Here is a 72,089-nt window from a genome sequence, read left to right on the forward strand (position 1 = left end):
CCAAATTCCTAAAAGCGGCTTAAAACTCCTAAGAGCTAGCCGCTCTAAGCCGCAGAGGTCATGACCTTGAAAATTAGGATGCCATGACAGCCATTTTGAATGATGACGTCACCGTTACAATTTCCGTTACGGCCGCCATCTTTAACTTTTTTATTTATTATCCGATTTAAACGAATTTTTTTTTAAAATTTATAAAAAAATTCACTTAATAAAAATTTAATAAAATATTAATAAAAAAATTACTTTTACGACACGGAGCTCGGAGCCCTCGGTTCGAACCCGGTGAGGGCAAAAAAATAAAAATGGCGACCGATCCTTCCCCCCGTGGTGACTTTTGGCAGACTGACTCCCACCACTTTTTTTCAAAGCATATATATCGTCACCTAGTATGACATCATGTCCGCCATCTTGTCTTCGTTGCTGGAGACCACCATCTTGTTTTCGTCGGCGAGAGTGCACTGACGCCATGTTAGTTTAGTTCTTATCCGCTAGAGTGCAGTAATCATTTAGTACTGTGACACCCACCATCTTGAAATTTGGCCGCCATCTTGGAATCGTGTAATTATTTAGCTAGAAATTCGGGAAAAGTTCCAAAATTCATTAAATAAAGCACTCATTAATTTACATATTGATTCGATCGATTCCTGTCCTCGGTTCGATACCCGATCGATGCAATAATGTTTAATTTTATGTAAAAAATAATAATTTCAATAAACCATGTTCAACATTCCTAAAGAGACTCTAAATCCTCTACTACCATCATCCTATCAGACATCAAGACCACCATATTCGAAATGTGTAATTTTAATGCTAGAGATTCGGGAAAAAGTTCAAAAATCATTAAATAAATTTGTAATCCATATAATGATTGATTGGATCGACTTAGGTCCTTGGTTCAATCCCTGGCCGATACAAAACAACTTTAATTTAAAAAAATACTAAAAAAGTGTTAGGTTTGAGAAAATAAAAACACCACAAGTTCTTTTAAAAAAATTTTATTACATAAATTCAATACACTACTACAAGTACAAAAAAAAAACACTGACAAATTACTAAAGCCTTTTGGATTCCTCGATTCAAACAGTCTTCTTATTGTACGGACTAAGCCTTTTACATGACTTTAAATGTCTATCCGATCCGGTCATCACCGCAGCCAGAGACGGACTGAAGTTCATATCACTTATATAGTCCCATTAGCCGGTACAACACATGAGTCAAATCAATAACCATGTTCATTATACGTCTCGGAGCATTTTTTATAATGACGATGTAAGCTATCGAGACGTGAAATTGGTTTATTGCACTTATTGCACTGAAATTGTATTCTTTGAACATTATAAGAACAACCGCTTCTTTCATGTCTGCGAGCATTTGAGGTGATAGTAAATGATACACCACAGTATTTGCACTGATGCGAAGTACGCTCTTCATTAATTGAAGTATTCAATGCTGATGAAACTTCAGCTAATGGTGGAACAGCACATATCGAAGTCTCCTCCAGTGTTGTCAGAGGCGTTGCCAACGGGATCTGCTCCAACATCGTCGGCGCCGACGTCATGGTTCCCGTAGTCGATGGTACATCCTCCATCGAGTACGACGTTAAAGTCGGCCAAGATGCCATCGAAGTCTCAAGAACAAGCAATTACACGTCTTATGCACCAGAAGAAACAAACTAGGTGATCCGTACACCGTCGACGTCAGTAACAAAACTGAGCGTCCTGCTGTCTAGGACTCGCTTATATACATGCACCGTATGGAATAATACGCTAGTCAAACCAAGAACATTTTACTAAAATACTAGAGTCAAAACAACATTAAAAAAATAGAAGCACCATCAAAAAAAAAGGAAGCACACTTGGAAGCACCTTCAAAAAAGGAAAAAAAAATTGGAAGCACCATCAAAAAAAGGAAGCACACTTGGAAGCACCTTCAAAAAAGGAAAAAAAAAATTGGAAGCACCGACTACGATAAGGCAGCACATTAAGAAGCACCGACAACGAAAAGGCAGCACATTTGGAAGCACCGACAACGAAAAGGCAGCACATTTGGAAGCACCGACTACGAAAAGGCAGCACATTTGGAAGCACCGACAACGAAAAGGCAGCACATTTGGAAGCACCGACAACGAAAAGGCAGCACATTTGGAAGCACCATCATCGAAAAGGCAGCACATTTGGAAGCACCGACTACGAAAAGGCAGCACATTTGGAAGCACCGACTACGAAAAGACAGCACATTTGGAAGCACCGACAACGAAAAGGCAGCACATTTGGAAGCACCGACAACGAAAAGGCAGCACATTTGGAAGCACCATCATCGAAAAGGCAGCACATTTGGAAGCTCCATCAACCAAAAAAAAAAAAAGGCAACAAGGAAGCACAAGTTCCGAGATCTAAGTCTTAGAAATCAGAATACAAGAAATAAAAACATTAAATTCTTTTAATTTAAATTGTTTATTTTATTGCTTTACATTATACAAATGCAAGTAAAACAAGCCATTATTGTATGTAGCCAGCATTCCTCAGTTCCTTGAGTATGAAGGATATTTCTTTGATGCACGAATAGTTTCCTGCACAAAGCGAACCATGTAGAAGTCTTAACCGGTCAACCAATATGTTTGGATCTTTCCATGATGTGTAATCAATCTCTTCTACCACCATCTTCCTTGCACCTTTATAAATATTATGATCTCTGGTGTCTTCCGTTTTACCACCAACCTCAGGGTAACTTTCATGTTTGAGACGGTGATCATCACAAGCTTGATCAGATTTATTTAATATATCAAGTCGTTTCCACCGTTTCGGTCTCAGGACACCGCCACATTCTTCGATCTTGGCAGCTTTAGGTGCTTCATCATAGTCTATGTCTTTGTCAACAGCCTCAGAGTCACTGTAACAATCACCGTAGAAGGAATCGTCTTCACCCAATTTTCCGTAATATTTCGATGTTGATGATGTTGAAGCGTCTTCATCGTCTTCATGCTTCCTTTTTAGGAGTCCATCATTTTTACAAAGTAGGAAAGATCTACTTGAATTCGGCTGGAATATATTCTCACTTTTCACGTTAAGAATTCTTCCATTGTCTTCATTCTTCCGTAAATCATAAACCTCCTTCAATTTAAGTTCTTTGTCGAGATCGGAAGAGCCAAGAAAATTATTGTGGTAATGCAGATCACTCTTCCTTAGGATGGTAGATTCATCGTTGTCCTCTAGCTTGTACGCAGGCTTGGCGCTACAAGTTCTTCCATGTCTTTTTAGGCTCTCTCTCCGCGTAAACGACTTGCTACATCGTACACAACTTATCATATTGCGCAGTGGATTTTTAACACAGTCATTCTTCTCGTGTTGTCTTTTATTCTTTCTCAAGATAAAATCTTTACTGCAAAACTTACACCTATGTTCTTTCGATACAGCGTCAGATCCCAAATCAGAATTCATATTAGTTACTGAGACTAATACCAGATACCAATTGAGTGTTTTAAATTAGATTCAATACTTAAATAGAAATTTTTTCATATTTCATCAGCGAGAATTAATATATCTCCTGCAAAAGTACTTTATGCATGTATTTCTGCTTTTCAACAACAGATGTCGCCACATGTTGCTTGCAGGTAAATAATATTTAGTTATTTTATGCGGGATGCGGGATGCTCACTAACGATCGCAAAAGAAGGATGGCTTCGCTAGACTCCAAGGAAAAGGAAGTTCGTCTTGCATGTTGGTGCTCCACAGATGTCTCATGGCATAATATTAATTTGACTGAGTAATGATATGTGTTAATTCCACCTTATAAAAATATTGCAAGTTTTGATTTAGTAGCAGAAATTATCGAATTAAATGTAACTCCAAATAAAATGACATGTCTCATTAGACAAAAAAAATCCATGCAGAGAGCGGTTTCTCAGAATAGTCAGAAACACTTGAAGAAACCACAGGAATGATTGCAAGAACACGAGAAAACCATCAAAATATTGACAAGAATATTCAGGAGCACACGGAGAAAACCACCATAATATTGACAAGAATAATCGGAAGCACACGGAGAAAACCGCCACAAGTTTTCTTTGTTATCATAAAATTACAGAAAAAAATAAAAAATAAAAAAACACAACAAATTCAAAAACTGATTATGCTAGCTTGTGAACTTCTCATTGTTGAGCAAAGATAGAGTTCTAGTCCAAGCCAGAATCAGTTTTTGAATTTGTTGTGTTTTTTTATTTTTTATTTTTTTCTGTAATTTTATGATAACAAAGAAAACTTGTAGCGGTTTTCTCCGTGTGCTTCCGATTATTCTTGTCAATATTATGGTGGTTTTCTCCGTGTGCTCCTGAATATTCTTGTCAATATTTTGATGGTTTTCTCGTGTTCTTGCAATCATTCCTGTGGTTTCTTCAAGTGTTTCTGACTATTCTGAGAAACCGCTCTCTGCATGGATTTTTTTTGTCTAATGAGACATGTCATTTTATTTGGAGTTACATTTAATTCGATAATTTCTGCTACTAAATCAAAACTTGCAATATTTTTATAAGGTGGAATTAACACATATCATTACTCAGTCAAATTAATATTATGCCATGAGACATCTGTGGAGCACCAACATGCAAGACGAACTTCCTTTTCCTTGGAGTCTAGCGAAGCCATCCTTCTTTTGCGATCGTTAGTGAGCATCCCGCATCCCGCATAAAATAACTAAATATTATTTACCTGCAAGCAACATGTGGCGACATCTGTTGTTGAAAAGCAGAACTACATGCATAAAGTACTTTTGCAGGAGATATATTAATTCTCGCTGATGAAATATGAAAAAATTTCTATTTAAGTATTGAATCTAATTTAAAACACTCAATTGGTATCTGGTATTAGTCTCAGTAACTAATATGAATTCTGATTTGAGATCTGACGCTGTATCGAAAGAACATAGGTGTAAGTTTTGCAGTAAAGATTTTATCTTGAGAAAGAATAAAAGACAACACGAGAAGAATGACTGTGTTAAAAATCCACTGCGCAATATGATAAGTTGTGTACGATGTAGCAAGTCGTTTACGCGGAGAGAGAGCCTAAAAAGACATGGAAGAACTTGTAGCGCCAAGCCTGCGTACAAGCTAGAGGACAACGATGAATCTACCATCCTAAGGAAGAGTGATCTGCATTACCACAATAATTTTCTTGGCTCTTCCGATCTCGACAAAGAACTTAAATTGAAGGAGGTTGATGATTTACGGAAGAATGAAGACAATGGAAGAATCCTTAACGTGAAAAGTGAGAATATATTCCAGCCAAATTCAAGTAGATCTTTCCTACTTTGTAAAAATGATGGACTCCTAAAAAGGAAGCATGAAGACGATGAAGACGCTTCAACATCATCAACATCGAAATATTACGGAAAATTGGGTGAAGACGATTCCTTCTACGGTGATAGTTACAGTGACTCTGAGGCTGTTGACAAAGACATAGACTATGATGAAGCACCTAAAGCTGCCAAGATCGAAGAATGTGGCGGTGTCCTGAGACCGAAACGGTGGAAACGACGTGATATATTAAATAAATCTGATCAAGCTTGTGATGATCACCGTCTCAAACATGAAAGTTACCCTGAGGTTGGTGGTAAAACGGAAGACACCAGAGATCATAATATTTATAAAGGTGCAAGGAAGATGGTGGTAGAAGAGATTGATTACACATCATGGAAAGATCCAAACATATTGGTTGACCGGTTAAGACTTCTACATGGTTCGCTTTGTGCAGGAAACTATTCGTACATCAAAGAAATATCCTTCATACTCAAGGAACTGAGGAATGCTGGCTACATACAATAATGGCTTGTTTTACTTGCATTTGTATAATGTAAAGCAATAAAATAAACAATTTAAATTATAAGAATTTAATGTTTTTATTTCTTGTATTCTGATTTCTAAGACTTAGATCTCGTAACTTGTGCTTCCTTGTTGCCTTTTTTTTTTTTTGGTTGATGGAGCTTCCAAATGTGCTGCCTTTTCGATGATGGTGCTTCCAAATGTGCTGCCTTTTCGTTGTCGGTGCTTCCAAATGTGCTGCCTTTTCGTTGTCGGTGCTTCCAAATGTGCTGTCTTTTCGTAGTCGGTGCTTCCAAATGTGCTGCCTTTTCGTAGTCGTTGCTTCCAAATGTGCTGCCTTTTCGATGATGGTGCTTCCAAATGTGCTGCCTTTTCGTTGTCGGTGCTTCCAAATGTGCTGCCTTTTCGTTGTCGGTGCTTCCAAATGTGCTACCTTTTCGTAGTCGGTGCTTCCAAATGTGCTGCCTTTTCGTTGTCGGTGCTTCCAAATGTGCTGCCTTTTCGTTGTCGGTGCTTCTTAATGTGCTGCCTTTTCCTAGGCGGTGCTTCCAAATGTGCTGCCTTTTCGTAGTCGGTGCTTCCAAATGTGCTGCCTTTGCGTTGTCGGTGCTGCCAAATGTGCTGTCTTTTCGTAGTCGGTGCTTCCAAATGTGCTGCCTTTTCGTAGTTGTTGCTTCCAAATGTGCTGCCTTTTCGATGATGGTGCTTCCAAATGTGCTGCCTTTTCGTTGTCGGTGCTTCCAAATGTGCTGCCTTTTCGTTGTCGGTGCTTCCAAATGTGCTACCTTTTCGTAGTCGGTGCTTCCAAATGTGCTGCCTTTTCGTTGTCGGTGCTTCCAAATGTGCTGCCTTTTCGTTGTCGGTGCTTCTTAATGTGCTGCCTTTTCCTAGGCGGTGCTTCCAAATGTGCTGCCTTTTCGTAGTCGGTGCTTCCAAATGTGCTGCCTTTGCGTTGTCGGTGCTGCCAAATGTGCTGTCTTTTCGTTGTCGGTGCTGCCAAATGTGCTGCCTTTTCGTTGTCGGTGCTTCCAAATGTGCTGCCTTTTCGTAGTCGGTGCTTCCAAATGTGCTGTCTTTTCGTTGTCGGTGCTTCCAAATGTGCTGCCTTTTCGTTGTCGGTGCTGCCAAATGTGCTGCCTTTTCGTAGGCGGTGCTTCCAAATGTGCTGCCTTTTCGTAGTCGGTGCTTCCAATTTTTTTTTTTCCTTTTTTGAAGGTGCTTCCAAGTGTGCTGCCTTTTCGTAGTCGGTGCTTCCAAATGTGCTGCCTTTTCGTTGTCGGTGCTGCCAAATGTGCTGCCTTTTCGTTGTCGGTGCTGCCAAATGTGCTGCCTTTAAGTAGTCGGTGCTTCCAAATGTGCTGCCTTTTCGTAGTCGGTGCTTCCAATTTTTTTTTCCTTTTTTGAAGGTGCTTCCAAGTGTGCTTCCTTTTTTTGATGGTGCTTCCAATTTTTTTTTCCTTTTTTGAAGGTGCTTCCAAGTGTGCTTCCTTTTTTTTTGATGGTGCTTCTATTTTTTTAATGTTGTTTTGACTCTAGTATTTTAGTAAAATGTTCTTGGTTTGACTAGCGTATTATTCCATACGGTGCATGTATATAAGCGAGTCCTAGACAGCAGGACGCTCAGTTTTGTTACTGACGTCGACGGTGTACGGATCACCTAGTTTGTTTCTTCTGGTGCATAAGACGTGTAATTGCTTGTTCTTGAGACTTCGATGGCATCTTTGCCGACTTTAACGTCGTACTCGATGGAGGATGTACCATCGACTACGGAAACCATGACGTCGGCGCCGACGATGTTGGAGCAGATCCCGTTGGCAACGCCTCTGACAACACTGGAGGAGACTTCGATATGTGCTGTTCCACCATCAGCTGAAGTTTCATCAGCATTGAATACTTCAATTAATGAAGAGCGTACTTCGCATCAGTGCAAATACTGTGGTGTATCATTTACTATCACCTCAAATGCTCGCAGACATGAAAGAAGCGGTTGTTCTTATAATGTTCAAAGAATACAATTTCAGTGCAATAAGTGCAATAAACTAATTTCACGTCTCGATAGCTTACATCGTCATTATAAAAAATGCTCCGAGACGTATAATGAACATGGTTATTGATTTGACTCATGTGTTGTACCGGCTAATGAGACTATATAAGTGATATGAACTTCAGTCCGTCTCTGGCTGCGGTGATGACCGGATCGGATAGACATTTAAAGTCATGTAAAAGGCTTAGTCCGTACAATAAGAAGACTGTTTAAATCGATGAATCCAAAAGGCTTTAGTAATTTGTCAGTGTTTTTTTTTTGTACTTGTAGTAGTGTATTGAATTTATGTAATAAAATTTTTTTAAAAGAACTTGTGGTGTTTTTATTTTCTCAAACCTAACACTTTTTTAGTATTTTTTTAAATTAAAGTTGTTTTGTATCGGCCAGGGATTGAACCAAGGACCTAAGTCGATCCAATCAATCATTATATGGATTACAAATTTATTTAATGATTTTTGAACTTTTTCCCGAATCTCTAGCATTAAAATTACACATTTCCAATATGGTGGTCTTGACGTCTGATAGGATGATGGTAGTAGAGGATTTAGAGTCTCTTTACGAATGTTGAACATGGTTTATTGAAATTATTATTTTTTACATAAAATTAAACATTATTGCATCGATCGGGTATCGAACCGAGGACAGGAATCGATCGAATCAATATGTAAATTAATGAGTGCTTTATTTAATGAATTTTGGAACTTTTCCCGAATTTCTAGCTAAATAATTACACGATTCCAAGATGGCGGCCAAATTTCAAGATGGTGGGTGTCACAGTACTAAATGATTACTGCACTCTAGCGGATAAGAACTAAACTAACATGGCGTCAGTGCACTCTCGCCGACGAAAACAAGATGGTGGTCTCCAGCAACGAAGACAAGATGGCGGACATGATGTCATACTAGGTGACGATATATATGCTTTGAAAAAAAGTGGTGGGAGTCAGTCTGCCAAAAGTCACCACGGGGGGAAGGATCGGTCGCCATTTTTATTTTTTTGCCCTCACCGGGTTCGAACCGAGGGCTCCGAGCTCCGTGTCGTAAAAGTAATTTTTTTATTAATATTTTATTAAATTTTTATTAAGTGAATTTTTTTATAAATTTTAAAAAAAAATTCGTTTAAATCGGATAATAAATAAAAAAGTTAAAGATGGCGGCCGTAACGGAAATTGTAACGGTGACGTCATCATTCAAAATGGCTGTCATGGCATCCTAATTTTCAAGGTCATGACCTCTGCGGCTTAGAGCGGCTAGCTCTTAGGAGTTTTAAGCCGCTTTTAGGAATTTGGGTTCTTTCTAGGACAAAACGACTTTTGAGGATTTTCGAAATCCTGATTTTTAAATTGTGGAATTTTTTGAGAATTTTTGGCGGAATTTTTTTCACAGAAATGTAAATTTTGACGAATTTTGTGGAATTTTGGGCAATTTTTGCCCAATTTTGGCGGATTTTGAGGGTCAAAGGTCAAGGTCAAACTTGTCCCGTTACGCTGTGTCCCGTTACACTCATACAAGATGGCCGCCGTGACGTCACAATCCAAGATGGCGGACCGTCTCCTCGCTCCTCGCGCCTGACGCCTGTCCCAGTTCCGGCTAACCTATACTACTGTATTACAAATAAATTAAAGCATATTCTCGAGATTATGTCAGAGCTTTAAGTAGTTGGATGATAATCAAAAGTTATTTTGGTTAATAAAATAATAAAATTTTATCATTCCTTAGTTTAATATGGAATTGCTATTTGGTATGCCGTGACTCATAACTTATTGAGAAAAAGTAACAAGACGCTAAAGGATAGCAAGTCAAAATTAATTAAAAATTATTGTTGCAACTAGCCTTCCTTTTAAGTGTGAAGATGCTCAGAAAAATTAAAATAATAAATAGATTTAAAAGGCTTGAAATATATTTGTTGCCATTAGCTAAGATTAAAAACACTTCAATTCAAGTAAACCACAGCCTCATAATAAAAATGTATTATAAAGTTTCAAAAGGCTGGTACCACTAGATCATTGATCTAAATTCCCTAAAATTGAATAATATAACATTTTTATGAATAGCATTATACTGCTAAATCTTTCAACATTAAACTGATAGTTTGATAATTAGCCTACTAAAATCTTACATAACCTAGGTTGTGTTATCTTTGGATAACATAAGGAAATAAAATGACCGCATATAAAATAATAATGTTTATATAGTAGTTTATAATAGTTTTACTGTATTACTTAAATAATATTTATAAAAAACGTGAACCTTAATATAAAACTTACTAAAACTGGCATGCGCAAACGTTTCAGCTTGTATCTAATGAAATATGTGTCTTGCGGAGCGTGTTATGGATACAGCTAATGTTCAATAAGTAAGCCAAGTACCTAATCAATTTCTCTGTTGTTTCGCGTTGTGATTTATTAGGAAAAGGTTCAGCCTGTACTTATCGCATGGCGATGCATGAGTTGGGTGAACAATAGCAAGATTAACTGCTGTAATTTCTGTAACAAATGGCTGGAGTGAGGTAGGAAGGTTCCACACCCCTGCTTTGAAATAAGCTTTCATTTTACATTTGTTCTTCTTTTATCCAGTGAAATTTTAAATACCTTAACATCGTTCTTACCTGCAAGTGAGTAAATATGCACAGCTACTTTCTAGAACGCATTCACAAGTTTTAAAATTCTAGTCTGATTGTGGTATGTAAAAAAAGGCTAAAATGCCTATATTTTTTAAACTTCATTGCAACATATATTATTAATTTTTCTCCGATGAATACTTTTGAGCACTTAATAAAGAAACATGTTAAAATGAACAATTTAAAAAAAAAAAAGAATATGACCTGAATGTAACAATTAGCCGGCTATTATTTCGAGTGTAATGTTTCACTGAAGAAATTTAAAATGTTATACACCTGGCTCAAGCAGTTAGCAACAAAACTTAGGTCATTCAAATATCTTTTCTGATAAAAAGTTCTTAAATATATTATAATATAAAAGATTTATAATAATATATGTGGAAAAGAGGATGTGTTCTGACTTTTTATTGACCTATTATTTGTGGCTCATAAAACCTTAATTGCGTTAAAGGTAATGTTGATAAAATTATATCAGTACTATTGTTAATGAATAAATGCTATCAATGTCCATACATTTTTAAGTGCCTATAAAGAGTTTAAGATTTCAGTCATCACGTAAAGGTATCGTAAAATCAGTTTTAGTGAATGATAACACTCTATGTAAAAAAGATATACTTTACGTCATTATGAAACATTTATTCCTTCAAACGAAGGCGGAAATAAAACCTTTATGTACAACAATTTCCTATGTAGGTAATTCATTAATCGTCGAAAGAAATACTTGCAGAAAAAATAAAATAATGTAAGACAAACTTACATACTGAAATCTATATTAGAGATAAAACGTTTCAAACAGTTTATTTTTGTGTCAGCTATGTCTGCGACTTCGTTCTGAAATACGGACCAGAATGTGGCTATGTTTCAGGATGTGACACATTTGATATATTTTTAAATATATATATTTTTTTAGAAAATCTAATTTTATAATACAATATGTGTAATAAAAATATCCGTGGCATTCCAATTTTTGTTAAGATATATTATCACGTTTTAAAGATTAACTAAAACGCACAAATACGTACTAAAGTTTTGATTTTTTTTTAAGATGATTATGTGACATTAGAAGAAATTAACACACATTAAATAATGCGATTCATGTCCCTTAAACATTTTTAGCTGAATATTTATGTTCGAATGTATTGGGTAATGTTATTTGCAATAAAAATTTAATAAAAACCAAAGTGATTTATAAAATAAAGTTCCCTCACTTTTGTTAAATTTTGGTTTTAAACTTTTGCACATGCCAGCATGCACTATGAAGATATTAATGTTTTATTTCACGGTCTCCATTTTTCTCTCGAATATTTAACAAACATTATTCTAGACATGTTTTCCAGTAGTTTTGTTATTGTGATTGTCACATGCCCACCAACAGCCAGGGGCGCAACAACAGGGGGGGGGAGGCAAGGGTATTTTGCTCCCCCCCCCCCCTCTGAAACCTTGAAGTGGGGGCAAACGGGGGCAAAGAAAGTGCTGTGTAATCAATTTTTAGATAATAAAACTGCTTAAATAGCACCATTTTCCAACTTGAAATACAGATTTTCACGGGGGAGGACCCCCAGACCACCCACTTCAATAGGGGGGGGATCGATGATTCTTTATAAAAAGGTATATTGTCCCCCTCTTTGGAAATTTAGTTGTTGCGCCCCTGCCAACAGCCGATGGCTTTAGCGGTCGCCACGACATATACGTACAAGGACATTGGTCTCAGAAAGACATAGGCCCTACACAATTCCCTTGCGTCGGCACCAAGAGCCGGCAAGAACCACCTCCGGAGAACCCGCAACAGGTAGGCGTAGCCGCAGTTGGCCAACATACGCAAGGAGAAAGCGTAACGTACCGGCAGAGACAAGAGAAGGCAAAACAATATACAAACATATAATTTGCACATAGTATACAAACAAAATAGCACAGAAACACAAACAGAAAACGAGACACAGATTAAACTAAAATAAAATACCAATTAAATGTTCCACAACTATATGTTATGAAAAAGGATCTACCAATATATCTAACACAAATTTATCAATTAAAAAACATTGCAAGAATAATTAGAATGAAAATAAAGTAAACGATATTTCTTATAAGGACATATCGAGATGTGTACTTTACTTCACAAGTTTGCTTTATAAGAGTTCATGTACATTGAAATTGTAGATTATTCTAATAAATGATATCATGCATAATATGCAAATTACGTTTAATTTGGACATCAAACAGCTATGTAATTGAGGAACTCTAATTCCTGTGTTATCTGAAATATATTGAGAAATAATTCTAGAGTTATAACAGCTGATAAATTTGCATCAAGACAGGCTTTACGATATAAGAGAGAGGATAGGAAGGGTGGAGAAAAATGTTTAAGCTTCATAAAATTAATTAGTTTAGTTTGTATACATTCAATTCTCTCACAATCAGATGACTTGATAGAATTCCCAACTACAGAACAAAATTCAAGTTTATACCTCATAAGTGAGAAATAAGAAGTAATAAATGATTACGGGTTGATCACATTATAAGTAATAAATTTGATTAAAGCTAGAGTTTTTCTTGAACAAGAGAAATAAATAATTAAAATTTTGTGGGGAAAAATATTTAGCATCTAAGGAAATACCAACATCTTTTACAGAAAATGATTTAAGCAATACAAAATTATTTAATTTTTAATCAAAGATAAAGGTTTATATCTCCGATTAAAAGAAATAATTTTTATTTTATTAAGATAACGTTTTTTTTATTACGTTTACACCAGTCATTAATTGAATCGTGTCCCTTTGAAGGAGAGTACAATATTAACCATACAAAAATCTTCAGATCATCGGCAAATAAAACACCATTAGAGTGGTTGAAAACAAAGGTTATATCGTCGATAAAAACACTGAAAGGGGGAATGGGTACCACCCTGGGGAACAACTGAACTAATATTAAAATTGTCATAGCAACCATTTTTAATGGAAACAAAAAAATAACTTGTATGATTGAGATAACTGCAAACCAATTTACAAAAATTTCACTGAGACCAATGTTAGATAATTTTTCAAGTAAAATTTCATTCTTAACAGTATCTAAAGACTTAGCAAGGTCAAAAAACGCATCCACTTGACCTCTATGCGTAACTTGATAATAGACAAGATTAAGAAAAGAAATATAATTGGTGGCAGTGAACAAACCATTTCCTATGCCATCCTGATTAAGACAGAATTATTTTTCTAGTGAGAAATTTATTATTTTGAAAATGATTATTTCAAAATTTGTTGAGAAACCATTAAGCAGATATATTAGACGATAATTAGAGACAGTAAATTTTCTTCCATTTTCATAAATAGGAATAACTTATGCTATTTGCCATGATTTAGGAAAGACTTGTATCTTTAAACGTACGTTAAATATATGTGAAAAAAGAGGTACAGGCAAAAACGAACAATCTCTAAGTAAAAACAGGCCCACAGGACATGGAAGAGTTAAGGGATTTAATTCCCTAGAGTATTATACTATCAGAGATTGTATGCACTGAAATAGTATCGCAATAATGAGTGAATGATTTTTTTATTAAGATCGTTTTTATATCCATAAATACTGGCAAAATATTCAGCAAATACATTAGCTAACACGTCAGTAACATTGTTCGTTGTACTATTAACTGTCAGAGAAGATTGTACCTAAAAACCATGTCTCATTAGTTTACAAAGCACTAAAAATTATTAGTTATAGACATGATATTATCGTTAATATATATAGTCCATGTAACTTTATCATGCTTGACTATTACATGTTTCCTATAATGTGAACGAAATGAGTAAAAAAACATATTATCTTTTATAAAGTTTGTGTATTTTTTTTAGATTTAAGTGCAAGTATAAGCTCCCGAGAAAACCAGTAGGGGTACTTAGAAGATTTATTTATGAAATTACTGGGAAAAATAAATTGGTATTATTACACAAATACGTAGCTAGCTAATCAATTAAAAAGTTCACATCGGATGAATCAAAAAATTTAGACCAGTCGCGGTATTTTATAGAATTGTAAAATCCAAGTAAGTCAAGATTTTTATAGCTCTTAACACATAAGATGCGGTGTTTGGAGATCAACAAACGAGTGTAAAGGTTTTTAGCAGTGACGGATAATAATTATCTTCTTTAACTAGAGCTTCATCAGTAGGAACAACTTGACGCTGAGAAGTTAGTAAAACAAAGGTCAAGTAGGTTAATCGATGCTTGTGTAACATTAATTGGCGTAGACTCAAACTAAAAGTAAAATTAAGTAAGCACTGAACCTTGTTGTTTATGGGATGCGTAAATGCATTATTGTTAGATGGATTATTACACCAACCAAAGCCTGGAGCATTGAACTCACCAAGAATAATTAAGTCATCTTGATAGGACGAGAATTTTTCTTCAAGAGCTTCAAAGTATGATTGATATGTATTTATAGTGGTTTTGAGGGTAAGTAAATATTACCAAGAATTACAGTTTTAGTTGAGGATAATTTGAGTTTTAAGCATACTGCTCCAATACCAGGTAAAAAAAACTATTTGTTAATTGAACAGAGAGAAATTTTAACTTTTGACTGCAGTCAACACACTACCATCACGTGCTCTCTGTGTCAAAACTACTACAGATTACATAACTGTCAGTAATTAAAGAGAGTTGACGCAGATGTCGTTAAACCATGTTTCTGTTCAACATATAATATTGTGATTAGACTTGAGCAGGTTATCAAAAAATTCTACTGATTTAATCTCTGAAATTTCGAAAAATAAGTCATAATCTGGAGGGATATAATAAACCAAAAAGGGAAGAAAATTAGCATGCTCCTCCTGGCACCTGTGATGGTAATAAGACAGAAGAGGAAGCAGACTGGAAAGACGGCCTGATCCCTCTTGCATTGTTCGAGTTCAATTGGGTAGAGACGGTGGCAACCACTTGATTCGGATAAAACTTGCCACAATAGGGGCTAATCAGGCACCCACTTGGCCAAAACACGATATTGTTTATTCTGACAAAGTTATCAACATAAATAAGAAGAGTGTGTGTCATACTTAGTCTCCGGAGCTTTGCAATTTTCACGAGCGATAAATTAAGTTCATTGGTGATGTATCCAACAATCTCCTGTTTCTGAACAGAAGTGTTAACGAGTGACAAACAGTGCCTTAGTTTTTTTGAGGTAGGTTTCTCAACAGATTTTTGTGTTGGAGTATTCTTGATTTCCATTTGTGCATCAGTGCTTTTTTATGTTAATGAACTCTATTTGCTTCAGTGTTTACTTTAGTCCTGGACTTGCTTCCGTTTTGTATTAAAATTAATACATCTTGATGATGGTCGACGTATTTCCTGGTAGCGCCATCGCTGACGGCGTTCTGTTCCTGGCGAGACGGATGTAGGTCCGCGGTGCTGTCGCCCGCAACAGCCGCAGTTGCAGCATCACATGGCGCATCCTGGCCTCGTGAGGCGCTCGAATAATTTTTGATAGACTGGCTATAGGTTTCGAGATCCCCACTCTGAGATCGCAAACTTTGATTTCACGCAGTTCATTCTTAATGTCTGCAGTTTCAGAACGAGAGTCTATCAAGAGAGTTTTGAGGATAGTATTGTCGTCCTTAAGTTCATCAATATTTCCACTAAGGGCAACAACAATTTTAATTATATCGTCCATCTTCAATTCATCAAATTTTGAATCTACAGTCTAGGATGACTATGAATAGTTGTCTGATCAGACTTGAACATTTTAGTAAAATTGGTGCGGGACACTCTTAAAGATGAAACATTATAATGGGTAACTCGAACCCCCAGAAATCGGATTGATTCAAAAATGAAGAATTGATAGTGAATGTTCATCATATAGGTACAGATGACAATATAACGAAATAGATAAAATAGGCCGTTGACCGCGCGCGCACACATCCGTAGGCTATGAACGCTCGGCCGCGACATTCAAAAAGTTTAAAGACATACTCCAAGTGTCATATATTATGACTACCTATTATTTTTTAAATGTTTGGTTTAGTTTCGCTCTTTTTTATGGTCTGTGAGTCTCAGTTACAAAATATATATTATATTTCCAACCGAAATCGCATTTTAGGGGTAAATTATTTATTTGTAAAGATGTGTTCAAACGTTGTGATAAATGTTTGCGCACGAGAGAAATTAGTAACCTTCATATTTTCTCACGCTTTTGCTTAGAGATAAATGTAAGTGTATTTCTGGCGTTCCTATATTCCGGAAATAATTAATGATATTATTTTACAGACAGTGAGCCTGTAGGGGAGACTGTTGTACCTTGAGCATAGTGTACCTTGGAACATTGGTGGATTTGAGGAAGTGGTACCACCTAGCGAACTCAATCCATAACTTGGTTGTGAAGAATGACGCAAGGTGTCTCTGACGGCAGTTCTGTCTCGTTTTACTGGGAATTGTGCGATGTTGTAATAAAACAATTTTTGAAGTTTCGAAAGTAAATATTTCATGCGTAGTTCTTCTAATTTTTTAACGGAAACAAATATGTGTTTGAAAACATCATCACCTAGAATATTTTGCTGAACTTGTGGTGAGTAGATTCATATGTTGTTATTAAAGTTTTCATCTAACCACTGGTTTAGGGCGCCATGTTTGTTAATTTTCGCTACCTCTTGTACCTCGGCACACACATCATCTTGTACCTTTGAACATGTTCCAAGGTACATTATGCTATCTTTATTTGTTACACATCGCTATGCTATGTGGCATTAAGAGGGCCCCAGTTGATCCAGCTGCTATGAGAAAGGCTGTAAAAGCAGTTTTGGCACCTCCTGAAACGAAAATATCAGTTAGAGAAGCCTGCAAAGTATTCAATGTTAAATTGGCTACTTTTTCAAGACAAATTTCGCAATTTCGTAATTCTGAGAGTGAAATTTTTCACTACAAAACTAACCTTGACATAAGAAAAATATTTTCTGATGCTGAAGAAAATGCTTTGCTAAATTACATTAAAAAAGTAGCAAAAATGAACTATGGTTTATCTAAAAAAAGGTGTGTGAGAGTTAGCATACAAGTTTGCCTGTGCGAATGACATAAAATATCCTCAGAATTTGGATGAGCAACAACTAGCTGGAGAAGAATGGATGAGGGGATTCATAGAGCGTCACAGTGACCTATCTATTAGGACCCCGAGACCCACAAGTCTTAGCAGAGCTACAAGCTTCAACAAACATAATGTTGATGCTTTTTTCGATAATGTTCAAAGTGTTCACAAACGCTTTGGGCCCATTTCACCCGACCGCATTTGGAATTGTGACGAGACAGGAATGTCTACAGTCCGAACTCCAGGGAAAATCGTAGCTCCAAAAGGAATAAGGCAGGTCGGGAGTGCAACTTCTGCAGAATGTGGTAACCTTGTCACACTCATCACAGCAATCAGTGCGAGTGGTAACTTCATACCGCCAATGTTCGTTTTTCCCCGAGTGAATTTCAAGGACAGAATCTTGTATGGTGCTCCCCCTGGGTCAGTTGGTGCTGCTGTAATCTCTGGATGTTCCAACGAAAATACATTTTTAAAATTTTTAGTGCATTTTATTAAATTTGTGAAGCCCTCCAAAGAAGAACGTGTTCTGTTATTCATGGACAATCATGAGACTCATTTGAGCATTAAAGCTCTTGACATGACATCTAACAATGGGGTGATAATAGTAACATTCCCCCCGCATACCTCACACAAATTACAGCTCCTTGACTTATCAGTGTATGGGTCTCTTAAGTCTTGTTACAATCAGTAAGTGCGTGGTTTGTCAACTATCCAGGTCAAACTTTCAATATCTATGCGGTAGGAGAAGTTATGGGTAAACATTTCCACGTGCTTTCACCCCTACGAATATTATGAGTGGATTTACGATACCTGGAATTTTTCTTTTTGATAGGGAAATTTTTCAAGACGATGACTTCTTACCCTCATATGTCACAGATAGGCCTGACATAACTGCAGTTATACCTTCTTGTGAAGTAACTGTAAGCCAAGCCAATGATGGGCCAAACAACGCTACATCAGATGTTTCAGTAGGCTTACAGAAAAGCATACCAACTTACGAAAGTGAACTGACTGCTCCATGTTTATCTGTTGTGGTAGTTGAACATACAGAGTCTTTACCCAGCACTAGTAAAGGGGTAAGCCTAAGCATGGCCCTATTGCCAGAAGACGTCATACCATATTCCAAGGCCAAGGCAAGGAAATATTTAAAGAAAGGAAGAATACATGGAAGGACATTGATTGCGACTGATTCCCCGGTAAAGCTTGAAATAAAAATGAATAAAGAAAAAAGAGACAGAGTAAAAAGAAAACATAATCTTAATGCAAATTCAACAAATGTGAATACTAAAAAAGATAAATCCAAAAAATTTGATTCAGAAAGAGCTTCTGCAGGCTTCATCATCTGAAGAAGAAGACGAAGCTGTCACCTTCATTGAAACTGATAGCAGTGAAGAAGAGGCTTGCATTTTTTGTAATGGAACTTTTAAAGAGGATGCATCAGGTGAACAATGGATTCGATGCACATCTTGCAAACGATGGGCACATGAACTATGCGCTAATACCGGTACCTTTGGGTGGAAAACCTACCTTTGTGACTTTTGAAGAGGATAAAAAAAAACTTTATTTTACACGAAAGAAATAAGTGACGATGGCATAACTTTACAAATTGAACCATGTAGTTTGTGTATGATATGTATGTACCTTAATATTATTGTAAATAATGCATAATAGATACAAAATCACAACTGTATTTGTAGAACTTAAAACTATATTTTTCCTTATATTTTAAAACTATTTACCCTGTGTTTCAAGGTACAAGAGGGTGTGTTCCATGGTACATGACCATGTTGTACCATGGAACACTTTGCATGACATTATATAGAATTTTTTTGTTCTTAAACAGAGGCGTGAAACATATAAACTCAAATAGAAAGTTGTTAAAGGATCTTCAATAGTTATAATAAATATTTTTTCGGTTCAAAAAAGTGTAATAAAAAATTTAAAAAAAATAGTATCAAAAAAGTGTTCCATGGTACAACAGTCTCCCCTACTGAGTTTACTTGAAACGTTATTAAATTTTCCAATGCTTTATATCTGCAGTACTATAATGCAAAAAATAGTTGTATAAAATTGATGAAGAAAAAGCAACAGTTAATTGAGAAACTGGCTCGCAGAGCGCGTTCTTGGCAATAGCATCGTAAAATGAAATTTGACTTTCAGGTTCAGACATCAAACCCACTGACGAAAAACGATAGATTCTATTTTTTTTTATTTATGAATATATTTTACCTGAATGAAATTACTAAATTGTAAATTAGCATGAATAAAAAAACATACATTTAAAATTAGTAAATGTTGGGGAAATATTAATATACTTATTCGAATATAATTTAAAAAGAGCATCAATTTTATTTTTAAATCAGTCTCTTATACAATCTTTTGTTTTCAAATTATAAAACCTTGTTGGAAAGAAAAAATTAATTTAATGTACAATTTGACTACATAATGCTAAAAACTTAATACATATATTAATTTTGTAAGAAATTTTAACATAATCCATTTTTTGTGCATAAATTTTATCCGAATGTTTGCACATTCTATATTTTAATATTTTACAAAGTGTTTTGTGAACTAAAGTAAGTAGTTAATTCATATTTAAAAAATTTGCTACGTTGATGTGTATAAACTATCATCTTATAATTAACGGGAGGTTTGTACTTACCACTTGGTGCTGTCTGATATTTTTAACTGAATTTGTAAACACAAACCATACTTTTATATTCATTCTACATTTTCGTAATTTATGACTTTGAGTTGCATATTCTATATTCCATAATCGTTTTGATGTATTCACCTAAAAAGTCACCACAATGAATGAATGTAAGTATACATTTTTCATAAACGAGGTGTGTTTTTTTAATTTAGACATTTCAATCGCTATTAAGTGCATGTTGTTCTAATTTCATCTATTTAATAAGTTCTTTATTGAAGTTATAATTTTTAAGGCACGTTATGAAAAAAATATAAGAGTAAATTTTTACGATGCGCGAGCACCTTGCAACGAAATGATCACAGGATGAATAAAAAACTACATACAATAAAAAGGCTGCATAAAAATAAACATTATATCTGTTCTTTTAAATCTTATACTTTCGTTACTGATATTAAATACAAGTCCATATAATTAAAAAAACTGTTTTTAATATTAGTGATAGAAATTGTGTCCATTTACTTTTTCAATTGTAGGCTAGTTATATAAGTCAGGTTGTGTTCCCGCATGTATAATTTTTTTATAACAATATTATTTAATTATCAATTAAAATTTTTAAATATCACTAACATTTCAGCATTAGTATAGATTGTTATTATTAATAAAATTTTACCTCTATTATTTTACCAAATTAATGAATCATATAGACGTGTTTAATATAACATTGAATATTGAGTACCTATTTATTAAAAAAATTAATTGGATTGAATTTATACTTTATTAACTGTATTTATAATATAACAACAGTCGTTGTATTATTTTATTTCTATTTATTATTAGCATGAAAAATTAAAGGTTGATTTTATTTCTCCAAGTTTAACTTCTAATGCACGTACCCATTTTTTTAATTTTTTTGAAATACCATTAAAATATTTTCCATACCTTTTTTTCTTACATTTTGCACCAGCTATAGCAACAAAAAAAATTGTATCTATAGAAAACCCAAAAATACATTTATGTTCAAAGAAATGAAAAATATTTACTTCAAAATATTATTAAAATTATTTAAATAACTTTTATAAAAACTTTTAGTCATTCATTTTAAAATAAATAATAGTAATTTTATGTTTTTCATGCTTTAGTTGGATCATAGACCATGCAAGTTCCGATTAAAATTAAAATGTAACTAAAAGCAATTATCTTTAAAATGTAAAGTTAAAATATTTACTGTATTAGTCAGGGCAGAAAAACTAATCTAGGAAATATAATAATATAAGACGTGTTTCGGAACTAAGTTTATTTTAGTACTACTTGATAACGTCCATCATCAGAGAATTTGCGGTAATTATTACGACACGGAAGCCAATGGTTTAATTCCACCTCCAAAATGACTCAAATAAATCTTATGACCACTGTTAAAGCGATTAGGATCAAGAAGATTTAAAAATGTCCGTTTGAAGGAGTGCAGGTTAGTTCGTTTTCTTTCATGACAACTCAACTCAAAACCATTCCATCTCACTGTTGAAAATGTTTATCTCTGGTTCACAGAGGACCCTGGTTAATGCAAAGTATCTCATGTATTGTGACAATTTTCGGATATATATTTAAATTTTTGGACACTAAGTACTGTTAGTTTTAATACTTATAAACGTACAAGGAACATCTAGTGGTATTAACAAAACCTAAAAAAAAAAAAAAAAAAAAAAAAAAATTAGGCCTATAGCTATCCTTCACATCTTCTATCTATGTGAATTCCATCTTGTTTGCAATCTAAAAGAATTTGTAAGTTACAATTACGATCTAAATGTCACTCACATCCAGTTATTAGGAAGACCAATTTTGTTTATTGCATGTGGATTCTTAGTTAAAAAGTCCGAAAAATTATTGTTACCTTAAAGTCCATCAAAAACCCAGATAACTCAATTAAAATTAAAAACATGCCCATTGAATTATTTAACTAAATGATATATAAATATTTATTTTAAAAACACTGCCCAGGATTACGTATTAAATCGTCGAGATTCAAGAAATTCTATTTCAGCTTTGCGATAGCTTCCGATCGCATCTCGATGTGTATGCATCACAGCATCCCCCACACGGTTGCAGACTCGCAGGAAGAATTTAATACCGCGAAATAATGGGAGGGATGATGTGGTGAAAAATAAGTTACGATCGACTTGAATCGGGCGGGGGAGGTAAGAGGGTAATCCACGTGAAATTACCATTTGCCAGGTGTGGCGTGAGGCGGCGATCGACCGAGCAGGCGAGGGATATGGGAGAGGTGTGTGGTGGTGGGGGGTGGGGGATGAGTAGGTGTTGCGGCAGGGGGGAGCATCGCTTCGCCGCCTGAAGAAACACGGCCCGGCCTCTGGACGATCCGGGAGAAGGCATTCGGCGGCTCGCGCGCCGGGCTCCGCGTCAGGCCAGGTTGCAGTGGCCCGGGAACGGAGACGTATCTCACGGAACAGAGTTTCTACATCTGCACGCAGACGGAGACGGAACCGTGCAGATTAGCTAGGTAATGCTGACCTCTAACGTTTACGTTGCTCCGTGCATTCAATAGAAGCCGACCACTTGGCTGCGGTGGTAGCCATGGTTTTTTTTATGTTCTAAATATGTTAAAAATAGTTTCAAGTGAAAAAATATTATGTTTTCTATTATTGCTTTGTTGTTTATTTTTGTCATCTTGGCCCTATGTAAATTCTGCCCGTGTTATAATGTTGAAGCATAATATTTTTTTAATAAATTAATATTTCTTAACCTTAAATGCAATGTCATCGGGAGATCCGTCTGCGTTTCCGTGCCACTGTAGTGGAGTTTCTGTAGAAATGTGAGAGGGAAATAGATTGTTTTGAAGGGAGATATCTTCAGGACGCAGGTGTTACTTTACTTTTATGCCATGCAATTACAAGCAGAGATAGGGAAGTAATTTAGGTGTTCAATACATAAATGAAGTTGCGCTTTAAAGATTACAAATATATGTTACCGGCTGGAAGAAATTACATTTTAAATGGATTGAGTTATTTTAAAGGATAATAAATTAAGTAACATTTGGTGGAATAAATAAATGTGACAGGCCTTAACGCTCAACCGAGAACTAAATAAAAATTGGTAATACTTATAACACAACAGTTATTATTCCATAATAATAGGAGGTTATTTTTTTATTTAGTTTGAGTACGCGTTTCATAATTATACTACTTTGACAGATGTCACAGTTAAAATAATGGCAAGACAGGTACAAGAAGAATTTTGGGACAATGTTTTACAAATGTTGCAAACCTAACCAACGATTCACACCATTATAGAGTATTTAATGTAGGTAACATAACCAAACCAGTCATTCTCATTATTTTAAACAATTTTAATGTACGTTACTTAACATAACCCACTCTTTTAACTGGTTAACTACATGAAGCATCAAACACCGAAAGACCGCCCGAACAAAGGCAATCCTCGGCTCGCCATAACTCTGCTCGTCTTCGCGCTGGTTGGATGTGGCCGCGGCGCGCATTTCTCTAATTGAGATGCCACCTCCACTCACTCCCTCTCCCACTCTCCTGGACCATGTGGAGTTGGAGAGCCTCGGAGGTCGTGAAGTTCGCGCGGTCTAGCCGGGCGCGGCCGTGTACAGGAGTAGTTGACTCAACGTCAAACATCAAGCTGGAGACTGTTGATAAGCCAATAAATTACCGTTCAATAGAAAAAAATTAAAAATTTTAATAGTTTTCGAGTTAGTGGTATTTTTTTCTTCCAAAGGTTGGAAATCCCTAACTGGCACTAAATTTTTATATATAGTGACTAAACATTGTTGCTACGCAATCATAAACAAATGGGTGAGTGGCCCGCGGTACACCGCGCGCAGGGGATTCGTTTAGGAGAACTGGAGGGGGGGGGGGGGGAAGTGATCCCCTGACACCGCTCGTAGAAAACAAATGCTGCAACGACGCAAAACATCACGAACTTTAGGCATGGTGAAATATAATGAATGAAAATATTTGGGTTGAGTACGTCTACCCAACTCGAAGCGATCCCACAGTGCTGAAATGCCTCGGATGCACTTGTAAATAATAATAAAAAAATTAAATTTTCTACTTTGTGAAACACCGGCCAGGAGGGTTGGTGGTGGCGGGGGGGGGGGGGGGTTGTGGTTTGTCTGTTGAGCAAAGGGGGAAAAAAAATTTACATTGGCCTTGTGGAGAAAACAAATATATGACGTATTTCCATAACAGGAAAAAAAAGGATTTTTAGCCTCTGCTTCTTTCCTCTTAATTGGGAGTAGAGGTTCACAACGCTTGAAACAATTTAACCCAGAAACCTTTCGAATGACGATGTGGGACTCGCCTCCTTCTCCTCCGATTTTTCTAAGAGGAAATTGAATTAGAGGCTAAACTAATTAAATTAAGCTGAGTTTTACCTTTATCCAGCGGAAAAGAGCACTTTCACTATGTCACAACACAATACACAGACAAACACACAGATGTGAAAAAATTTCATAACAGCAATACTTTTATAATTTTTTACATCCTATCAATATTATGAGAGTTAAGAAAGATTTTACAATTAAATTAAGCGAAAATTGTATATTATTATAGTAGAATTTTTTTTAAATTCTTTACAGCTTACGCAACATTAAAACCAGAATACAAATTAATTTGTTATTATAACAACATTCAGATTAAATCATATTTTACAATAGTTTTAAAATAGCTTGGTGTTTCATTTTATTTTCAGTGAAAGGTTATAAATTGTTACAGTATTATTAATATATTTACTAAGCTATTCTGTTTACTTATATTGAAAGTATTGTTTGTTCTAATATTATAATATGGGATTTTTAAGCAAATTTGCGATATTAAAGCTGAGTATTCAATAAAAGAAACAATTAATGAGAAAAATTGCATCATTAATAGAACGTCTTATGAAAATATCATTTATTTTGTTATTAGATAAAAATATAGTATAGTCAAACGGAATGTCTGATGACTGAAATTTTTCGTTTATTTATACATACATGCTTTTTTCTGGATATATTCTAGACTATTGAAGTCCGTCGTAGTAATTTAATTCCATATTACAAAAAAATATTCTTATTTTGATCTTATTAAAGTAAAGAATGATCACAGTGTTGAGTCAGTTGTTGTTGCGGAAAATGTAATAAATTGGATTAATCCTAAATTTCTGGAGGTACTACTAAGTAGACTATTTAAATGCTGATGTAAATAAAGTTTAGTATCTAATATGACTCCTAGATCTTTTATGTGGTCCACACGTTTAATGTCAATACTTGAGATTTGGTAAGTATAGGTAGAAACGTATGTTTTTACATTGTGAAAGTTATATAAAAGATTTGTTCATAGTTAAGTGACATACAATTGCTAGAGCACCATGACTGAACAGCTAAAATATCATGTTAAAGATCTTCACAATAATTGCTACTATTTAAAGTTTTGTAAAATTTAATGTCTTCAGCATCCATTAAACACTTAGAATTTTTTATTACCCTTATAATATCATTTATGAAAATATTAAACAGAAGTTGAGATAGGTTACTTACTGCTTTGAGGAACACCCGATGAAACAGTGAAGCTTATAGATAATACATTAGCGACTCTGACTAAGAAGTTTCTATTTGTGAGATAGTTTGAGAACCAAGAAACGTACTGTTTGTTGAAACCTAAGTTGCAAATTTTTTTTATAGATTAAAGTTATTTTGGCATATGTCAAAAACTTTACTCATATCGAAATAGATAGCATCAGTTTACCGTCTAGATGTTATATTGCAGTAAAAAATTATTTACATAATTAGACAGATTTTGATACGCCCCTCGAACCCTAAAATTATATTATTTTAATTTAGTAAAAAAAAGCCTAGGAAACAGCTGAGCAAAATTATAAAGAAAAATACAAGTATTACCAGAGGTGGCACGAGGCGGTGAACAAGACAATTTGGAACTCCCTGCACACAAGCAACTTGGGAGCTAGTGGATCGTTTAAATAGATATAGGTTAATGATAAATAAATAAATCACTACATAAGTAGATTGGTATATAGGTTTCCTGGTTTATTTAAAAAAGTATTAAAATAAATATGTTTACCATTTGTTTTAGTTTCACCATAAAAGGGTATTAACAATATATTAATGTTATTAAAAGGGGGCCGGCCCGATATTATTAAAGAAAGTCATACTATACTTTTAACAACAGAACAATCACAGAAACAAAAAAATTTGAATTTTCCCTCCTGAAATATTACAGGATGCTAGATTCATCCACTTATTACATTGATTATCGTTTCATCTAAATAATTTTACATATTCTTATTTGTTAAGTTCTATATGGCACTGCTCGCTGGTATTCATTTAAATAATATGTTTCGTTGGTTGTAGGGAGAAGTTATATTTTAAATATCACCCGCGGGGCTTCAAAGTTGGACGTCTGGCCGGGATAAAGCTCTTCTTAAAGAGACTCGAAGCTCGAGGTCCTGGACAGCATGATGGGTGTAATTTCGGCGCCCAAATGTTGGACCCTGTCTGAAACACAAGTCAAATTTCGGACGAATTAGACCTGCTTCCAAAAAGTCAAACACAGTCGGCGCGAAAAGGCCAACAAACGGGGATTCGGGGAGGGAAAAGAGACCGAAGTACTCACCAAACAGGGTGTAGCTCCTGGACTCAGGTAATGTCTCGTGTCGACATCCGAAAGGCGCGGACCGAGAATAGCGCGGATGACGCAGCAGAAATCATAATTTAGGAAGATAAAAAATTAATAACATGTAAAATAAAACATTATCTGTTGCCTAATATTGCAACGACTGACAGGCTACTACTAAATTTAGAAACTGGGATCACATCCCTTAACATCGATGATTACATCCCTAAATCGAAGGAAATGTTCACCGTTGCCGCGAAAAAGCCTCTTAACAGAGGAGACACCGAAACGTCGCGGTGAGTAGCCGAAGTCAAAAGTGTCACAATAGTGAACAAAGCTCCTAATTAAAACGGGCGCTCGGCCCTAGGGAAAAGAGGGGGCAGGTTAGGCTCTGGGCCGAAAACTTTCGGAGGTGACCGAGGTGAGTGCAACTACACCTTCAGTTGTTGCGTCGAGGATGCGACCACTGCGCTCTCTTTCAGCGGGCACAGAAAGCTACATACGATCGATTTTTACAGGACGCGAGTAGGAAGCATAGGGCCTTATGGCGCAGCGGTGCTGCTCTCTGGCGGCCTAAAGGGGAAGGAAAGAAGGAGGTTAGCAAAGTCGCCACTAGGTGTCGCGGGCGTCAGCTCCACTCGCTGGCGACAAGAGAAGAAGTTACTGTTTCTGCCACTAGATGTCGTGGGTGGGCCATTTTTGCACATATTTTTTTCTGTGGCAAATCGTCCTTGAAGTAGGCCACTGCCTGGCGAGGTTCACGTCAGGGCAATGATCCTGGACTAAATTCTGAGAACTAAGGGGGGTGGAGGTGAAAAAAAATCGCAACGAGGAATGAGCATCCTAACGTGACTTTCTAGGAGTGAACCTAAGACGTATGCGTGACAGTGAGCGCTGTTCTAAGCTCGTCTCTGAGAAGTGGTAACAACTCTTCCAGAGCTGTTGTATGCAGATTTAGTCATGCAGGGAAATAATATTACAAACCCCGGACGTGACTGTAAGCGGGTGAAATGTCAAACAGGCTGTCAACGACGTCCTAGACTTGCAAAATATCAGATTGGTCCCTGAGAAAAGGTGCCTCGTTCCACTCGCGCAAACTTTAACTAAGTAGAGTACACCAGCCTAACAAAGTGTAAATCACCCTTTTGTAACCTAATTATATAGAAAATGAAATTTCCAAAAATAATTTAAAATTATAATAAAAATAAAGGAAAAAAAGTGCCGTAGTACCTAATTTCCGGCACAATTTGTTACAATATATCTTCCTGCTTTAAAAACAAGTTTGTTTTTTTTTTAAATTATATTTTTCATATGAAAAGATTTCTCGGAAAATTTTGAGAAACTACATAACAAAGAAATAGGTCTATATTTTCTTAACACTCATTTTTCAACTTTTTTTTTAAAATAAGTATCACAATTCTAATATATTAATGTGGAAGGAAATGTGGTATTTCTTAAGCTAGTATTCAAAACATTATTTAAAATATGTCTTAATATGTTAATACAGCCTTTGGTTATAATGTTAGGTATGCCATCAGAACCAGTGGCTTTACTTGACTTTAGATTTCTAATGGACCACATAACAAGACTGTCAGTAATTTTTCGTACCAGTGTATTAATATCATTACTACATTTTTCAATCACTGAAAAATTAATGTCTTTAGGCTGAAGTATGTTATTTGAATACTTAACATATGTGTACCAACAAGTTTAGCGACAGTATTAGGATCTTGAATTAGCGTGACATTCACTATCCGATTTAAAGTTTTCCTGCGACCATCTTTCATGAGCTTAACATATTCTCAGAAACCGTTAGGTTTACTGTTGAGTTTATTTATTAAAACAGAAAGCTACTTATTTTTATCAGATTTTATTTTTTGCTTAACAAGTTTCCTTTGATGAGAGAAACACATATAGTAATAATCAATTTATTGTTTCTTATACATTTTATTTTAATGTTCTTTGGTAATTATCAGTTTAATTAATTCGTTTGAAAGCCATTCCCGATATTTATCATTGTAGTATTTGGTCATGGGTACGAAATTATTGATGATAGTTTGTGTACTGCTTGTTTAGAATTCTACCATTTGATTTGCATCATTTATGTTATAGGTTTGTCGCCAGTCAAACGATTTTAAAGCCAAATATAATGAAAGATAGTCCCCTTTACTATAACCGCGAAATGTATAGTTATTTTTGAGGCTCTAGATTTTATGATTTTAAATAAACACTATCATACTGCAATAAATTGTTCGTCATCGTCATCAACCAGAGGGTCCACGAATTTCGCAAACTCTTCTAGGCGAATTTTTTAAAAAAAAAATAGTTCTAGCAATTTTGTAAAAGTTACTGTAAAATAGAACTGTTCCAATTTAAGAAAATTAATGGATTCGAGGAGTTTACATCCTTTGATCTTATTGTAGTAATGCAATATATTTTTGATATGATTGCTTTCCAGTTTAAACCTGGAACATTAAAATCTCCAATCACAGGATTAGGGTAGTTACTTAATTTTTCTTCGAAGAAAAATAAATATTTATTAAAGTATGCAACAGTTAATTGAGGGGGTTAATAAACAGTACCAATTAAATTTTAGTGTTAATAATTGTAATTTCTACCAAATAGATTCAAATTTATTGTGATCAAATAATGTTTCTGGACAAAATGTGGAAAATTTTGAGTTAATAGCTATAAGGACACCACCACACCTAGTGCAAGAGGTATTAACATAATATCTACGTATCTCTGTGTAAAACGAAATATTTTTCTGGATGATAGTGGGAATGTAAACAATGATTATTAAGCCAAGTTTCAGTTAAGCATATAATAGGATAATTTCTGAATTTATGTTTGAAATACAGTTAAATATTATGAAGGAAAGATAAAAAAAATTCAGGAAAGCGAAACACACATTATGTCCTTATCACATAGAGATAATACAAATATAAATTTTTTTGAAGAAAATGTGTACGATTATTTTCCAAAAAAGTACCATAACTCCTGGAAAAATTTTTCTCATACCATAGTTGTATTGGCATGTGAATCGAAGTAACGTTACGTATTAGTTAATTTTCAATACCGTACCGTAATACATTTTCGCCCTAATGGTTCCTTCACCGAGAAGACCACCAATAATCTAAGTTATAAAACCGAACAAAAATATTTAAAATCCCAACTCCGTAAAGACCCAAAACTTATACCAGTACTTTTAAATGGTTTTTCCTATCCATGACAAATTTGAGGACGTGGGAGCACTGCCCCTCGCAATTTTACCGTTTGAAGAGAATGTGACCCATCTCGCTTCGATACAAAGCTACTTCGATGCTTCCCTCTTCATAATCGCGATATCAAACACCAGCCTACCTGGCGATATCCTAAGAGGATATCGAGTAACAACGAAAACTTTTGTTTCTTTTTATAATAGTATAGAACCAAGTATTGATTAAAATTAAAAACAAAATAAATCATACTTTAGGTCGAATTTTAGGGGAAAAATCTTTTTAAAGACTTTTGCACCAAATATTCTTTAATTGGGTAAATTTGACTTCTTACTGTTAGATAGTTGTTTGCTTTAATAAACATTACTTTTATAGTCAATAGTTTATAGTCAAAATTTACCCAATTAAAAACTATTGCCGCATAAAACGTTCAAAGTTTTTTTTTTACAAAAATGTATAGCATGTTAAGTGTTTTTGTTAATAGTAGGGTTGTTTATCATTGCATAGCAAACATTTTTAGTCACAGTATTTAATGATTTTTTGTTTATTTGTTAAAAAAAACTTTGAAAAATTTTGTTTGACTTGAAAACTACGACACTTGATGGATCAAGCTTTTTTGGTTCAAAAATGCAATTTAAAGGCATATGAATGTTCTTGGCTTGACGTTGAGTTGTGGGTCAACCTGTACACCACTGTCGTCCGCGGAGTGCCTGCAGCAAGCTGGTCGCCGGCGTGTGAGGCTCGATGACGCCCAGAAGATGGAAGAGGTGTTGTCATAACATAGGAGCACACACGTAAGAATTTTCTAAGGTATGACAATTCTAAGTTGTGACATTTCTAAGTATTGTTTTTCGGTGTTGTGTTTATAAGATATGACAGTTCTAAGTGATGTGTTTCTAATTTGTACTAGTTCTAAGTTATTATTTTAAAGGTTATGCCAGTTCTAATTTGTGTGTTCCTGAGTTTCGTGTTTTTAAATTATTAGATTTCAAAGTTATGTGTTTCTAAGTAATAACAGTTCTAAATTACGCATTAAATAATTTTGGCTTCATATGTCATAGTTGTAAATTCTTTGTAAATTTAAGCTTACATATGATTTCAGAATCAATTAACATTTTTTTTTAAGTTTAAGTAGTTGGAAAAGGGGGGTTCAAGCACAGGCGGAGGATCGAGGATCCGGCGGCCATCTTGGATGACATCATCTAATCCGTATGCTAATCCATGCTAATCCGTATGCTAATCCATGCTAATCCATGCCAATCAATGCTAATCCATGCTAATCCGTATGCTAATCTATGCTAATCCATGCCAATCAATGCTAATCCATGCCAATCTATGCCAATTCGTATGCCAATCTATGCCAATTCGTATGCCAATCTATGCTAATCCATATGTTAATCCATGCTAATCCATGCTAATCCATCCGCCATTTTGTATTTCTAGAAATTTCCACCAACTTCGAATCGTGACGTCACCGTTGCACTTTTCGTCACGGCCGCCATCTTGGATTCGAATTTTTTTTTTCGAACTTCAACTTTTCGAAATTCGATGTAATCATCAGCCGCCATCTTGTTTCGTCTGCTGGTGGCCGCCATCTTGTTTTCGTCTGCTGGTGGCCGCCATCTTGTTTTCGTCTGCTGGAGGCAGCCATCTTGTGACGTCATATAGTTCTGTTGGTCGCCACCAGATAGCACCAGGGATTATTTTATTTTTTTCTTTAACTAAAATATTTTCAGTGCCGAGGCTGGGATTCGATCCATGGGACGTGAAAACGTCCAGGATGTCGTGGTTACGAGGCGGACACCTTGACCACTAGACCACGAGACCAATTGGGATATGGTGGAATAAATAATCTATATATGCTACGTACTGACGGCAAGTTTATGATAAATGGGGGAGGAGGGTGTTTTTGCCTTCCTTAATGCATACCTAAGGCGCCACATTTGAAATTAAAATTATTATACAGCCGCCATCTTTAATTCCAGCACAGACTACCAGATGGCGCTAAATTCAAAAAATTAGTTGCCAGAGGTGCCACCATCTTGGTTCTCAAGTTGGCTGGTAGATGTCGCTAGTATCGCGCGCCAAATTCAAAAATTAGTTGTCAGAGGCGCCGCCATCTTGGTTCTCAAGTTGACTGGTAGATGTCGCTAGTATCGCGCGCCAAATTCAAAAATTAGTTGCCAGAGGGGCCGCCATCTTGGTTCTCAAGTTGGTTTGTAGATGGCGCCACCGTCGCCATATTTTAGTTAATATAATCGATACCAGATGACGCCACCGTCGCCATCTTTAGTTCCTAGTGTTGCTACCAGAGTGTGCCACCGTCGCCATCTTTAATTCTCAAAGTTACCGTCGGAGCGCGCCACCGTCGCCATCTTTAATTCTTAAAGTTACTGCCGGATGGCGCCAAGTGTTATGTAGTCAGTCTAGACAAGTCGGGATAAGTTTGGAACCTGTAGCCATATTATTATTAACTAATAATGTATGTTTATTAAATATGATAGAGTATTTATAAAATATTGGTGTTGTGTAGAGACTCTCTCTTCTTCTCGTAGCGGCAGACAGTTGGAGCAATTGGAGCAATTGTAGTCAGTTTGGAACCACTACACTACATCACGACACTACTTAGAAATTATGCCTCCACTATTTTACCCGGACTTGGCACCGGGCAAGCATGTAACCAGAAGAGTAATGCAAGGGAATGGCTTTTCATTTGTTTGTAACAAACAAACCATCCATCTGATTACATTATCCCAAGTGCCATGCCTGGCTGTGTTACCCCCCCACGAAGCTGAAAAATGAAAACAATTCCCATAAGAACACAAGGGGAGGGTAAATATGTGCAAACATTGAGGGAAAAATAACCATCGTTGAAACATACTTCCCAGCATTAATTACAACAACAAAAGATAACAGCAAAGAGGTCGGGGAAGAGAAGGCCTAAATAAAAAATGTATAAATACATGTGGTAAGCCTCCATTACCCAACATAGCCATGGGGTAGTGTATGTATACCATCTTCCTGGATAACTCTTCTGTTATCTGTCCAAGTAAGTGCTAGTTTGTTGGTGCACTCGGAATAGATATCATGGTGGTAGGAGCGTATAGATCGCACTTTTACGCGCAATGTAGACTCCTGGTGTAGTGTACGTAGGTAGTCCTCAAAAGTGATTCGGTTTTTAATCACAGACCTTTGCACACCTTTGGCCTTCTTGGTTACAATGTCACTGCACTTTAGGGCGTACAGCTTAGCTCTCAAGCCAATAAATTCTGTCATGGGTCGACCACAGCACTCATCTTTGAATTTCCCGATTACTTTAGAATTGGTTCCAGAGTGCAGGACATGGTTGGTAGGGTAACCACTCATGTCAAAGTGGTCTAACAGTGCATGGTCAGACTGCAAATCAGAGTAGAAATCATGAGTATCAATCTGATAAATAAAGCTGTCTGTATCCATGTAGGCTAGCTCAAGCCTATCATTATACCTGGGTTTCATCACATCATAATGGAAGTGGTACATCAAAGTCTTGGAGAGGTCAAGAACGGCAAATCCAACATATATTGGCTTGTCGAACATTATTTTCTCGTGCCGAAAGTGCACCAGTGCCAGACTATGATCATAGACTGTGTAGTCCTTAAAGGTGGGGCGAGCCACAAGCTTGCGGAGGCGTTCTTCACAACACACTAGTTCCATTGCTTGCCTCCTACGTTTCGCCTCCATCAATTTCCCAAAAGTAGCATTATTAGCTAGTTTGAAAAAGTCTTTCTCAAAGTCGTTGTGTGCGACTTGTCGTTTTCCAGTGTTCAATGCTACGTATGGCTGCAACCATGCTGACTGACGAAAATGTAGGACTCTATGAACATGAGTTAGGCGGAGACCATGGGAAATAGCTTGTTTGAGGTTAATGTAATAGATAACGTAGTGGGATTTGTTGGAGAGAGTGGTGAGAAGTTTAGATTGGGTAGAATTGGGAGGACACTCATTCCTAGGAAGGAAGGGTAGATCCCGGTGGGACGGATGTAATTCTACTGGATACTCGACGTCACACTCCACAATGTAGCCAATATCACTATCATCAGGTATGCTGGTAAAATCAATGTTCGTGTCATTGCTCCACTGAAAGTCACTGTGTGGTAGAGGGCAAGACATGGCCCAACCGTACAAATTGTTGGCATCTAGGTATGCAAGAGACGATGAAGGTTTGGTGGGGTTGTGTGTCTCAGGTGCATAGGCATTGTTTGCCACGCAGTGCCGTTTCATGCACTGTGCCACCCCACCTCGGATGCCTGACTCAACAAATAAATGCATGTCATAATCTGTGAGCAGGTCCAACCGAACTTGGGTAGTCTTGAGCATGGCATCAAAAGTAAATCCTGGTGCACTGACGTAATGCGCACAATCTAGACCATACGTGTCAAGACAAAGTCTGCGGAAGCTCTCGAAAACATCACATAAGATCAAAACATCTGACTTTAGGTATACATCGCTATACTCCCCCAATGTCGAGCAATGAAAGGCATCCCAGACGGTGTGTGCATGAACATAATCCTCATCGCTAATGGTAGAGTCGGTGAGAATGTTAAAGAAAGCCTCCTTGGGCGGTAGCTGCAGTTCGTCCAGACGTTCCCAGGAATCAATGTGATCATATGGGAATACTCCCTTCCGCATGACGAGCGACACACAGGTGGAATCGAAAAACTTCATGGTGGTGACAAACTGTGCTGGCGGTAGGTTATGTGCTAGTGTAGACAGGGAGCATGCCATGAATCTAAGTGTGTCAATGAACTAGACTGAGAACCTATCACCAAGCTTCTTCGAGAATGTTATCATTTTCTCTTCACTGTGTGGTATGATGAAGATCTCCTTAGTGTCATACCCAAGCTGCTTGACAATAAAGTGCTGGTCGTAGCCGAGATTATGGAAGAAGACTACTAGCTTCTTTGGTCTACGACGCAACATGTTACAGCCATTACAGGAAGGTTCAATGTAATTTCCTGTAAAATGATCATGATCCTTCACCCTATAGTTTGATGCAGTGAAGGGTTTGTGGCAGTAGCAGCATTGTGCTGCATGGTTGAAGGTAATGTACTGGGTCCGTGTCAGAGGTGTCATTGGGATGGAGGTAGCATATATATCCTTCACCTTGTTCCCAATTTCAACTATATCCTCCATGAACCTACTCGCAGCATCCACACCTCGGTATATAATCGGTTCCTGTGGCAGGTTTGCTGTAAGGTGTGTGGGTATACGAGCATTGTCTACCTTGATGTATATACCATAGCTATATGGCTCATGCTTCTGGTACTTCTCTGTGTATGCTATATTGGGGTCAGGCTGACATGAGTCCACTTTGGTTAGCATGGCCTCAAAGTCTGCATACACTACTATAGGCAGTTTACCCATGTGGTGGAAGTTGGTGAATTCCAGCCTGGGTGGTTTTCCATCCTTGTCGGGAAGTGGCATTTCAACACGCACAGGTGCATGAGGAACACAGTACCTTCTATGTTGTTCCAGGCACTGTTGTCCCGTCATTCCAGTCACTCGGAGTCGATCATCAAATGATTTGAAGCATTTCTTACATATATATATATTCTTTCATTGTGATTGGTTACCTGAGACCGTATCAGCCGTGAAAAGTCCGTTATGAGGCAGTAGTGCTTGTGATCGACATCAGATATTAGCAGAAGATCGAAATGCTGTTGCTTCTCTTCATCAACAACCCGAATTGGGACCACCTTATTCTCTTCACCGAGAGTATAGATATTAACTGACACGGTTGGGTTGTGTCGCTCAAAGACATTGATCTGTTTGACTGGTGTAGGGAAATCAAGTCCGTCAAAGTTAAATTGTGTCTCCAGGTTCAGGTATCGTTGGTCAACTCGACACACATTAAATCCCCCAACAAACTTGTGAGATAATGGCCCACTTGAAACATTCGTGGTCTTCGTTCTGGGGATTAAGTACAGCATGTTTGATAGCAATCGATGGTGGCAGAGGCAGATAGGAAGATGCACACAGTGGGTCGAGCTTGCTGACACGAAGTTGTATGCACTTCACTGACGTCAGCGACCAGCCAGAACCTTTGCTCATGTACTCGTCCTCCTCCTTACAGATGTTCAAAATACTATTTCGAACAGCTACAGCAACATCATCTACATTGTATAGAGGGATGTTGGGGGTCTTGAAGGCATGCAGGTCTGCACTGTCGTCGAATGGTGCTGGTTTTGCATAGTTGCACTCGAGCCACATATTAAATTTTACGGCCCCATTTGCCTCTACAATCTCAGTTAGCTGCGCAACTATTCTATCCTCCATCGTCTCAAGATATGTACAGATATCCAATGAACGGTCGAAATTGTTTCCGGCTACGAAGGTGCGCAAACTACCACTGAATGCACGAGCCACTTCAACAAAATCATTATTATTATTAATATCTTCTGGCTCAATGGTTGATGTGGCCTGGTATGTTGTGGGTCTGCGGTGATGACTCCAGCTCTCCCGACTCGGTGCACAATGCTTGTGAGTGATAAGCAGCAGCAAGCCTCTACTTCTAGAGCTATTCAACCCATGGTGTTGTCTAATACCTCAACATCCCAGGCCACATCAACCATTGAGCCAGAAGATATTAATAATAATAATGATTTTGTTGAAGTGGCTCGTGCATTCAGTGGTAGTTTGCGCACCTTCGTAGCCGGAAACAATTTCGACCGTTCATTGGATATCTGTACATATCTTGAGACGATGGAGGATAGAATAGTTGCGCAGCTAACTGAGATTGTAGAGGCAACTGGGGCCGTAAAATTTAATATGTGGCTCGAGTGCAATTATGCAAAACCAGCACCATTCGACGACAGTGCAGACCTGCGTGCCTTCAAGACCCCCAACATCCCTCTATACAATCTAGATGATGTTGCTGTAGCTGTTCGAAATAGTATTTTGAACATCTGTAAGGAGGAGGACGAGTACATGAGCAAAGGTTCTGGCTGGTCGCTGACATCAGTGAAGTGCATACAACTTCGTGTCAGCAAGCTCGACCCACTGCGTGCATCTTCCTATCTGCCTCTGCCACCATCGATTGCTATCAAACATGCTGTACTTAATCACCAGAACGAAGACCACGAATGTTTCAAGTGGGCCATTATCTCCAAGTTTGTTGGGGGATTTAATGTGTGTCGAGTTGACCAACGATACCTGAACCTGGAGACACAATTTAACTTTGACGGACTTGATTTCCCTACACCAGTCAAACAGATCAATGTCTTTGAGCGACACAACCCAACCGTGTCAGTTAATGTCTATACTCTCGGTGAAGAGAATAAGGTGGTCCCAATTCGGGTTGTTGATGAAGAGAAGCAACAGCATTTCGATCTTCTGCTAATATCTGATGTCGATCACAAGCACTACTGCCTCATAACGGACTTTTCACGGCTGATACGGTCTCAGGTAACCAATCACAATGAAAGAATATATATATGTAAGAGATGCTTCAAATCATTTGATGATCGACTCCGAGTGACTGGAATGACGGGACAACAGTGCCTGGAACAACATAGAAGGTACTGTGTTCCTCATGCACCTGTGCGTGTTGAAATGCCACTTCCCGACAAGGATGGAAACCCACCCAGGCTGGAATTCACCAACTTCCACCACATGGGTAAACTGCCTATAGTAGTGTATGCAGACTTTGAGGCCATGCTAACCAAAGTGGACTCATGTCAGCCTGACCCCAATATAGCATACACAGAGAAGTACCAGAAGCATGAGCCATATAGCTATGGTATATACATCAAGGTAGACAATGCTCGTATACCCACACACCTTACAGCAAACCTGCCACAGGAACCGATTATATACCGAGGTGTGGATGCTGCGAGTAGGTTCATGGAGGATATAGTTGAAATTGGGAACAAGGTGAAGGATATATATGCTACCTCCATCCCAATGACACCTCTGACACGGACCCAGTACATTACCTTCAACCATGCAGCACAATGCTGCTACTGCCACAAACCCTTCACTGCATCAAACTATAGGGTGAAGGATCATGATCATTTTACAGGAAATTACATTGGACCTTCCTGTAATGGCTGTAACATGTTGCGTCGTAGACCAAAGAAGCTAGTAGTCTTCTTCCATAATCTCGGCTACGACCAGCACTTTATTGTCAAGCAGCTTGGGTATGACACTAAGGAGATCTTCATCATACCACACAGTGAAGAGAAAATGATAACATTCTCGAAGAAGCTTGGTGATAGGTTCTCAGTCCAGTTCATTGACACACTTAGATTCATGGCATGCTCCCTGTCTACACTAGCACATAACCTACCGCCAGCACAGTTTGTCACCACCATGAAGTTTTTCGATTCCACCTGTGTGTCGCTCGTCATGCGGAAGGGAGTATTCCCATATGATCACATTGATTCCTGGGAACGTCTGGACGAACTGCAGCTACCGCCCAAGGAGGCTTTCTTTAACATTCTCACCGACTCTACCATTAGCGATGAGGATTATGTTCATGCACACACCGTCTGGGATGCCTTTCATTGCTCGACATTGGGGGAGTATAGCGATGTATACCTAAAGTCAGATGTTTTGATCTTATGTGATGTTTTCGAGAGCTTCCGCAGACTTTGTCTTGACACGTATGGTCTAGATTGTGCGCATTACGTCAGTGCACCAGGATTTACTTTTGATGCCATGCTCAAGACTACCCAAGTTCGGTTGGACCTGCTCACAGATTATGACATGCATTTATTTGTTGAGTCAGGCATCCGAGGTGGGGTGGCACAGTGCATGAAACGGCACTGCGTGGCAAACAATGCCTATGCACCTGAGACACACAACCCCACCAAACCTTCATCGTCTCTTGCATACCTAGATGCCAACAATTTGTACGGTTGGGCCATGTCTTGCCCTCTACCACACAGTGACTTTCAGTGGAGCAATGACACGAACATTGATTTTACCAGCATACCTGATGATAGTGATATTGGCTACATTGTGGAGTGTGACGTCGAGTATCCAGTAGAATTACATCCGTCCCACCGGGATCTACCCTTCCTTCCTAGGAATGAGTGTCCTCCCAATTCTACCCAATCTAAACTTCTCACCACTCTCTCCAACAAATCCCACTACGTTATCCATTACATTAACCTCAAACAAGCTATTTCCCATGGTCTCCGCCTAACTCATGTTCATAGAGTCCTACATTTTCGTCAGTCAGCATGGTTGCAGCCATACGTAGCATTGAACACTGGAAAACGACAAGTCGCACAGAACGACTTTGAGAAAGACTTTTTCAAACTAGCTAATAATACTACTTTTGGGAAATTGATGGAGGCGAAACGTAGAAGGCAAGCAATGGAACTAGTGTGTTGTGAAGAACGCCTCCGCAAGCTTGTGGCTCGCCCCACCTTCAAGGACTACACAGTCTATGATCATAGTCTGGCACTGGTGCACCTTCGGCACGAGAAAATAATGTTCGACAAGCCAATATATGTTGGATTTGCCGTTCTTGACCTCTCCAAGACTTTGATGTACCACTTCCATTATGATGTGATGAAACCCAGGTATAATGATAGGCTTGAGCTAGCCTACATGGATACAGACAGCTTTATTTATCAGATTGATACTCATGATTTCTACTCTGATTTGCAGTCTGACCATGCACTGTTAGACCACTTTGACATGAGTGGTTACCCTACCAACCATGTCCTGCACCCTGCAACCAATTCTAAAGTAATCGAGAAATTTAAAGATGGGTGCTGTGGTCGACCCATGACAGAATTTATTGGCTTGAGGGCTAAGCTGTACGCCCTAAAGTGCAGTGACATTGTAACCAAGAAGGCCAAAGGTGTGCAAAGGTCTGTGATTAAAAACCGAATCACTTTGAGGACTACCTGCGTACACTACACCAGGAGTCTACATTGCGCGTAAAAGTGCGATCTATACGCTCCTACCACCATGATATCTATTCCGAGTGCACCAACAAACTAGCACTTACTTGGACAGATAACAAAAGAATTATCCAGGAAGATGGTATACATACACTACCCCATGGCTATGTTGGGTAATGGAGGCTTACCACATGTATTTATACATTTTTTATTTAGGCCTTCTCTTCCCCGACCTCTTTGCTGTCATCTTTTGTTGTTGTAATTAATGCTGGGAAGTATGTTTCAACGATGGTTATTTTTCCCTCAATGTTTGCACATATTTACCCTCCCCTTGTGTTCTTATGGGAATTGTTTTCATTTTTCAGCTTCGTGGGGGGGTAACACAGCCAGGCATGGCACTTGGGATAATGTAATCAGATGGATGGTTTGTTTGTTACAAACAAATGAAAAGCCATTCCCTTGCATTACTCTTCTGGTTACATGCTTGCCCGGTGCCAAGTCCGGGAATAATAGTGGAGGCATAATTTCTAAGTAGTGTCGAGATGTAGTGTAGTGGTTCCAAACTGACTACAATTGCTCCAATTGCTCCAACTGTCTGCCGCTACGAGAAGAAGAGAGAGTCTCTACACAACACCAATATTTTATAAACACTCTATCATATTTAATTAACATACATTATTAATTAATAATAATATGGCTACAGGTTCCAAACTTATCCCGACTTGTCTCGACTGACTACATAACACTTGGCGCCATCCGGCGGTAACTTTAAGAATTAAAGATGGCGACGGTGGCGCGCTCCGGCGGTAACTTTTAGAATTAAAGATGGCGACGGTGGCACACTCTGGTAGCAACACTAGGAACTAAAGATGGCGACGGTGGCGTCATCTGGTATCGATTATATTACTAAAATATGGCGACGGTGGCGCCATCTACCAACCAACTTGAGAACCAAGATGGCGGTGCCTCTGACAACTAATTTTTGATTTTGGCGCGCGATACTAGTGACATCTGCCAGCCATCTTGAGAACCAAGATGGCGGCGCCTGTGGTAACTAATTTTTGAAAATTGGCGCGCGATACTAGCGACATCTACCAGCCAACTTGAGAACCAAGATGGTGGCACCTCTGGTAACTAATTTTTGAATTTGGCGCGCGATACTAGCGACATCTACCAGCCAACTTGAGAACCCAGATGGTGGCACCTCAGGCAACTAAATTTTGAATTTAGCGCCATTTGGTAGTCTGTGCTGGAATTAAAGATGGCGGCTGTATAATAATTTTAATTTCAAATGTGGCGCCTTAGGTATGCATTAAGGAAGGCAAAAACACCCTCCTCCCCCATTTATCATAAACTTGCCGTCAGTACGTAGCATATATAGATTATTTATTCCACCATATCCCAATAGGTCTCGTGGTCTAGTGGTCAAGGTGTCCGCCTCGTAACCACGACATCCTGGACGTTTTCACGTCCTATGGATCGAATCCCAGCCTCGGCACTGAAAATATTTTAGTTAAAATAAAATAATCCCTACTGCTATCTGGTGGCGACCAACAGAACTATATGACATCACAAGATGGCTGCCTCCAGCAGACGAAAACAAGATGGCGGCCACCAGCAGACGAAACAAGATGGCGGCTGATGATTACATCGAATTTCAAAAGTTCGAAAAAAAATTCGAATCCAAGATGGCGGCCGTGACGAAAAGTGCAACGGTGACGTCACGATTCGAAGTTGGTGGAAATTTCTAGAAATACAAAATGGCGGATGGATTAGCATGGATTAGCATGGATTAACATATGGATTAGCATAGATAGGCATACGAATTAGCATAGATTGGCATACGAATTGGCATAGATTGGCATACGGATTGGTATAGATTGGCATACGAATTGGCATAGATTGGCATGGATTAGCATATATTGGCATGGATTAGCATAGATTGGCATGGATTAGCATAGATTAGCATGGATTAGCATACGGATTAGCATGGATTAGCATACGGATTAGATGACGTCATCCAAGATGGCCGCCGGATCCTTAATCCTCCACCTGTGCTTGAACCCCCCTTTTCCAACTATTAGTTTAATACAGTAGTTTAAAAATGTGTGTTAATATTTTACTAAACCTCTTTTTAAGACATGGACCACTATATTTTATTAGGTAAACTCCAAACGATGTATTGTTTGGACGTCAAATAAAGTTCACTATTGGTTTTACTATTCTAGGAATAAATATAGTTCTAAGCATACATTAAGATGATTTTTCATCACTAAACACAAGGAAACTAGGTTCCAAGCGGTGTCTGAGGTAGAAATCAGCATTAAAATTATTGTTTAATAAAAGTACCGATCCCATGATATACGTCCGAACATGACAGTGTTATGACCACTAATGAACGCGTAGGGCCCTGGAGGAGGGATTGGTACTAACACAACCGTGCTGCAAACTCCCCCTCTCATTATCAGGGTCGCGGTTGGCACACTATCTGGTTGCCCGATCTCACCCCTCGAATGGGAAAGCTGGAAGGCTGTGTGTGCAACCGTGATGCACAATTTCGCTCGGTCCTCTGGTGCTCGGACAGGTACAGACCGGCGTTCTGTGACTGGTGGTAACTAAAGTTACAATTTCTACATTACGACTCGTCAGTGAACACATATTCATTCAGTGCCAGATAGGTTCACACCAGTGCTCTGTTTTTGTGAAAAACCTTAGTTACGAATTTTTAAAATAAAAACATTTCTGCAAGTTTAACTTGTAAAATTAATTATATGTTAGTGAATCGAAAATCAAACCAAAGTGTATGCGATGCTAGTAATACCAAAATCGGACGTGTACTTTCTTAAACACACTAATTATGTCTTACACAAATAAACTGTTACGCAGACAGGAAAGCGACGCGCGCCAGGTTCGGAGCTAAATGGCGGCCCCGCACGGCCACTGGCATCACCTATAGTACATTGACATAAGGCATACCACGAGTGCTTGGCCGGATTACAAGTGTCCTCGCTACCCCCCCCCCCCCCCCCCGAGCAACATCTAGTCTCGTGCTATTGTCACCTTTAGCGTCCTGGGAATCCCGTGCTTACAGAGTTAGTCGCGTGAAATGGCGTGAATAATAGTCACTGTTCTGGGTGTTTCGAGCGTCAGGTCGACCCGGGATGACGCGATATGCCACAGCCGCTCTCGTCCCTTCGGGAAGGACCCACGGGTTATAAGTGACAACACCGGCCTCTGAAGGAGTTCTGAGTGAGTTTCGAGATTTCGGAGAGTTCCGCCAGTGAATGGAAGTGCGACATCGGTAAAGAGGGTGATTGGTGATCAAACATTTTTAAGTATAATAATTTATAAGTAATGTAAATATAAGTAAATAATAAAACTGTAATAAAACTAATTTGGCTATCACTTACGACCCTCCCCCCCCCCCCCCTTATAAACGAAACAATTCAAATAGTAAAGTTTTTCGTTACAGTATTTCGTACGATGATAAAAAAAATTTTTAAACATACAACACGAGTATGTGTGTTTCAAATACGTAACAATATTGTACAAAGTTTAAATAAAACTGTAGTCACATAATCTGTGGTCCTCATATTTTCAATGTAATCTTTTGCAAATAAAACAGATAACACATAATTATTTTGATAGATATTTGGAAAAAATTCGATAAATTCATCAAAGTAATTATTTCATAATTAAACTGTTTTTAAATTGATTTCTACCCTAAGTAGAGGTAAAAAAAATTTAATAATAAAAAAATTAAAAAATCTTCATTTGTATTTAATTTTTTTTAAAGTTCTTTATTCACACCCACCATCTTGTATATTGTATTGTATTGGAAGACTTTTCGTTATGTCCACCATCTTGAAAATCCATCAATTTTATGCTAGAAAATCGTAAAAAAATCTGATTCATAAAATATTTAATTAATACTATTTTAATACAATTTTATTTAAAAAAACGCTTTTATGAAATGGAGTTGTCGGTTCGAACCCGACAAGGTCATACGAATAAAAATGGAGATGGATTCTTCCTCCGTGCATTCCACCAACATAATGACCTCCCACAACTAATGCTAAGGTAGGTATTATGTCATTCAGTAAGATATCATGACCCCCAACAGGTTTCCCTTGATGAAGACCACCATCATGAATCTGAAATATTGTTTTTCGTCTGCTGGAGGGCGCTGCCATCATATTAGTTATTTGTTTCCTGCTAGGGTGCGGGAATCATTTATTATAATGGCGACCGCCAGCTTGACATTAGGCCACCATCTTGAAATTCTATAAATTTTAAGCTACAAATTGGGAAAAATTTCCAACATTTCATAAAAAAGGGGGAGTTATCTGTAAAGTCGGTTTACGGACGATAATTTTACGTGATAACGTCATAAGAAAACATTGATTAAATATTGCATATTGTATAATTTTCAAATATTATTTACAGTTTTTGCAAATTTAATTTAAATAATTTGTTTAAATATAATAACGAACAATTAGTTTAAAGGCCCGCCTTAACCTGTTTGATATTATAGAAGATTTTCTTGCACGGTGGCTGGCCGGTTCTTGCACGCTCGGCTCAGGCGGAACGTGACAATTTTTCGCCTCATTTAATTTACATACCCTCTTAACACACCCTTCTTCCTCCTCACACCTTTACCAAAGTTTCAAACTCTACACAAGTGACTCCTTCCTTCTCGTTTTACTGTCGCTAACCTGGAAGCAGCCTACACCCCTATAACTACAGAAGAATCTCAAACGTGATATCTCTCGTGAATGATTGTTTGAGAACTGTTTACAATTGTGTATGTTTGGAGGCTGGTGAACGTTGGTTACACTCGATGCGGAAGCCAAGATGGCCACAAAGTATACGATCTGCAGGTAAGCTACTTACAATGGATCTTTTTGTCAGTGCAAAGAATAAACCTCACACAATCAGCTTATCTCCATTCAGCAATGCGTGTCGGTAACAGTTGTATTTGAGAGGGTGATAGGCGAGAGTATTTAGTACTGTTTGCTGGTTCACCTACCGAACTGGCACTCTACGGTGGGGGTCTCTACGAGGTGGGAATCTAAGAGGTAAACATTAGCGGTGGCGAACTCTACGAGGTGGACATATTCGGTGCACATATCTACGAGTTGGTCATCTGCGAAGGTGGTCTCTACGATGTGGACATCTGCAATGGCAGTCTCTACGAGTTATACAACTTAGGTGTAGGTGTCTATGAGTTGGACATCTGTGGTAAGGGTCTCTACGATGTGAACATCTGCAAGATTGATCTCTACGAGGAGAACATATTCTATGTAGGTGTCTACGAGGTGGACATATGTGAAGTGGGTCTCTACGAGGTGGACATCTGCTGTGTGGCTCCACGATGTGGACCTCTGCGGTGTTGTTCTCTACGACGTGAAGTTTTCTACGAGATGGATCTCTGCTGTTGTAGTCTCTACGAGGCTAAACTCTACGATGGGGATCGCAGGACGTGGATCACTGCGGTGATGTTTTCTAAGACTGGATTTCTTCTGTGGTGTTCTCTACGAGATGTTCCACTGCTGTTGTGGTCTCTAGTGAATCTCTTCTGTGTGGGTTTCTACGAGGTGGACCACTGTGGTATTTATCTCTCTGAGGACTTTACATGGAGTTGTCATTGGTACAGTGTATTTACATGAACTACAAGACAAACACCACACCTGAAACAAGAAATAAAGGAGACCAGTTATAAGAAATATGAAAATAAAATTTTATTTTAACCGTTTTGACAGAATTTTATGAGTTGTACAAATATGATTCATACTTTAACCTATCATTAACTTACTATGTGGCAATTATGGTACTAAACTTTGAAAAAAGGATGTTTTAATAGCTATTGGCAAACACCTTTAAAGCTCATTTTTTGGTTAATATTATAAAACCAAACTTTAATTTCATTTTTGGGTTTTTATGTGTTTTTGTTGCATTTTTTTGACAATCGCTTTTATTTAATTTTTTTGTGTATTTACTTTTTAATTAGGGAAGAGTTATTATTTTTTGTAAATTGACATTCATGACATTTCAATATGTGTTTTTTTTTTCATATCTATATTATTATAACATAAAATGAAAATAATCAACATTTAAAAATACTTAAAACGTAAAAATGTTTAGTTTTTGTAGAAAAAAGGTCAATTTTTTTTTCGCCGGGAACATAGGATCATGAAGTAATCAGGAGTCCACGGAAAAATCCCAGCGGTCGTTTCTTAGCTTCCTGCATGCAGTTCTGCTTTGTGGTCGTCGTATTTATTTAATTTTTTTATTATTATATTTTTTAAGTTAATAGAAGGATATTTTGATTGTAAATGACGAAAAATATCGTCCACGTTCAGCCCCTCAATTTTATCTTAAATGTTAATAGAAAGAGTGTAATATTGGTGTCGGTTTGTTAGGCTCCGATTGGTTCGTACATTCAGTGTCTCGCCTGAACAAAGGGGCAGATTCCAGGACCAGAAGCATCACTGTGTTTTTGTCCACTTTTTTAATTATTATCATTGAGTTTTCTTTTAAATTGTAGAGTGATATAATTTAAAACAAATTTAATTTGTTAGTCAGTCATGTATGATGGTCCCACTGTCTGATTACATCACACCCTCTCCCGCCCTTTTTGAAATCATAATGGTGATCATTGCAGGCACAAGTATCTATGAAGTAAAACAGATAGTGATTTAAAATAATAAAAAATACTGAATTTATGAAAATATTGATTCCTTATTTACACTCTAGAAAATAAGTATGATTGCCACCATTTTCATGACAGAAGATGGTCATCCTTTTCTGCCATTAGACTGTTTATAAAAAATTAATCAGTAACATATTTTACATTTAAGAAAATACATTTTGTCATCATACATACAACAAAACATTAATTGATAATAACAAATATGCTTCCAAAAAATACAAGTATATATAAGTTTGTTACAGTTTCTTTCTTACTAATAAGCCATATGAGTGTAACAAAAAGTTGTACGAACAAAAATGTTTCGTTTGGGATTTGTTGGCATAATATTACTTAGTCTGAAGGCGGAAAAATATTTTTAAAAACCTGTCAACCAACGTCTACACAGCTCAGCCCAATGTGTTTTCTCTGGACACTCCCGTTTGCTCCTCCCATTCATTCCATCATTAATGCGTTTCTTCTACCATAACCTTTCATCGTCTCTAAAGAGACCAATGTCAACGTGACATGAAGCGCAATGAATGTGTCCAACAACCTGGAACACTGCGACCGAGCCACGATTGTTTCTTTCACTTTTCCCACACGTTTGGATCCGACCCCCGTCAGTGTTTGAAACCAGATCACCTGACCAATGAAAACCACTGCAGCTGCCGTTTGCTGTTGTTATGAAAACTTCCACGAGATTAACATATACGAGGGGTCGTTATAAGGTTGTATGAGTAATCTCCAGCGCACAGAACAACAGCGGAGGTGAAAGTTATTAGGCAGAATAGGCAGCGCGTCCGGGTATGTAGAGGGAAAATTTGATATGAGCGGGGGGAGGGGTGTGGGCTTTCACGCGACATGGTTGCACACCATCATCCACCATCTCACCACTCCCTACAATTCCCATCAGAACCCAGCGGGTGATCCTCCCCCCACCCCCTTCCGGCATTTCCCATCGCCACAATCCATAACCATTATTAACATCGTCCTCCAAGGGAAACGATGAGCGCGGTTATCGATGTAGTTTACTATCGAGTTACGTACGGTACACTCCGTTCAGGAGAATGTGTCTTATTTTAGCAATTGCTTCGGAAAAATTTCTGACTTTTAGATCTGAATATTGTTATTAAATTTAAATTGTAAATACGTTGTAAGCTAGCCTTCTTCTCCGTTAACACGTGTTTGCTTTTATTCTATTTCCCAAAATTCAGCTAGCTGTCAAAAATGTAATTTTTCTTCTGACATTTGACGAATAAGTGATACTTTATCTTGAATATAATATATATATATATATATATATATATATATATATATATACCCCTTTGAAAAATTATTTTTAATTTTACGCCATAATTTCCTGTTTTGCACTTCGTAAAGCAGCATTTTGAGATCGTCACAGCATAGGTAATGGATAACTTGGTTTTCAGAAATTGTTAAAAAGAAAAGTGTGTAATTTAATTTTAATTAAGGCCAAACCGTATTAAGTATTATTATATTCCGCGAAATTAATGCGTGTCAATTAACCAGGTCTTCAAAATTTCAGATGTTATGATTTTAATTCTTATTATTTAAATCAGTATTAATATATGAATAAGTACACGTATCGAAACAGTAAAACTGAAACTCCTCTGAAATCTTAAAAAGGAACATTATCTATATCTATAAATGACCGTTTGTTTGTCCCGTATGGATTCCTATACCATTCATCCGATTACGCTATAACTTTCGTTAGTTGTTATGCGCATGCCCGGGAAGGTTTTTGAATTGGTACAAACATTTTATAATAGGTGCCGCGAGATCGTTTCATATAGTTCGTGTGTTTTCGGTGTATGAGTTCCCACGCAGTTACAATATTGGATTGAATTAATTATAAAAAAATAGAGACATATAAATATAAAGAGAGACACACGGATAGAGATAGATATAAAGATAGATTGATATAGAGATAGAGAGACAGAAGTATATGGAGAGTAATAAGGAATGAGCAGATATATATAATATACATTATATATAAATTATATACATTTATATATAGAGGAAAATAGAGAGATATATGTAGATAGGCCTATGTATGATGATAGAGATAAAGTTATAATTATAAAAAGATATTGAGAGTTATATATATATATCAAAAGATATACATAGATATAGATAGTTAGATAAAATGAATTATTGTACCTACTTCAATAAAATAACAAATAAAATTTATCGAGTAATTTCAACTCATGCCGAGCATTAGCTACTATGGCATAAATAAAACGAATCATTATTTAAATATTGTTTTTAATCCATATTAAAAATAATCACCCTGCAAATTCATCACACAGCGAATACTTTAGATGCTTTCAGTAAACTGTAAGTTGGACATAACAACGCAGATAGCTGAAAGCAAACGCGCTATTGTGATTATTACCAACAAAGTTTAAATAATGCAAATATAGTCTTATAATGTTTAATCAACGAGATAATAACCTACTAATACCATGTTGTTTCCACGAAACACAAACCCTATCAGTATTCCCCTTCATGGAAGTGCACACAGAGGTTCAAGAAATATGAAATGTATTATTTACAGGTACAGGAAAAATTGCCAAATCATTTATTCTACACCAGTCACCAATAGTTTCGCCAAAATTAAACTTGCTTGGCGCTTCAAAAAAATAAAATATTTCTACAACATTGCAATATTACCGATATTAAAGGTTAGTACATAGGCCTAATAGCCCGTCCTAGCTCAGGTAGTGCTCTAAGGATTGCTATCGTCAGCCACCATTTTGGATAGAGACGTTACGGCGGCAATCTTATATGACCTTGACACCGAATGCCATCTAGGATTCCGCCATATTGAGTTATGACTTCACACCCGCTATCTAGAATTCCACCAGCTTGGATTCAGCTTTGTTGGATTTTATCATCACAGCTGCCATTTCATTTTCGTCTGCTGGAGGTCGCCATCTTGGATTCTACCATTACAGGCGCCATTGTTTTGTTTTGATGAACTTCGCCATCTAATTTAATTTTTTCTGCTGGAGGTCGTAAACTAGGTAAATGTGATGTTCGATATCTTTGTTACTGCTTTTTGTTCCTAGAGTGCGCCAGCACATAATGTCGATGTTCCATTGCCTACTAGTGTTGTTATAACACTTAGAGACATATTAAATGTAATATTTTAAAACAAATACATTGAAAGATAGGTGATTAGATCCATGATAGCTCGGACATCTGGTACGAAAATTACGTATTTTACCACACATAGAAAAACGCTGAGAATTTAATAGCTCTACATAAAATTAAAAAAAAAATATTTGGCTTTGTATTCAATTTATTATAGGAAAAAAACTACCATATTGTTGAAAATAGTTGCTACTATGTGCGCTAGTGTAGTTTTCCGCTAAAGGTTGCTGCCGCCATCTTTGTTTTCAAAACTTGCTACTAGGAGTGCTATGAACACATCGTCTGATATAAGGTCGCTGCCACCATAGTGGTTTATTTTTTACCCACTAGTGCATTTGTGACAATCATCAGAAAGTCAGCTGCCGTATAACCTGCCATATAGTCAGCCATTTTCCTCACCATATTAAAAATCTGTAAGTATTAACCTAGAAATTCGAGTATTTCAAAAATTCATCAAAAATACCCACCTATTGATGTAAAGATTAATATTTTGATTTCAGTCCTTAATTTTATTCTTGGCCGATGCAAAACCAAATAGCATAAAGTAACTATTTAATTAAACATGATAAAATGTCCTCAAAGAGGCTTAATTACCCCGTCTTTTAGCCTTCAGTAAGCCACTGACGTCAAATGGTCTGCCATATTGAATATCTGTAATCATTAACTCCGAAATTTCGAGAACATTTTTAAAATAAATAAAAATAATATTTTTAAACAAATATGTTAATTCCATCTATTTCCGCTATTTACTCGTTCTTCTGTCAATGTAAAAAGAAATTATATATTAAAAATATTTATAAAAATGTCTCACTGTACATTTCGATGTGCTTATTAAACTTCATTTCTAAGACCAACGACTCGGTTCAAAATAACTGCCCGACTTAATAAATATGTTACACAATATCACTATATCTATCTGGAGGCCATCTTCAAAACAGCTTATGTTTGCTATAGTGCCAACTACAGGCATATAGACAAATAATCTCTGAACCAAATGGACTTCATTTACAATAGTTTGTATTACTTTCAACCAAGTCAAGTCCAATATCAGGTGTATAGGCCAAGCGTATCCAAATCACGGGGCCTTATTTTATAATATTAGTAGGTACTTGACATACCTTTCAACCATGTCATGTACAATTTGAGCGTATAGAACAAAATATATCCGATTAATTTAAATACTTAATATAACTTTTAATCGAGTCATTTACAAACTTAGCCTATAGATGAAGCATTTCCGAAACAATGCCTTAATTTAGGTACTTAATATTTCTTTCAAATTAATAATGTCCAACGTAAAGTGTATAGGCCAAACGTGTCCGAACTGCCAAACTTATAGTATGGACTAGCGGACCCGACAGACGTTTTAAGTTCGAAAATTAATTTGTTCTTGATTTTAATTTATACGTGTGCTTGCAACTTGGTCTCTTAAATTCACATTATCCACCGAATGTTCTTCTGCCGTTCTATTTAATCCACGATTATGGACCACTTGCGCATGTCGGGTACAGTTGACAAATATTTCCTGCTCTTCGACGAAGACGTGGTATTTTTCTATCAAAAAAAATTAAAAAAAGTGCACAACACATAAATATAAGTAACTTCTTTATTTTGTAGGTTAGGTTGATTGTAATTCAGTGCACTTGTAAATTTCACATAAAATCATGTGAAATACTTCAAAACTGCTCCTAACGAATCCCACAATCTATAGTTTTTAATTACACTTCAAAACCCTCTACACATTAATTGCACTTTAATATAATATTCTCAATCAACGCAGGATTTTTAATCCAATAACAACACTAAGCTACGACGTAAGTAACAGATGTAACCAATAGGAACCAATTTAAAGGATATTGCCCTGAATCTAATCGCAGCACCATCTGCTTGGTTGAACTGAAATAAAAATATAATATTTTTGAATATTCGATAACGTGACCACATCGCTTCCTACCGTATCCAGTGTAAAACATCCAAAGATCAACAACTACATTAAATAAATAAATAAATTTAAAAAAAACATTATTTGTTGATTTGAATTGTGAATCTAAACCATTCATGAATCCACCTGAAAACACACTTTAAAGTGGACCCGACAAACGTTGTTCTGTTCATAAGTTGTAAATCCAAAAATTATTATTTTTTTAATACTTAAACTATAAAATAAAAATATATCACTTCAATTTTATCTATAATTTAAACTACTTATAACTATGATAAGTAATTAATATTTATATTTTATAAATGTAATAATTTATTTTACAAACTTATATATATATATATTTTTTTCAAAGAGGCATTCAATATGTCATAAGTTGCATATAATAAAATGACCACTGACAATTTAAATTTGTAGGTTAAGTTGATTGGTATTGACTGCACGTGTATACATAATTAAAATTACCGAAAAATCATTTCAAATACTTACTTCAATACTGCACCTCACAAATTTTCACAGTGTATATTTTTAATTAAAACTTTATTTAAATAAATAATAATATAATATTCTCAATTAGCGCGTAGTTCTATCATAATTTTAATATAATAACTACACTTAGCTACGACGCAAGTAACTGATTTGCGAAAATGCAACAAAATAAAAAAAAGTCCTAGAATCCGATTGCAGCACCAACTATCGGGTCTGACTGATATGCCAAAAATTATATATATTCTAAAACACGATCGCAGCGCTACCTTCAGGATCAAATTGTGAACCTAGACCATCCAAAGATTAACAACAACACATAAATAAATACACAACACACACATGTATTGTACCGTTTCAGCATTTGCTGGGCATATGCTCATTTCATTTCATTTTTTTTAAGGCAAACTGAAGAGCTGCTTAATTTTTTTATTATTTATATTTGCTATTATATTTGTTACTTTCAATAAATTAATATAACAATATAATGAAATAATAAAAACATAATAACATAATTATAGTGGATTGTTTGTAATCTTTTACTTTATTAAATATGCAATATATAATGTATTTCTGAACTTACAATATTGTAATGAAATATCAAAAGCTAATTATTTAATGTATTTCTTTGTAAGGCATTATGCCATAGGTATTTTGGAACTCAACTTTTGTTGGCACTGTTCTATACAGTGGTGACTCTTTGGTCACAGCTAAATTCCTAGCAATTTGCTGTCTCTGCCTTCTTCATCTCGTGGCAGCCATCAAAACATGATTTAGTTGTAGCTTCTGGTGTATCGTAGTATTATGGAGTAACTTAAGACCATCTACCCGCCTGAAAGGGTGAGTTATTTTACGATTCCTTTGAGGATCGTGTTTAATGTATTATTTTCTTTATCCATTTATTATTTTTGGAATTGCCATCTGTTGTTTAGCGGTGGGCGTCCTGGTGTGACGAGCCGTATCCAAAATGAAATGAATACCTGATTTTCAACTAGGAGTGGATTTCCCTCTTCTCTTCAACGGCCTCAGGATGTGCTCCAGATAAGAGTTACTCTTGTGTTCTCCGCATGTAGCATGAATTCATCGGACAATTAAATTTCTCTTTTGGACACATTAACCTGCTAAAGTAAAATCAAATTCAGATATAACAAAATGTTTAAATGTATTGTAACCTATAATTAATTTTTTTTTATGTAAACTAGTTGGGGCCCCAGAGATAAATTTATTATTAATTGCGAGATTTAATAATACTCAAAAAGGTCACTTGTTTTTTTAAGAGGTTATATTTATAATTGTAATTTGTTTTTTTGTAATTCATAATATTTATATATATAAAAAAAGAAAGTAAAGTGTGATATGGCTGCCCTCTGATATATGTCTAATTAATTTTTTGTTCATACCTTCTAACCCTCAAAATTTCTTGACAGCATAAAGTTTGTTTGATCTTTAATATATATACTTAATTAGCACCTATTGTTCTTAGGCAGCATATTCAGTCGGCCCTTTTTGTGCTTAAACTTGACATTACAGGATGACACATTGTTGAGCCCATGTTCCTCGGGCTTCCTCTGCTCACTTTGAACCAAGGGTTAACCTAACCTAAGGCGAAAGGTAGAGCGGTAGAGAATATACTGTGAACCTAAACCATCCAAAGATCAACAACAAAATATAAATACATAAATAAACTAAAAAGAATTTCTATTTAATAAAATTGTGAATCTAACCCATTCTCAAACCAAATTAATCACACTCAAAATTTCATCAAAATCGGTCCAGCCTTTTAGGCGTTGTTCAGTCACATACACACGTACAGTAGAATTATATACTATATAAAGTAGATATAGCCCATTACATACATGTAGACCAAACTTCTAAGCATGTTTAAAGATTACTTTAAGACCAAGACTCCCTCAAAAAAGTTTTACGCTTATTAGAAGACAAAAATGTGCTGAACTATATAATCATCAGTCCTGACTACATACTTGACTATGCACATACAACGAAAACGTCTTACAATTTGTACCTTCATTTAACTCGGTGAAATACGATCGACAGAATAAGATAGAATAAATTTTATATGATCATCAGAATACGCTTGGATACTATCGGCAGGATACGGTCTATTAGATAGGATACGATATAGCCCGGTCAAATTAGACCAAAAAATAGGAGTGAAGTTAAAAAAATTCACACCCAGCTGAAAATTGGTAGTAATGTTCAAAACACCATTATAATTGAAATCTAAAAAGTCCTCATCGATCCGATACCTGGAAAAAAATTTACTCGGGGTCAAAGGTAACAAAAACGGTTTTTTTGCGATTTTCATCAAAACGATAAGTTTTATCATAAAATTATCCCAGACAAAAATTTTAGATCGGATAATTATCATAAAACATGTATTTATACTTTGTTTCCTAAGAGCCACCGTTTTTGAGATATAACGATTCAAAATTTTGAAAAAGTTGTAATCGTCATGATATGTATAAGTACACCACGTATATACATTACTGAAGCTGTAATACAAGTAAATATATTATTCTATCGGTCATTGTAACTTACACATATAAAATATTATAAATATGAGAATTTCGGGTGAAAAGAAACCCAGTCCCTCATTTTATACGCTAGTGTAACCTTGAGCAACATCTGTCTCCTATTCAATTGTCTGTATGGCTAGGGTCGTATACCTGCTTTATCTTAGAATGCCCAATACATTCAATACTATTAGTCAGATGGATAAATTTCCCTATTTGTTTTATTTTCACCACTTTTATCACCTTTATCATTTTAAACCCTTGCCAATATCTTTAATTATTCAATAGTTTCAAATTAAACAGAATCACAACAGATCTGTGGAACAGGCCTACCGGGGAAACCACATTAAAAAAAGGGCTAAGTACACTACCTCATAGGTGGCGTGGAAACGTGGGCATATTATGACGATTACAACTCGTTGAATTGTTATATCTCAAAAACGGTGTCTCTTAGGAAGAAAATTATTTTGACATTTTTTATAGATATTTATCTGATCTACTATTTTCGTCTGAGATAATTTTATGATAAATGCTATCGTTTTGCTGAAAATCGTGAAAAACCAGTTTTTGTGACCGTTGACACGGAGTAAATTTTTTTCCAGGTATCGGATCAATGAGGACTTTTTAGATTTAATTTATTATGGTGTTTTGAACAATCCTACCAATTTTCAGATGGATGCGAATTTTTACACCCTCAGATGTCTAAATTGACCGGACTAATAGTATATAATTGACAGTATAAAATATTATCTGGCTACAATAGCACGAATTGCTGCAACTAGGCGGTTTTGCTCCAACTAATTTTAAATCTTCATTTTGAACTATTTATAATGGTTTGTATGACTTTTTTTATTAATCTCCATTTTGTTAGTTATTGGCGACTATTTTCACAACATAAGTTTGAAGCTGTATTACAAAGATTAGTCATAAGTTAGCAAAAAAAGATTACGAGAACTAAAATAATATTTTTATTTAATACAATTTTTTTTCAATTCCGCACGTATATAGGTCATAAAACATTCATTTTATGTAACCCGCACATCTTGGTTCACGAAATTAAGTCCATATTTATTTGATATATAAATTTTCAACAATTTGCAACCTAATTAGAAGTCTTGATCTGGGAGCAATATTTTTGACAAATTTTATGAAAAGAACGCACATATTTGGTGCACATTATTCAAACAGGACATATTTGAATGTGCATTCCTCAAATGCCTAGCTTGCCTATTGCCTTCATCCATTTTCCCGGCTTGCATCGTACCCACCTAGTTTCATTACGTGCTCGGCTTGTATCCTGACTGTTTCTACCTATATTTGGATAGACCTTTGCTCGAAATTTTTTAAATCCCATATATTTCAAGGATTTTTTTGCCAAGGTTGTTTCCAATAATTTGGAAACTTTGAGCCATTTTGGGTCAATTTGGAAAATTTTCGGCCCAAATTGAAGGTCAAGTTAGCCGCCATAACGTCATAATCCAAGATGATGGCCGTCACTACCAGCACCACCAGGTGAATCCTATAGCAGGACATACATTTTTATATTACCAATGAAATATATATTTAATAAAACTTTTCAAGCTAAAATGTCAGTACAGGAATGACATTTTTAAAAATGTTGTTGGAAACCACTACTCATTCTTTTTGAAACTCAAAATTATATCTATAAGATTTTGTCTCTTTGTTTGTTTTTCTGTTAGTTCCTACATCACTCGAAATCTAGTTGACAAATTTTGATGATTACTTTTTATTTGTGAGGACTTAAACTAACTTAAACACCAGTAATTATAGTTACAGTATTTCACACTTTAAAAGGTGAATAAGTGTGAAATATGGTTTCAATGTAAACAATGGTATCTCCGAAGCTAACCAAGCAAAACAAAAATAAAATAAGATTAATCACACGGAGTGCGAATATAGCGCAACTAGGGTCAAGTGAAGAACCTGATAAATACAAAATCACAACACATAGGGTTTAAGTATTTAAATACATTATCAACCTATGATTATATTATCCCTCAATAGAAGAAAAAATATATAGTATGTCAATACACAATTCTCAAAGTTACAATTTGTAAGTAACGTGTGTAAATATTTAGTTTCTTTAATATAATATAGCAATATAAAAAGGAACACCAAAGCATATACGATCTATGATTAGGGAAAGTTATGCCCACTAGAGTAGGCAAAAAAATCAATGAGGCAAAGTGGAAATACTGAGATGGTTGTATACAAATGGCAAATCCTATGCAAATCAAATTGCCAAGATGAAGTATACAGCCTTCAAAGGCTAAGGTAAGGGCTGGACGAGTGCATGACAGGGGGTCGATCATGGGTGCCAAAGGCAACATAAGACAGACTAACATTTTAATGAAAAGAGACAATACACATATTAAAAGAAACTTTTTTGCAGTAGCTATCAAGAGGGAATTTAACAAAAGGAAGTACAAGTCTACAAAACGACTACATTGCCAAAAGAACTCTAAAGGAATAAAAGTAACCGGCAACCATGATCGATCCAGCATAACTGTCGTCACAACTAAGTACTCGTCAAAGATCAGCAGACAATAAGGAAGAGGTCACCGCCGATCCAACTCATTGCAATCCGGGGCATTTAGTGTAGGTAGCGTGTGCGAGGACAGAAACCGAAGTTTATATTCGCTTAGTGCATTGTAAATCAAGGTGCACCCTGTAATTTCTTTAGAATCATTTGGATCATCGAGCGGGGGATGTGTTCTGTGGAATAAATGTGGCACACGGACCTGTGTGTGCGATGAGGTGTTGTGTAATGCTAGAATAAAGTTATGTTTTTATTTTGTGTCGTCGGCGTGTATACCTGCTAACTGGCGTGAAAAACGTCGGGAGCTCGCGCGACAGCTGCCAGGTGTCAGGTTAACACCGCCGAGACAGAGCGCCACGCGGGGAGTGGAGGGCTGGAGGGAGGGGAAGCGGCGACCCTTGTAATCTACCAGGCGCGCGCGGCACGTCTCATGTTGCGGCGGCAGCGTGACGTCAGTGGCCGTGGGGAGCCGCCAGCCAGCTCCGAACCTGCGCGCACCGCGGCCCTGCTCACGTTCGTAACAATTTTATAACACCTTGCTATAAAAGAAGAAGAATATTCTCTTCAAAATTTGTATTCGATTACGGTAGTAACTGAAAAAAAAATCCGTTATTTTAGATACTTAATAAAAAAAATTGTCGATAATTTGAAACAAAAATAATTTTATTAATTTAACATTATTTTATTAATTCTAATCATTTGTACAAGCCACGTGCCGAAACATGAGCTGCTCGTAACCATGACAAACATTCGTTATCATTGGGGTGAGACGCGGCACTGTAGATAAATTTTGCTATTTGTGTGAACACGAGGAACTGCGAAACAGGAAAGCGTTGGAAGGGTAGGAGGAATGATAAGGAGAGGGGGGTGCAAAACGAATGGGCAAAGGGCCTGTTAAACCGTGAGCGAACAGCATGGACCCACGAATGTGAGGAAAAGTTGCGTCCACTTTTAGTGTGGCCGTGGGGAACAGTAAGCGACCACTTCGCTCGATGAAGCGAACTCGAAACTTAGCACCAGCAGGTCGAAACCTTTTCAAACGCAACTTTCGAATTTCTCCCTGTCTCAACAAAAAAAAAGTGGGCTTGCGTTTTACGTAAGTGCTTGATAGTGCGCCGATACATCTATGTAAATTTTTCCCAGTTTAAATGTCTTGGAATTAATAAACTACTTAGACATGAAAAAAATACGAATCCCCGGATTTGAGCCTGATTTTCAACAAAGAATAATACGGGTTTCTGGCAAAAACAACCAATGTCGAAAAATTGAAATTTTCAGGAGAAACAAATAACTTTCTAAATTCGATTCTATGTTAAAATTACATCTGGGTACTTGTCCATACACGTGTATACAAGAAAGAAACATTTTGTTGAAGTTTTTAATGTTGAAAGATTATAATTAGCCTTTTTTAAATTATATAGTAGCTGACATTGGTTGTTTCTGACTACAATTTTGACGGAAAAAACAATACATACCTTAAATTTATCAGATAATGCAGCAGCAATTCTACTTGTACATATATATTTGAGACAATGGCAATATCTCAGTTTATTTAACAAAATTTGTTGATAGACAATGTTAATTTAAGTATTTCTGTAGTTTCCTTGCTTTTGGTTTTTACATCACACATGATTGAAAATTGAATGAGAAAATAGCACCACCCTGCTTTCTGGCCTCTGAAGGAATGCACACAATCGTTTTAAGTCCTGCATATTCGCTGGTGAAAGAGAAATTGGACCTCCATACAATGGGGTTAGTTCTATACTTTCAGGAAGCACAGTTTTGTTACGAATGTTGCACTTATCCCAGTGGCCAAAGTATGTATTCCTTTTCAAAACATAGGGGCAGTTATCTACGATTTCCATCATGCGAAGATTTCTGAGAGTCAGGGATGGTCTTGGAATTTTTAAGGAGCTTGTGCAAGTTTGAAATCATAAAGCATTTCCTGGGTCACAACGACGACATTAAATGGAGATGGTCTGCTGCGACAGCTACTGATTATTTCATTCCAGTCATTTAGTACTTCTGGTGAAGTAGTTCTCTTTTTCTTCTTAATCAGTGCAATGTCTTCATCATTTGGAAGAAAGGAGTGGCCCCTCATCGGAAAAATGTGAGTTACTTTTTTGAAGAGATGGAGGCAGTGAACTAGTATGCATTGGAAATAGACCATTCTATGATTTTTATTCTGTCCAGAGCATCCATTACTCAGTAGAACTAGATGGGCAGCAGTGATGTTTTTGCTATTAAAAAATGTAACAACATGGACGTGACTATAGAAGTGGCTCTTCCAAGCCTATATTGAAAGCTTATTACAGCGCTGTGGTGTAAGTTTTCTGAACTAAACATTTATTAGCGGGAATTTTGAATGTAATTAATTTTTTTTCAATATGATTGATTAGTATAGAAGAGTATATAATGTTAATAGTTTAATTTCCAGATTTAACAAAATCCATAAATTTCACTATGCCTACTAATGAATAATGATTGTTTTTATATGTAAAGGATAATTTATATGTACTTTATTGCAAATAATGTTGTTAATATTATTTTAAATGTTAATCATGACTGTTTATAGCTTGTAAGCAAAAACAACCATTGTCATGTGACTATGGTTTTTCTTACTGGATAGACAACTGACATTGGTTGTTTTTGCAGAAGTACCAACATTTCATGCACCTGTATCTTAGTGACTATGGATGTTTTTGTGGAATATGAGATGTCCATAGACAAAGGACATAAATGTTATTCCCAGTCTACTAATACCTCAATTTTGGCATTTTTTGACATTGGTTGTTTTTGCCAGAAACAATATTATTGTATTAAAATACTGTCCATCGTGTTAAAATTCACGAAACATTAATGCTACAAAATTTCCGCACACATCAGAATTTACACTTCTATAGCATTACTAAAATATTAACCTGAATAATTTTTAAAACACTTATTGTAACACTAAGAATATGTACGAATATTTTTTTTTACTTAAACGACTGAATTCAGTCAATAAATTCCTCCTTAAAAGAGACCTTAAACTTATTAGGCTAATTCAATAATATTATTAAAAAATATTGGAGGAGAATATACATTATCAACATTGTACTGCCAGTTTTCTTACGTATTTTAAAAATTGTATTTACATTTAAATGCGACTTTTTTGTTTAACAAATATATTCCAGGGTTGTTTCAATATCATAAAGTTACATTTTACACACGAATACGTTTGTTGTGTCCCCTAATATGTAACAAAGTCACTATATGTTGGTTTATGTTGCTACATGTGGGTCCGCCATCTCCTTTACATATTTTCGTTCATCGACTTCCGTTCCATTTTCACCAAATTATTGCTACCAAATGCCTTTTGTAGAAATCTATATCTAATGTTCACACATACATAAAAAAGAACAATAATCTAAAGAGAGATGATAAGATGAAAAAATAAATCACTGGGTAGTTTGAAAACTAAGTATAATGAATGTTATATAATATGTGTGTACTGTGACCCTTTGTCACCTAAATACATCAGCACACTGGTATGTAACACTGTGCGGGAAATTTTCTTTTCTTTATAATTTGGTTACAAAAGGGTGATTTACAATTTGTTAGACTGGTGTACTCTACTTAGTTAAACTTAGCGCCAGTGGACCGAGGCACCTTTTCTCAGGGACCAATCTGAGCTTTTGCAAGGCTAAGACGTCGTTAGCAGACCGGATGACATTTCTCTCACTTGCAGTCACGCCCGGGGCTTGTAACTTTATTTCCCTGCATGACTAAATTTGCACACAACAGCTCTGGACGAATTGTTACCATTTCTCAGAGACGAGCTTACAACAGCTCTTCACGTCACGCATATGTCTTAGGTTCACTCATAGAAAGTCATGTTGGGACACTCTTTCCCAGTCTCGTTGCGTTTTTTGTCCACCCTCACACCCCAGTCCCCCCCTTTGGTTCCAGAATTTAGCCCAGTATCATTGCCCTGGCGTGAACCTCGCCAGGCAGTGGCCTACTTCAAGGACGATTTGCCACAGAAAAAATATGTGCAGATATGGACCACCCACGACATCTAGTGGCAGAAACATTTACTTCTGCTCTTGTCGCCAGCGAGTGGAGCTAATGCCCGCGACACCTAGTGGCTAAATTGCTAACCTCCTTCTTTCCTTCCCCTTTAGGCCACCAGAGAGCAGCACCGGCTGCGCCATAAGGCCTGTAAAAGTCGATCCTATGTAGCTTCCTGTGCCCGCTGGTAGAGAGCGCAGTGGTCGTCCCTCGGTACAACTACTGAAGGTGTAGTTACGCCCACCTCGGTCACCTCCGGAAGTTTTCGGTCCAGAGCCGAACCTTCCCCCTCTTTTCCCTAGGGCCGAGCGGCCGTTTTAATTAGGAGCTTTGTCCGCCTTTGCAGCACTTAGACTTCGGCTACTTACCGCGTCATCTCGGCGTCTCCTTTGTCGAGAGGCTTTTTCGCGGCAACGACGAACTCTTCCTTCGGATTAGGAATGTAGTCATTGGTGTTAAGGGATGTGATCCCAGTTTCTAAATCTAGTAGTAGCCAGTCAGTCATTGTAATTAGGCAACAAATAATGTTTTAGTTTACATTTTATTATAATTTTTTATCTTCCTAAATCATGGTTTCTTCTGTGTCATCCGCGCTATTCTCGGTCCGCGCCTTTCGGATGTCGACACGAGACATTTCCTGAGTCCAGGAGCTACACCCTGTTCGGTGAGTACTTCTATCTATTTTTCCTTCCCGAATTCCTGTTTGTTGGCCTTTTCGCGCCGACTGTGTTTGACTGCCTGGAAGCAGGTCTAATACGTCCGAATTTGGCTTGTGTTTCAGACAGGGTCCAACATTTGGGCGCCGAAATTGCACCCATAATGCTGTCAAGGACCTCGAGCTTCGAGTCTATTTAAGAAGAGCTTTATCCCGGCCAGACGTCCAACTTTGAAGCCCCGCGGGTGATATTTAAAATATAACTTCTCCCTACAACCAACGAAACAAATTATTTAAATGAATACCAGCGAGCAGTGCCATTGAGAACTTAACAAATAAGAATATGTGAAATTGTTACAGTAATGAGTGGACGAACGTAACCTGCTATAATATGTCGGGAAGGACATTTTTAAATTGTTTTTCTGTGCTTGATTTTATGTTAAAAGTATAGTATAACTGGTGGTAATCATATCGGGCCGGCCACCTTTTAATAACTTGTTAATACATTTTATTGTGAAACCTAAACAAAGGGAAAACAGATTTAATTTAATACTTTTTAAATAAACCAGGAAACCTATAGACCAACCTACTTATGTAGTGATTTATTTATTTTTTACTAACCTATATATATATATTTAAATGATCATCTAGCTCCCAAGTTACTTGTGTGCTGGGAGTATCAAATCGTCTTGTTCACCACCTCGTGCCACCTTGTCTTTTTCTTTATATTTTTGCTCAGCTGTTTCCTAGGATATTTTTATTAAGATAATATAATATCATTTTAGGGCACGAGGGGGGTTACAACACACACATCAACACAGATCCAGCTGTACCTAGGCCGTCAAAGACTGGATGGATTCCTAGTTAAAAACCCTTTTACATTTGGATATTCACAGCTGGGCTGTGACATGTCTAGAAAACGTGGATGTCAGCTCGAGAAAACTCTTAAGTTTCTTGAGCTTAACTCAATATTTTTTTTAAATAAACGTTTAGAAAATGAGATAACACTAGATTTCAGTCTCACAAACGCTGGTAGGTTTATAAAAGCTAATAGTGGAAACATTCAATGTGTAAACTTTTGGAAGTTTCATTTGACCCGCAATATAAAAAATTTTACGTAAAATTTAAATGTTAAGAAAGCAGCAATTTTTTTCACAAAGGCATCTAGAAGATATTGTATTACGTTAGTCAGTTAATACAACAAATCCCTAATGTTAGAATGTTCGTTATACCACCCAAATTCGGAAAAACAGGAAGAACTTGTTATACAGAGAACCACCAAGTAACTTTAAATTCTTTAGTTTTTTTCTAAATAAAATAAAATTATAAAAATTATTCTTTTAAGATAACATGAATCACGATATATATATATATATATATATATATATATATATATATATATAAAATCAATATTCAAATATGTTTTGGTCGCAGGACTTCAAAATATCTTTTTAAACCTTGGACTTGAATCTAAGTTAAATCTAGATCATGATGTCACACGTTGTGTGTGCTCTAAATCTCTGGGGTACCAACTTAGTATCCACAGGTTTACGAGACAGGCCGCGGTGTTGGGATCGAGCCCACTGCCCTGACAAATGAGCGAAATGTGTTAGCAAACACTGCCACTGAGGACACTAACTTATTGTAAATATTTGCTTTATAAACTTCATATATGAATGTTTACCTACTGAGATATGCATTTTTATAAGCGATATATATATATATATATATATATATATAACAATTTTACCATTTTAAGTCAAAGATATTTATTAGGTTTTCAAACATATCCGGTGTTAACTCGCCAAAATTTATTCAGAGGAATAAATTTGAAAGCGAAATTTTGTAAAACTTATCGTACAAACTGTTATACACAAAATAGTTTAAAACTGAATTAAATCGGTGTCGGGGTATATAAACAAATAGTTTTAATAATTATTGTTGGACATGTAAGAGACATCTTTAGCACTTGTTCTAAGTGTGCTGAGGACACTAACTTATTGTAAATATTTGCTTTATAAACTTCATATTGAATATTTACCTACTGCGATATGCATTATTATAAGCGATATATATATATAACAGTTTTACCATTTTAAGTCAAAGACATTTAGTAATAAAACACGTAGAATGCATTTATATGGCAAGGAGAACAGTTATTAATGATTTTAATTTCCTTGCTCTTTGGTGTACAGGAGAGTAGGCGAGACGATACTGATACACAGAAACGAGATCGGTAGAGTAAGTGGAGACAATGACTCATCAGAGTTCAACAAAAAGTGCAACGTTAAGGACGGGGAATTCGATGTTGGAGAAGGGAAGGGGGCTTAAGTATGGGTCACTTGATGAGGGGGAGGCGAAATATCGAGCAATCCACTCCTCTCCTCTCCTGCAAGCGGGTGTTAAAGTGCTGCATTTTTCGTTAAACTAGAAACGGCTAATATTTTTCTTTAAAAAAAATATTTAAATTGAATTATAATTACGAAAATTTGTACAGACATAACTAGTAGGGTTTATTCTATTAGACCTTTTATAAAGCTCTTTATTCATTTTATGATTACACGGAAGGTATAGACTCTAATGAACAGCTAAATATCAGTAATTATAATTCAGTACATGGGTTTGAACTACATGTGATTGAAATATGATTTTTGTTTTCTGACGGACAAATTGCTTTTCCCTCTATCTTTGAAGTTCCACTTCTAGCACATGGTGGCTACGCACCCACGTTGCGTTTCTTTAAGAGCGAAAAAATTCTCAATCAAAAAGTAATTTTTATAAACAATAAATGCAATGGCAGAGATAGGAAAACCGTTTATGTCATTATTAACTTTACAAACTTCCAGTTTCAACATAAATAAAAAAAATTATTTATAGTAAAATTTGATAGATGTTATAGAGGTATTTGAGAAGCCCTCAATAGAAATGAATTTTATGTTTATTATTTTACTTCTTACCTCTATGACTTTGTCTTAGTCCTGTTATGAATTATATTTACCAGTATTGTATCTCTATGGTCAGGTCAATTTGGTTTTACTCTTTAAGTATTTTCATGTTTTATCTAAGTAATAATTTTATGAAATGTCTTTGCAAACATTTGTTAAACGGCGACGAATAGGAAATGAGCTTACACCTTTTAATATTGTTTTTGGGTCATTACTGAGGAAAGAGTATATGTGATTGGACGCTCGACTGCGCATATATTTTATTTAAAGAATTTAGTATTTCCAGTGTGATTTCGGAGAGTGTTCAATAGAGAAAGCTTTGACTGTTTGAAACAAATTGGAACTGGAGTTTCTGTTCTACTATCATGGGAGAAGGATTAGAGAGAAAGAGCTCCGTGATTTAGTCATAAATGAATGTAAGAATATCACGTAAAACATTGGTACGACGACTGAATAGCTAGAATCTACGTGAAATTGATGATTTTATAATAAATACCGGAACTACACAATGAAGAAGAGGTAGTTACCGATGTTCGAAGCTCTACTAAAGAATCGACGACGACGATAAGTTTTGACTAACAGCATAAATAGAACTGGATCAACGACGAATTAAGAAGAAAAGAAGAAAAGGACTATCAATCTTCGAGATGGAAGGAGTTCGACAGCGGTAGACGGCATCGTAGACGGTGTACCGGAGGACATCATCCTTCTAGACGACTCCAGGTGACCGACGCCAGTCCTGCTGGAGTACCAGCAGCACGAGAGGAGGTGCATCGAGACGGAGACCCAACCAGCGACATCGGAGGAGAGTGAGATTTAACCAGCAACATCGGAGGAGAGACAGGGGTTCGGAGAGGTTTTCCACAGCCTCTTGGTATTGTAACGACGCGACGAGGTTTGTTTGCCCCATCCCCGAATTAACAAGAACAGCGAGAAGTTACCTGTCCTATTTTAATGGCAAGATATCTTAAACTATGATGTTTACGATCAAGACCTAATTTGAAACTCGCAAAAACAACTTAATACTACTTAACTACGTAAAGACTTGTAGCTTGTACATACTGGACCTGGTTAACTGACCTTGATCAGTAATATGTACGATATCAAAGTTAAAATCTGTTAAAGTCATTAATTGTCTTGAATGTTTAAAGAATAGCCCCAGGTCCAGAAGTCTTGAGACAGTCTGATCTACCGAAAGAGACTGAGCTAGTAAAAACAAAGAAAAGACTAATTTGCCAGTTAAAATGTGTTTCAATAATATTTAAAATATTGACTGATAACCAAACTATTATTCAGTGATACAATTACGTAAAACGTAATTAGTTCTGAAAGACATTTAAGTATAACGGATATTGAAATTTTGTTTAATGAAAAACCTATTTAAACATGAATAATTGTCTCAAAGGTATTTGTATGTTGCTTGCTAATCATTGACTCTGTCACGTTTCATGTTACAGTTGGATATGTTGCAAAAGAGTATTGTCACCCATACAACCATGATTTTGACCCTAGTAAAAAGTTAAATTTTCATTATATTTTATTTTTCCGATTGATAACCATACTTACATATCATGTGTATGTTAAACCAGATAGACAGAAATATTTAGCTTGGATTGTCTTGAAAGAATAATTAGTTTTTATTACACTGATATCAGCAGTCATAGAGAAGTTAATGCTTTTAAACACACTACTTATATTTGTTGATTTTAAGGTCAGAATACTTACACCAAAGAGAAGGAGACATACTGCTAAGGAATTATACGACATTTTATTGTTTGGTATTCACACTGAGTCAAACTACACCAGTACATACAACTTAAGAATAATTTATTTTCACTATCAACATAACAAGACATATTTTAGTTAATATTCTGTAGAGGTTAGTAGTTGTGCTACATACCCAATCACAGTACTAGTACTTTATAGAGTTTTCACGGCGCCCAACTAGACCACATTTTACATTATAGATATTGGCATTTTAGTAAATATACTCCATAGAGTAATTCTGAAAATACTTATAGAATTTTTGATCACCCAACGGTGGCACACCCTTTTGAAATTTTGGTCGCTCATCCTTGGAGCTGTCTGAAAAATAACAGAAGAAAAGGGAAAATTCTGAAAACACTTCAGAATTTTTGGCGCACAACGTGTAAGCCAACGTTAGGGACTATTTTATGATCTTTTTTTGAACAACTCAAGACACTTTGAAAAATACAGACAGTAATTTTATTTTGTCAAGATGACAGACACAGGTAGGAAGTCATATTTTTTGAGAGGTAGCAATGACACTTCTGACTCTAGTCCTGAACGAGAACCTAGAGAAGTAGTACCAGAACAGCACATCGAGACTACTGGTATGGAGTCACAGCAGGAAATGGAGTTGGGTCATTCGCCGCCGACACCAACTGTTACCCTAGATGCACTGTTCCAGTTCATGAATAAGGAGAAATTAGAACGGGAGCGTAAAGAACAGGAGGAGAAACTAGAACGGGAGCGTAAAGAACAGGAGGAGAAACTAGAACGGGAACGGGAGAAACAAGAACGGGAGCGTAAAGAACAGGAGGAGAAACTAGAACGGGAACGGGAGAAACAAGAACGGGAGCGTAAAGAACAGGAGGAGAAACTTGAACGGGAACGGGAGAAACAAGAACGGGAGCGTATAGAACAGGAGGAGAAGTTAGAAAGGGAACAAAAGGAGCGAGAAAACGCCGAAAGACTAGACAATTTAGTGCAAGTCTTAAATAACACTTTAGGCAGGATTGCAGATGAAACAGCAGAAATCAGGCATGACTTAACTGAAACACAGCACGAGATGCAACAGAAGTTTTCCAGTGTACACACTCGTATTGAAGGTGTAGAAATATTCAGTAAACGCACTGACGATAAAGTAGTACACTTAAGCGAGCGTCTAACAGGAAGGTTAGATATGGTAGAGGCGAAAATAGGGGAAATAGAAAGAGAATCCAGACACATCGCAACATTCTCGCCCCAACTAACGACTCACCACACTAGCGAATGTAATACCGACAAGGAAGACACGCCGGTAAACAAATCGATAACGATAGAAGCCGAGCGAAATCCCGCGAATATTAGTACTGCAATTATGTCAGCAGATCCGGTACTTACACTACACCACCCTTCTAAGAAATGGTTGGATGACGTTCCAACATATTCAGGGAAAAGTAATGAAAACCCTCGAAGATTCTTAAATCAGTTTGGAGAATATTGCCACACATTTAAGTTAACAGACGCAGAAAAATTGAAATGCGTTAGCCACTGCTTGAAAAACACGGCATATTATTGGTGGGAGTTGGCGAAAGATTCGGTACACGCATACGAATCGTTTCAGAAAGCTTTCATATCCCAATTTTGGAATACTCGTATCCAAAGCAATTTGCGAATACAGTTGCATTCTGAAAAATTCGAAAATCGTAAATTTCAAAATTTAGAGGCGCATATCAGCGATATGTACGAGAGAACTCGTTATCTTGATTGCCGTATGGAAGACGAAGAGTTTATTGCCATGATAATTTCGCAATTACCACTCAATTATCAATTACAACTTAGTGGACGGCAATACAGTAATATTGTAGATTTCAAGGAACAACTGTTAACGTATGAACGACTCGTTAAGCTCGATAAAACGGTAACGCACAAAGAAACTAACGAGCGCAAGAACACGAACCAACAGACACCGTTATACAATAACTGGCGTAACCGAAATGAAGGGCAGAACAGCGGACACAAACAACCTCAAATTCACACACTGAACGTTGAAAACTGCGGAAGTAATTGGTATCACAATAGATATCGAGGTCAGCGATATGGTAACGGATTTTATAAACCACAGTACTATCGTCGTAGAAACGAGAAGCGACAAGACAGACGCGAAAATGAATCACAGTGGGAGAATAAACGTCAGGAGGGGACAGTTAATTTCAGAGAGAATTCAGGCGAAAATCGAACAACGAAAGAACGATCGGCAAATTACAATAATCATTCCGGAGGTCAGTACAGCATAAATGCACAAACGTTTGTACCGTCTGAAAAAGGGAACAGCTTTAGCACCACCATTCACGACGCGCGACAAGGAGAAAGAAATTCATCTTCTATAGCGCCAAGTCACGAGCAAAGCAACACGGAATGGCCGCGCATGCAATCTAGCAGACGCTCAGATACAAACCAAGGAGGTAATAACACATTTTTGATTTCACCGAATGCAAATAATGGATTTGCTAATTTGTCACAAGAGCAAATTAGAGGATTTAAGGACAGTGCGGTAAACTAATTAGGGATGGCGAAAACCCGCTCCGCACGTCAGTCCCTAATTGTAAGTTAGACGGGGCTAGTATAAAATTGGATCCCGACGCAAATGACAAGAATAATTGTCGAAGCATACACACCATTATGTTCAAAGAAAACGAGCGTGAATTTTTACTCAGCGAGCCCACAGAAACCGAAGTTCAAGCGAAACAAGCACTATGTCCGGAGATATCGTTAACTTTAAACGGAGTTAAAGTGCCTGTACTATTAGACAGCGGCGCAGAGATATCCTGCATCAGCGAAGACTGCGTAGCCATGATAGAGAGCACCGGAATATCATTACCGAGAATGCCAGTACCGAGTTTAAAGATTCTAGGGGTTACATCAAGGGCTAGTCCCATCATTAATCGTCAAACCTTATTGGAAGTAGAAGGTTTAGGTAGCACCAAGTACATTAATGTATTAATCGTAAAAGGATTGGCTAAACCAGTAATTTTCGGTGTAGACTTTCTAACTAGCCATAAAATAATTTTGAATTTTGCAGGTTGGATGGTAACTGCTATGGATGACACAGAAAATACGAAAACTACTGAAAATTGGGAAGTTTCGGAAAAATGCATTGCAATCATTCATAAGGAAACTTCGTGTGTTAATAGTGACATAAATTTGATGGCGACCGGAGCTGATTTAATAGAAGCTGTAAAGGGAATTACCATGGTAAATGAAACCGGTAGAAATAATCTTCTTCATGTCTTAAGAAATTTTCAAAATATATTTTCCGAAAAACCTGGGTTAAACAAATTATATACAGCTAGTATTCAGGTCATACCCGGTGAACCATTCCATAAAAAGTCGTATCCCATCCCGGCGAAATATTTGAAAGAGGCTGAAGAATATCTAGACTTAATGTTGGAATGGAATGTAATAAAGCGAGCGCCTAGCCCATTCACGAATGCGATACTCTGTGTGCGAAAGAAAGACGGAACAGTACGTTTATGCCTTGACGCGAGGGAGATCAACAAAATTACTGTTCGAGATCGGGAAAGTCCGAGACCAACGAATGATATTCTGCGATTATATCAGGGTGTCAAGTTTCTAACCACACTTGATTTGTCGGCAGGGTACTGGCAAATACCCTTAGAAGAAAGATCTAGACAGTACACATCATTCCTATTCAAGAACTCGCAGTATGTGTTCCAAGTCATGCCGTTCGGCTTATGTAATGCGGTAGCTGAGTTTACTCGTTGTCTGGACGAAACGCTAGGATCTGAGTGCAAAGGATTCGCGCGAGCATATGTCGACGACATTTTGATTACATCGTCATCATTCGAAGAACACCTGGAGCATATCGGCATTGTCCTAACGAAACTACGTGACGCAGGAATGACGGTGAAGCTGCGAAAATCCGTATTTTGCCGACAAGAGTTACCATTTCTAGGGCATATTCTGACACCGACCGGAATTCATACCGATCCTGAAAAATTGAACAGTATTTCCAACTTCCCTACACCAAAGAATGTTAAACAACTACGTACATTCCTGGGAGTTATCGGGTTTTACCGAAATTACAGCGACAAGATAGCCAAGATCGCAGTCCCATTGTTTGATCTACTCAAGAAGGACAAGCTGTGGAAATTGGAAGCAGAACAGCGGGAAGCTTTTGAAGAACTCAAGAAGGTCTTTCTCGAAGAACGAGTCATCTATCATCCCATGTTAGGTCGAGAATTTCTACTATACACAGACGCATCTGATTATGCCTTAGGGGCGAAGCTCGCGCAAATGGACGATGAGGGAGTAGAACGTACCGTAGCGATGGCGAGTAGAACATTGAATTCGGCAGAGCGAAATTACACGGTCACGGAGAAAGAGACACTAGCAATAATATGGGCTCTGCAGAAGTTTCGAGACCTGCTTCTGGGAGAACATATAAAGCTAATGACTGACCATCAAGCCCTGATGTGTCTAAAAGCAGGCAAAATTTTTGGTAGCAGGCTGACACGATGGTGCTTGCTGATGCAAGAGTTTGACTTGGAAATATGCCACATTAAAGGGAAAGAGAATGTAGTCGCTGATTACCTAAGTCGAATACCCGATGTATTGAATGATGAATTGACACCGAGGAAGAACTCCAAGGAATTTTTGGTAGCTAATCTTGTGACACAACAACTTAAAGATAACGCAACAATCAAGAATGTTTTTGACCAGATAGCTCAACTGCAACAGGAAGATGAATTCTGCAAGGTCATAATAGATAAATTGAAGGGTTCAGAGGTTCCAACTAGGTTAGAGGAGAGATACTGCATGTCGGAGGGAGTATTGTTCAATCATAGCAAGGGAAAAGCCAGATTTGAAGAGCCATGGAAGCCGGTAATACCGAAGCGAAACATCAACTCGATTATTTGGGAGGTTCATAGGAATTGCGGGCATATTGGTTCAAAGAAGCTGACACAGTCATTGATTAGGCAGCTATACTCTCCGAATCTGCACAAGTCAGTCGCCGCCATTACTCGATCGTGCGACTTGTGTCAGAAAGCGAAACATGCCCAACAAAATCTCGAAGGTGAGTTTAAACCTATCCTTCCGGAGAGACCACTGCAGTTGGTATCAGTGGATGTATTGGGACCATTACCTAGATCAACAGCCGGGGTGAAATATGTGTTCGTGATGGTAGATTTATTTACAAAATACACCAAGTTGTATCCCATAGTCAATGCCACCAGCAAGATAGTATTCCAGAAAGTTAAACAGTTTATCGCGGAAGTGGGTCTACCGGAGAAAATTATTTCAGATCATGCCACACAATTCATGAGTCAAGTTTGGCAAGAAGGACTCAGAAAACT

This window comes from Bacillus rossius, chromosome 1 (genome assembly GCF_032445375.1).
Source record: "Bacillus rossius redtenbacheri isolate Brsri chromosome 1, Brsri_v3, whole genome shotgun sequence".
In the NCBI taxonomy this organism is placed as follows: Eukaryota; Metazoa; Arthropoda; class Insecta; order Phasmatodea; family Bacillidae; genus Bacillus; species Bacillus rossius.